Here is a 72,089-nt window from a genome sequence, read left to right on the forward strand (position 1 = left end):
CACTTCTTTTACAACTTTAAAAGTCCTTGATCTAACTTAGTTGACGAGTTCTTATCGTCAACAGTTGGGCGCCGTCTGTGGGAGGGATAAGTACCAAGCCACTATTCTTCCATTGATTCTGGAAGAGAAAGATGCCAAGACACTCTAAGCGACTGGGCGAACCAAGAGAGGTGGAGGTCCACCTTGACGGAGATCAGTTGAAGGCCTCCATGAAGAATCCTACGCCACCCGAAATGTTTCCTGGAGATGAAAGGGAGGTTTCGTCCCCAGCTGTCCAGCCTGAGGAGAACTATCCTAGACCATCGGCTATTCCTGCGAAAGATGCCAAAGAGTTTCCGCCCCCAAGTCCACCGCAGGTGCCGAACTCTGGCCCGCAAGATCTGGGTTCGTCAACACACAGGCCAGACAAGAGCCCTCGAGTTCATTCCATAAGCTCAAGATCTAGGTCTCGATTTTACGAAGAGGAGATACGCAAGTTACACCGGAAGAACCAAAGGCTAGAAACCACCTTAGAGAATATGCAAGAGGTGTTGAATGGCCTGCTATAGGGAAAATCAAGCATGCCTCTTCCTAGACGAAAGGAGAAAGGCCAAGAGGGTGGAGAAACCACAGTCCCTGTGGATGATGGGAGGACTTGACTCTCCACTAGTAATACCCCTCAGAAAAAGTAGCATGAACATCCTGGGCAGGCGAAGCAGCCCCAGAGGCCAGGGCAGAAGAACAACGCTAACCTTCATAACGAAGCTGAAGTCGCCTCTAAGGAGGCACCACCTGACCTAAGAAAAAATCTCAATGGGAGGAGGTCATAAGTAAGGATGAAACCTCCTATGGCCCCTCCGAAGGGCAGAGAAAAGAAAAAGGCCAACCCAAATGAGCCGAGGGACTCCTTGAATAGGAGGCAACAAGAGCTAAACACTGAGATGAGGAGCCTTCAGAGCAAGATCGTCACAGTGTCTGGGGGGCACATTACCGATGAAGAGTTTGACTATGAGTCATCCTTCACGTGAGAGATCCAGTTGGAATGGTTCCCGACTAACTTTAAAGAACCTTATATGACCCCATATGAAGGCACCTCGGACCCTAAGTACCACTTGGACGCCTTTAATGATTTAATGAAGCTGAGAGGAATCAATAGCAAAGCAAGGTGTCACTGAAGGGGCCTGCATACAAGCAGTTCAAAAGGCTGAGGCTAGGGACCATTAGGTCATGGCACCAATTTTCCGACGAGTTTCTCCAAAAACATCATGATGTACGTGATTATACCCTATCGGGCACTAGCCTCGCTAATATAAAGCAAAGTGAAGGAGAAAGCTTGAAGAGCTACATCCATATGTTCAACATGGAGGCGGCTAAAGTGGGAAGCCTAATCAGGGGAGAACTCAAGATGGCAATCATGGCTGGAGTGCGCCTAGGTAGTTAGCTTTGGGATAATATGCTCAAAAGGGAGGTCACTGACTTAGATGATTTCTACGAACGCGCACAAAAGTACATTTGTGTCAGACATCCATGAGAACCTGAAGGCATCACTTGTCAAGTCCTCAGCCCCTGAAGGTTCAAATGATGCAAAAAAGAAAAGGGTGTACGAAGGCCCAAGAGAGGACCACCAGAGGAAGCACAAACACGAAGGCAATCCTAGGCAAACATCCCACACCTTCTACAATGACCTAACACATACTAGGGAGCATATATTCGTAGCAAACGAGAATCAAGTCCCCTTCAAAAGACCCCCACCAATGAAGAAAGATCGGTCAAAGAGAGACCAGGAAAGTACTGTCAGTATCATAAAGACATTGGCCTCACCACAGTGGAATGCACTCATTTAAAGGTGGAAATAGAGGAAATTATACGCAGGGGACACTTGGGTAGATACGTCCAAAGAGAAAATGAATGACCAGATGGTAGCCCTAGAGGTGCAAGGAGAGGTGAGGGCGATCTTCGGAGGACCAAGATTCGAAGGAGAATCGAGAAAGGGGCGAGATAGATACGCCAAGGAGGCCAGACGAAGTCCACCCCCATGCATGCTAAGCTTAGAACAACGATTCCCCGAAAAACTTTAAAGGGGAAAATGACTCAATAACCTTCACCGAAGAAGATGCACAGGGTGTGCATTTTCCTCACAATGACCCCTTGGTGTTAAGTATACAGCTGGCCAACATGAAGGTACATCAGATTCTGGTGGATAATGGGAGCTCCGTAGACATCCTATATCGCCCGACCTTAGAGAAGATGGGGCTGGGCATCATGAACTTAAAGCCCTACAACACCTCCCTGTATGGGTTTACAGGAAACACGTACAGCCCCTGGGCAATATTGAGTTGGCCCTCACCATGGGAGAGCTGCCCAAACAGACCACTGTAATGACAAACTTTGTCATAGTAAGTTGTTCCTCGACCTTCAATGCAGTATTAGGGAGACCCTCCCTAAGAGAATTGAAGGCGATAACCACGGTATACCACTTGGCCATAAAACTCCCAACCCCTGGAGGTGTAGAGAGCGTGAAAGGGGAACAGAAAGAAGCAGGGGAATGTTATAACATGTTCCTCCGCACAGTTATGAAACCGCCAGAACCTATGGCGATGGTAGTGCATGGGAGCACAAACACGCGTAAGTTCAATCCCAAAGTTACTAAGGAGATCAGAATCAATGGTTGTGCGTACACGCTTGAGAGGGAGCATTAGGTAAAGCTCCACTTTTAGTGCAATAAATCAAAAGGGTTACCATAGTTATCCCCCCAACATAGTTGTGAATCCTCCTCTTAAAAGCAGCTATGGATTAGAGGGGTAACCTAGATGCCCCGATATGTAGTAAGAACAATATCGCCATAGATACCTATGTACTCTACTTATTTTCAATGAATATGTTTCTTATTGGCATGACACGCTCCTCATTTAAGTGAGCACATATCTAACTCTCGTGTACCTATCACCAATTGGAATTATCAAAGTTCATGAGCAAAATAATCAAAGTGTCCGACGAGATAAATCTCGCCAACCACTTGGGGGCAGAGTATACAGCCAAAAAGGGTCCTAAAAGAGACCCTTACAAAAAAAAGGGAAATAAGGAAGAAAATCTTGCAAGGAATCTCTTGAGTTTAAGAAGATTAGCTACCCTTATGAACATCAAGAGGGTCAAAAGGTCCTACAGGAAGAGCCTCCTAATAAAGGCTGATACCTCCACGAGAGGAAAGGCCTCAGGAAGAGCATCCACCAATAAGCCTAGAACGGCCACCAAGCCGTCTAGCCAAAAAGGGTCCTAAAAGAGACCGTTGCAAAAATGGTACTATGCATAATGACGAGAAGGACGCTTCTCGCAAGAAATAACCAGCGCGTGCAAAAATATATAAATGGATGGCTAGAACCCAAAGGGTCAACATATCCTTACAAATACAATCAAGGTGCACCAAAGAGACCATCACTTTCGGTCCAAATAAAGTATCGACAAGTTATTAGGAAAAAGAGAGACCTATCGAACCCATTTGGCTCCTGTATACAGGGGTGGGCTCAAAAGGACCTCAAGCATAAAGAAGCAAAAACAAATGATCACATATATATAAAAAAAAAAAGTTGCGATAATGTTGCAAGATAAAATCGACATCAGCCACAGCAGGACTTAGAAAATTTCCCAAGAAAAATGAGGTTCAAATGAGCATACAACCAAATCGAATTAACAGGTAAAAGCTATAGAAGCAAAATCTCAAGGCCTCTTGCTGCAAGCATTCCACTCAGCCACCTTGACAACGACATGGTCACCAAAGGAGGAGAATTCAAAGCTAGGATTTTGCCTCCACATTCCATGGAGGGTGCGCTCTATGGACTTGTACTCGACCTCAGCCAAATTAGCCTCTAGAAGAGTGACCCTCTCCTACAACATCGCAGCCTTCGCTTTCGCTCTCCTCTTCTTTTTTGACGATGAAGAGGCCTTCGCCAGGGCCTTCTCTAGCTTGAGCTTAATGTCAGGAAGCTATCCCTCGAGCTCCTGAACTTTGACCGCTAGACGGTCCCTTTCAACGTTTTAGGAAGACAGGTCTCGTGCCGAGTCTGCGAAGTGTTGAGCCACCAGAGAAGTCTGCAAGGAAGCAAAAAGAAAAAAAAATGAGCAAACAAAGAACCCAAAACCCAAAAAAAAGTACCAATGTAAGACGCATGAACTCACCCAAGTTATGGAGTGCACAAGGGTCTCCCCAAGCTCCACCGTGGAAAAACTCTTGAGACCTCTCCACTTGGTCTCGGGAATACCATAGGCGACTCGGGTATACCTTTGCACATAAGGAGCTGACATGCGACTCACCCAAGATGACCCCTCCAAATCAGGAGTGCCCGAGTGAGCAGGGACGGATGACCCACTCACTGAGGGAGGAGGAGGCGCAGGAACATCAGACAAAGGGTGCCTCAAATCGTCATGAGTAGCAGGAGCGTAGGGAAGATTATCATATTCCTCGGAGAAAGGCATAACGAAGCACCCAGGCATGGTCTGTGGACCGTGGGAATGAGAGGTCGTGTTGCGGTCCGTAGGGACAAAAGGAGGGCACCCCCTAGAGGACGAAGATGACCGGGCTGGACGGTTAGATTCTAGGGAAACCTCCCCAGGTACCCATTCCACATCACCCCCATCCAAGTGAGGCTTGGATAGAGTCATCTTTTTCTTTCGCTCGGAAATATGCCACAGCAGGTCAGCTCCGAAACCCTGGATAAACCATAGTTGTTAAGGTTGGCCACAGTGAAGAGATGGGCGGCCATTTTCATAGCAGGGTCAGCATCGAGAAAGATGTCTACCGGTGCTGCCTCCGACTCAGGAACGTCGGGGATACTGAAGCTCTCTAAACAATCAACTCAGTTATCAATATGAGTATAACTTCCAAAATAGAAAATTCAATGTAAAAGGAAAAAGCTTGAAGTACTTACTTGGGGATGAGCAAAAATGTTCGCGGACGGAAAGGGGACCTTTCACAAAGAAAAAGTCATGCTTCCAGGATCCCGGGTTGGACACAGAACCCTCTATCAGGGAGACCTGAGAATTGGCTTTTTGCAGGAAATAGAAGCCTTTGGATTTAGGGGTGGGCATGAGATTGTACATAAAATGTACCTCTTAGGTCGTAGGAGCATGACCGTTAAGCTCCACAAATGCCATATATAGGCAGCTTAAAGTCAACTAGTTCTTAGGTGCCCACTGAAGCGGAGCAAGGTCGAAGTGGTTGAGGACCATGATGAAGGGCAGGTGTAAGGGAATGGTCCCACCCGCCTTCAAGATGTGCTCGCTCATGGCCACGTAGCCCCGGGGGGGATTATCGGCCCTGTAATGCCCTGAAATCCCTAATGCGGTTTAATGGCTGGATTAGTAGGCCGGGAGGGCCATAACTGTTTAATTATTCCATTAAATGATTATATGCATGTTTATGTGAATTATATTATAATATAATGTTATATGCGTGCACGTGGGTCCACATTTGATTATTAGGGTGTTTTGGTAATTTGGCCTGTTGGGGGCATATTTGTGTATTTGGGTGCATATTGTGATTTGTGAATGAGATCTCATTAGTATGGAGATATATTCGAGCTATTCGGCATGAGACGATCTTATATTATAAATTAGCAGTTTTGTCATAACGGGGGTCTTTTATTGGGATATTGAGTAATGAGAATGTTATTTGATGATAAATTGGGAGTTATCGAGATCAGGAGGAAATTCTGGAGGTTTACTTAAGCTTGAAGTAGTTTGTCAGATAGAACATACGTTAGAAAACCTCTGGTTCTTCCTGTTAGTTCATTTTTTCCGTTCAAGGCATTTTCGAAGAAATCTCGAGTTCTATGAGTCGGAATCAAGCAAGGATCGAGGCATAGCGATCCTAGGAAAGATTAGAAGCTTCTTGATCGAAGGATTTGACAAGAAACAACCCAATCAAAGGTAATCTAAGTTTTAAGTTTTGAGTTTTTAGAGTTTCTAAGCTTAGAATTGGCTTTCATGAATCGTTGAGTTTTTGGCTCGTTTGAGCCTTGGGATTTGATGGTTTTGAATCATTCGAAAGCTTGGGAACTTGGATTTGATGATTTGTAAGTGTTTATGTATGTTTTTGGAGGGTTTGGAATGAAGGAGAACGTGTTTGGGGATGGCTCTGGGTTGGGGGTCGCGGCCCTAGCTCGAAGAGCAGGTGGAGCAAGTTTGGCCTTGCTGGGCGCCGCGGCCCTAGGTGTAGGGCGTCGTGGCCCTTGCTCCTGGAGTGGCTAGGGGCCGCGGCCCAAGGTGTTAGGGCCGCAGCCCTTGGACAGGTTTGAGCCCGTTTGAGTGTTTTGGCCCCGGGAACGTGGTTTTAGGCCTCGGGATTGTTCCTACTACCCGGATTAGTGGGGATTGATGTCCCGGAGGCTAGATCTTGGTTTGGGAACCCTTGTTTATCATTTTATTGATGGTTTCCCATATTTGGTTATGACTAGGTGACCGCTAAAGGACTAAAAGTCAGATCGTTCTCAAGGGTCGTTCTTTTATTCATTCTCGCCCGAATTAAAGGTAAGAAAACTGCACCCTGTTTATGTGACATGCATGATTGTTGTTGAGGCATGTTGGTTGATAAATGTGGACATTGATTGCATATTAAATGCTAGCGAATATTGTTTACTTGTATATGGCACTGACTAGTCAAACACTGACCTAAGAGTCAGAAACAGCATAAGCGTCCTCAACGCAGGGCCGAATGAAGATTAGTTCTAATCGATATCAACGTTGAATGAATCTAAGGCATTAACGCTGGACCGACCCTAAGGTCGATGAATCTTATAAACGCTTGGCTAGTCTAGGACTAGTTACTCAGATCCAGGGCCTAAGGCCTAGGTGACTGCTTGTCACATGGCTAGGGAACAGTGTTCCACAGTTATGGCTCTAGGGTCATGATGAAGGTTATGTTGGTGACTAGTCATCATGCATCTATCCTATTTAAGCTAGTGAAAGGTTCACTTATCTGTTAAGCCTCGGTGACCTTATCGTCACATGGCTAAGGAGATGTACCTAACTTAGTGACTTTTGTGACTGTCACTTTTGGACTAAAAGGTTTTAGATCAAACAGTGTAATTAAGCCATAAACAGAGGAAAAACTTTAGAAATAATAATTTCCATAGAAAATCATAAAAGGTTTACACTCAAGATCCCAAAATACAGTTTAGAAATGTTTACAACATATTAATTAAACCAAGTCGACTAGACGACAAAATCAGAGTTTATTTACAAGCATCTCCCAAAATCCCCTAGCCGTGGCAGCCAGGCTGGCCAAACATGTACACGCCGCCCCACGCCTGCTATACTCATGGTTGGTTGATCTTCTCTTTACCCTTACCTGCACCACAGAGCATCTGTGAGTCGAAGCCCAGCAAGAAAACCCACAAACAGATATCATATGCAACACATATATCAGGCATATAAATAGGCCACCAATTGGCTAAACACATATGGCCTAGCCATCCCAGGCGTTTACCAAGCCCTGGATTCGCGGACCACGCCGTGAGGATATCCCAGGTATCCTTCTAGGGACTCGCCCTGGCAACTCGCACCCCACGTGCTCAACGCTGCTCCCGGCCCCTTGCCATTCTCTGCCTTGCACTCAACGTGCCTGATGCCATTCCTGGCCCCTCGCCGTCCTCGGTCTACACCGTTCCCGGCTCTTTCCGATCACTCACATACTATCATACATGATATAACAACAAGTACAGAATTCTAGCATAAACAGATAAAGAGCTACGCTCAGCAGTTCTAACATATTGGGCTCGGCCCTGCATATCAATCTGTTCAAACACATTGGGCTCAACCCTGCATATCAATCCACTTAAACACATTGGTCTCAGCCCTGCACATAAGCTCTTATGGGAACAGGGGTTTTCTTACCTGAGTCCCGAGCTCTCCGAGCACCGATGTCCCGAGCACAATCCTCTAACTGGAGCCTCGCTGAAATCCCTAGTCACAACACATTACCAATATCCAGTCATCAAGTTCTAATCCAATGAACAACTTCGAGCCACAACCCTAATCTCCGGAACCTTGAATTCTATCAATCCGGGTGATAAAATCCATCCCGAGCCTTAACCATTGAATTCCCAAGCCTAAACACCCTTAAAAATGAAAACTGGCACTAAAGGGCGCGGCCCCACCCTCAAGAGCCGCGGCTAGCCTCAAAACAGAGGCTAGCATCACACTGATCCCCACACGAGCCGCGGCGCGTATGAACCTTCTCGGCCTCCCATGGTCGCGCGCGCACACGGGTCGCGGCGCATCCCTCCTAGGGCCGCAGCTCTCACCTCCGAACCCAGATTTTCCACCATTTTTTCCACACCTTTCCTCAAGCTAATTCACCCAAAACTCACCTATCAAACCCAGATATTTAACACATACATACCAGCTCAATATCAACACTAAAATCCCATCAAAATCTGCTCCAAAACCCAACTAAGATACTCAAGAACATGTCAAACTTAACTAGCGTGCATATTCTAGCAAACCAGTAACAATTCTCAACATAATCCCAATAATTAAAGCTTACCTTGCTGAATTCAATCCCTGTAGTTGATCCTCAAGCCTTAAGCTTCAAGCTCCTATAATATCACAGCTGAATTCCCCTAGACCTTCAAGTTGATTCCCTTAGTTTTCCTTGTGTTTATCTTAGAGAGTGAATGAGGAAGGAAGAGATAAAACTATCCTTAGCTGAAAGAAAAGAGAACAGGTCAGTTTCTATAGCTTCTAAATATTTCCCCTTTTTGTTTTATTTGACTTAAGTCTAAAGGGTTACCTCATGGCTCGGGGTACCAAAACGTCCCCGAGGGCAAAATGGTAAATTTCCCCAATATTCCCGCCTAGACATTCTATCCTCAAATATATCTCTAAATATTTATTTTCATGTCCCGATAATCCCATAACACACCTAGTACCCAAATTACCCCTCGACTCACCCCGAGTCGGGATTTCAACCCTGTTGCGACTCCCTGGCTAACCGCTCCCCAGGACTGTCTCGGATCGTGCTGCACAGACATTTCACATATATATATATAACATATATCACATTCATGCCCCTAATATCCAGACGAGGCCCACATGCACATTTAACTCACTAAACATGCATCACTATCATATATTCACATTAATTCACCCATTAACACATTAAAGCATAATAAATCACTTATTGCCCTCCAGGCACACTAATCAAGGCCCTAAGCCCGATTAGCAAATTCGGGTCGTTACAGCCTTGGCTCATGGGTGCTATGTGGTGCAGGTAAAGGGAAAGAAAAGCTCACCCAGCCTTGAGTGGAGAGCTTAGGTGGTGATGTGTACATATGCGGCCGCTTGACTACCACGGCCAAGGAGTTCTCAGCGGAACTAGGGGGTTTACCCTATTTTAGCCGCTTAGGTCGACGGGTTTGTAAATTTGAAGTAGTAATGACCATTTTGAGTTGTAAATAACTTGTAAACATTTTTATGGGCCCATGAACAGTTTTATGTATTTAATAAAATATATCATTTCCTTTTTATTGGTTTTCCACCTTAGCATGTTAATAACACTTAGATGCACGTTTTTCACCGAAGGACTCGGGTAGCGAGTCAAATTTTCAGTTCACCATTCACCGTAACTGTTCTGGGGTAACCAGGGCGTTACAACTTTGTATCAGAGCGTGCCAAGGTTAGGGTTCCTATAGACTGGCTGGGCATGTACACACATCACTGAAGTCGAGCTCGACTCATGGTTTGGTAACTATTTATGTAGTTATATGTATAACTGCATAAATATAGTATATATGCTTTACCTGTATGCATGAGACACCATGTTAAACCTGTGCCCTAAAATACTATATCCTCAACAAATGTGTGCTAATTAGTACTAAGATTGCTGGAACATACTTATTAGTATGGTTGATTGTGAATTATTATGTGATACATGCTAAGTGCTAAATGCTATAAACATGTATCTGCCTGTATAATTGTATGACTGTGGAATGTGATAATTTTCTACTTGTTCTTGGACCGTAAGGCAGGAAGAGGTTTAGTTATTACTACCTGACTGGCCGTATTGATCAATGTTTCAGCAAGGTATAACAGATAAGAATGAATCCAGGGCAGACAGATACTTCAATTGGCCAGAGTGATCAGGGCCAGAATAATAACAGTCAGGGTCAAGAAAATGACCAGTCACAGATTCCATAGCCAGCTCCTGTAAACTGGCAGCAGATAATTAGTGATTTGCAGGCAACAGTGTTGAGACAGGGGGAAGAGCTTCGTCTCCTGATACAACAGCAAGCGCCTGCAGTGACCAGTGTATCAGAGGCACCTCCTGTGTCTGTGCTAGCGGCAGAGCAGCTGCCTGAAGTTGGAAATAAATGGGAGCCTCTTTATGAAAGGTTCAGGAAGCAATAACCTCCTGTATTTGAGGGCAATGCGGATCCTGCTAAGGCAGAACAATGGATGAGTATGATTACCACTATCCTTGATTTCATGAGGGTAACTGGTAATGAGAGGGTGTCCTGTGCCACTTATATGTTTCGGGAGGATGCCCGGATCTGGTGGGAGGTTATTACCCAGACCAGAAATGTTAATGCCCTGAGTTGGGAAGAGTTTCAAACTCTATTTAATGAGAAATATTATAATGATGCTATCAGGGAAGCTAAAGCTGAGGAGTTCATTAGGCTACTTCAGGGAAATTTGTCAGTCACTGAGTATGCCTTAAAGTTTGATCGTTTGGCGAAATTTTCCATGGAATTGGTACCCACTGATGGGACCAGAAGAGAGATATTTATGCAGGGGCTATAGCCTAGATTAGCCTGTGATGTGCGTATTACCACTGTGGCTGGGGTTACTACCTATGCACATGTGGTTGAGAAGGCACTCATAGCTGAGAGTGCAGAGAACAGGATCTGGCGCGACAGTGCAGCCAGGAAGGATTTCAAGAGGGCAGGTCCTCCATTTGTGGGTTCTGGTAGGGGTGGAGGCCCCAATGAGCAGAAGAGGAAGATTCCTGACACCTTCCCAGTTCCAGGTCCTGATAAGCGACCCCGTGGTATTTCAATGAGTCATCCAGGTGGTAGTGAAGCCTTGAAGTCTTATCCTAAATGCCCTAGATGCAAGAGGCATCATTTGGGAGAGTGTAGGGCAAGGGCCTGCTTTTCATGTGGAGCAGTTGGTCATCTTAAAACGGATTGCCCTAAGGCAAGAAAAGAAGAACCCAGGAAAGCAGACAGCTCAGCCCCAACTCGAGTGTTCGCATTGACACAAGCAGAGGCTGAGGCTTCTCCCTCAGTTGTTACAGGTCAGCTTCTTGGTGCTGGAACCCCTTTATAATGTATTGATTGATTCTGGTGCTACACATTCTTTTGTTGCTAGTAGTATTATTGATAGATTGTGTAGACCCTGTGATTTTTATGCTGTGGGGTTTGGAACTTTGTTACCCACGGGAGCGTTTGTAGTATCCAAGAGATGGGTCAGATCTTTGCCAATGACAGTGGAGGGCAGAGAGTTGTCAGTGGATTTGATAGAGTTAGTTATGACTGACTTCGACATGATATTGGGTATGGATTGGTTAGCAAAGTATGGGGCAACCATTCATTGCAGAAGGAAGATGGTCACCTTTGAGCTTGAAGATGAGGATCCTTTTGTGTTTGTTGGTACTGTGCATGGACCTCGCATACCTATGATTTCTATATTGAGGGCTAGGGATTTATTGCAAGGGGCCTTGGGTTCTTAGCCAGTGTGGTTGATACCACTCAGGTCATGCCAGTGAGACCAGAAGATACCAGACTTGTTTGTGAATTCCTGGATGTGTTTCCAGAAGATTTACCAGGGTTGCCACCACACAGAGAAATTGAGTTCGTTATAGAACTGGCACCAGGGACGGAGCCAGTGTCTAGAATACCTTACAGAATGGCCCCAGCTGAGTTGAAAAAATTAAAGGTACAGTTGCAAGAACTGTTGGATTTGGGTTTTATCAGACCTAGCTTCTCACCTTGGGGTGCGCCAGTTCTGTTTGCAAAGAATAAGGATGGTTCTCTGAGGATGTGTATTGATTACAGGGAACTGAATAAGCTGACAATTAAGAATAAGTATCATTTGCCAAGGATAGATGATCTGTTCGATCAGTTGCAAGGTAAGAAGGTATTGTCAAAGATCGACCTTCGTTCTGGTTATCATCAGTTGAGGTTCAAGGAGAGAGATATACCGAAGATTGCTTTTCGTACCAGGTATGGGCATTATGAGTTCTTAGTTATGTCATTTGGATTGACTAATGTCCCTGCTGCTTTTATGGATCTAATGAACAGGGTGTTCAAGGATTATCTGGACCAGTGTGTGATTGTCTTCATCGATGATATTCTGGTATATTCTCAGTCCGAGTCAGAGCATGAGCAGCATCTGAGGTTGGTTCTACAGAGACTGAGGGAACACCGACTATTTGCAAAGTTCAAGAAATGTGAGTTCTGGTTATCTCAGGTATCCTTTCTTGGGCACATTGTCAGTAAGGAGGGAATTAAGGTAGACCCAGCAAAGATTGAAGTGGTCAGAGATTGGCCAAGGCCAAAGAATGCTTCTGAAGTTAGAAGTTTCCTTGGATTGGCAGGTTATTATAGACGATTCGTGGAAGGGTTCTCAAAGATAGCTACTGCATTCACTGAGCTGACACGCAAGAATCAGAAATTTGTGTGGTCAGATAAGTGTGAGAACAGCTTCCAGGAACTGAAGCAGAGATTGATTACAGCTCTGATTCTGAGTCTTCTGACAGATCAGGAGAAGTTTGTGATTTATTGTGATGCTTCTCATCAGGGTTTGGGCTGTGTTCTGATCCAATCAGATAAGGTAATTTCCTATGCTTCTCGTCAGTTGAAGGAGTATGAAAAAAGATATCCCACTCATGATTTGGAGTTGGCGGCTGTGGTCTTTGCTTTAAAGATATGGAGGCATTATCTATATGGAGAGAAGTGTGAGATTTATACAGACCACAAGAGCCTGAAATACTTCTTCACTCAAAAAGATTTAAATATGAGACAAAGGTGTTGGCATCCAGGTACTGAAGTGAGGTGCTCCAACAAACTCTCGGCATGTACTAGAGCCGACCACCACACTCCTGGCACCACTACCACCTGTAAACTTCATATGCAGAGTCGTGTCCCCAGGGACCACAATGTACTAAGAGTCATTAGAGCTCTACTATAAATATGACCTCCCTTCATCTGAGAAAGGGGGAATTTTGGGAAGTATTTTGTAACCAGTTATTACTAATGAAAGGTGACATTCAACATTCTCTCCATTCTTCATTTCAGAGTTCCAACATTTACATTTGATGTTCTTGAAATCATAAGGAAGTTTACCTGACTTTTAGTGAGTTTAAAGTTCACTTCTTTTACAACTCCAAAAGTTCTTGATCTAACTTAGTTGACGAGTTCTTACCTTCAACAATTCTTTTCTTGGATTAGTCTGTAGTGTTAATAGTTAGGTTTTAATTCAAAGCTTTTATAATTGTTTGTTTATTTATTTTATTTTTAGTTTTATTAAATAACATTAAATCTTTATTGGTAAAATATAATTGGAAATTAATTGTTGGTAATTGGTAGTCAGTCTTCATGGGACGATAATCAGATTTACCGAATATTACTACAGTTGTGATTACGTATACTTGCATAGAAAAAAAAATCGCAACAAATCTCAGCCTATCACTATCACCGAAGAAGATGCTTCGCACGTTCAATTTCCTCATAATGACCCCCTGGTCATAACCATCCAACTCGCCAATAAGAGGGTGCATTGAGTCCTGAATTATAATAGGAGCTCGATTAACATCCTTTATAAACCGACCTTGGAAAATATGGGTCTGACTGTTCGAGACCTTAAAGCTTGTGCAACAACGCTATACAGGTCTAAGGAGAGGGAATCACTAGTATGGAATCTATCGAGCTCCCAGTAACATTGGGAGACTATCCAGTCTCGGTAACCAAGATGCTAGAGTTCATTGTATTAGACACCCCGTCAGCCTACAATGTACTACTTGGGAGACCAGCCTTGATTGGGCTTGGGGCAGTCACATCTGTTAGGCAATTTGGCCCTAAAGTTCCCAACACCTAGTTGCATTAGGACACTGAAAGGAGATCAGTTAGCTGCTAAAGAATGTTATAGCATCTCGATGAGGGGGAAAGGCCAAGCTAGTGCACAGGCATTAGTCATCATTGAGGAAATTAATGAAGTAATATACGAGGACGACGACGAGATCGACCCAAGGGTAGAAGAAGACATGGCCGATCTTGGTCTGATTGAAGAGCTCGAAGACATTTAGCTCGAAGAAAAGGACACCACCAAGGTAGTAAAGATTGGGAAGAACCTCACGAAGGACATGAGATAGCAGTTAATTCACATTCTGAGGGAAAATTAGCATGTATGTGCATGTTCACACTCATATATGATTAGGATAAGCCCCAATGTTATAAGCCACGCACTAAACATCAACAAAAACTTCCCTCCAAAATAGCAAAAGAGAAGACTCCTCGACGACGAGAGAAAGAAGGCCTTGAAAAAAGAAGTCGACAGACTAAAAGCAAATTGGTTCATCTGTGATGCTTTTTATTCAGACTGGATTGCCAACCCAGTACTGGTCCCAAAACCAAATGGCAAGTGAAATTGCATTGACTATTCAGACCTCAACAAAGCGTTCCCAAAAGACTATTTCCCTCTGCCTCGAATTGATCAACTCGTGGTTGCAATCTCGGGTCACGACATCATCCCATTCATGGACGCATATTCTGGATATAACTAGATAACCATGCATGCACCCGACCACGAGCATACGAGCTTTATGATAGATAAAGGGTTGTATTGTTACAATGTGATACCCTTCGGGCTCACAAATGTCAAGGCTACATATCAGAGACTGGTAAATAGGATGTTTGTCGAGTAGATAGGAAACGACATGGAAATGTATGTGGATAACCATGTTGATGACCTCGCTGAATGCTATGCTATACTTCAAAAATATAACATGAGACTCAACTCACAAAAGTTCTCATTCGAAGTATCTTCAGGAAAGTTCCTTGGATTTATATTGAATGCTCGGGGAATCGAAGAAAACCTAGATAAGTTAAAGACCTTAATCGACATGCCTTTACCTCAAAAGCAAAAGGATGTTCAAAGTCTAACCGGACATATGGAAGCTTAAAGTAGGTTCATCTCGAAATATATGGATAACCATTCTTTAATCTTCTAAGAGGGGGCAAAAAGTTTGAATGGACAGACAAGTGCGAGCACGCTTTTCAGACTCTAAAAAAGCATCTCGCTGATCCGCCGATCTTATCCAAACCAGTTACAGGGTAAACAGTGTATTTATACCTCGCAACAACTAAGCATGCAATTAGTGCAACACTTGTTCGGGAGGATAAGAAAGTACAAAAGCCCGTCTATTATGTACGCAAAAGATTACTGGGGGAAAAATTGATATATTCTCTAATGGAATAACTAGCATTGTGTTTAATACATGCATCTCAAAAAATTCAACCTTACTTTAAAGCACACCCCATACATTACCTGACCATCAGCCGTTGAGACAAGTATTATCGAAACCTGAAGCATCCGTAAGACTATTGAAATGGGCAGTCAAACTTGGGCAGTTCAAGATCATGTATCACCCGAGAACGACGATAAAGGATCAAGCCTTGGTTGAATTCATAGTTGAATGTACAGGGATAACCAACGAAGAAGTCGTAACCCCAGCTCATGAGCTGTGGAGACTATACGTCGATGGATTCTCTAAAGAGAATGGATCAAGGGTAGGCATTATCCTAATAACCCCATCAGGAAACAAATTTCATTCAGCCCTAAGGTTTGGTTTCGAGGCCTCCAACAATGAGGTTGAATATGAGGCACTATTAGCAGGACTCCGAATAGCTTTCTAGCTAAAAGTTATGACCATTCACTGTTATAGTGACTCTTAATTGGATGTCAACCAAGTTCTAGGAGAATACCAAGCTCAGGGCACTAAAATGGCATCATACTTGGAAAAAGTTAAAGCGAAATTTGGACATTTCAAGTTCTCTACGATCGTACAAGTTCTGCGAGAGAAGAACTCAAATGCAGACGCTCTAGCTCAACTCGCAACAACAAGGGAAGTTAAAACACTTAATGTAGTACCAGTGGAATTTTTACCAAAACCAAGCATACCGGAACCTGACGAAGTTGAGGTCAACATGATAGGCTCAGATCCTACTTGGAAGACACCCATTATCAGCTAGCTCAAAATTGGAAGCTCCCAACAGACCGGAATGAGGCTCAAAAACTGATGTACAAAGTACCAAGATATACTATCTTGGAAGGGAGATTGTACAGAAGAGGATATTCCATTCCATTACTAAGATGTGTAACTCCACTCGAGGCTAAAAAGATCCTAGAAGAAATTCATGAAGGATTTTGTGTAGATCACACTAGGGGCACAGCCTCTCGAAGAAAGTAATTAGGCAGGGATATTTCTGGCCTACCATTAAGACAGACTCGTTCAAATACATCAAACGCTGTAATAAATGTCAATAGTTTGTCTCAATACCTTGAGCTCCACCAACCGAACTCGCCATGATGATTTCTCCGTGGCTATTCACGGTATGAGGAATCGACCTCATAGGATCCCTACCAACGAGAAAAGGTGGAGTGGAGTATGTTGTAGTTGCCATAGACTACTTCACCAAATGGATCGAGGCTGAACCTCTGGCCATAATCACTTCAAAAAAAGTCTTAGATTTTGTGGTAAAGAACATAATTTGGAGATATAGGATTCCAAGGAAGATTTTCTCGGACAATGGAACCCAGTTCAACAGCGAGCTGTTCACACAGTTCTACAAGAAAAATGGGATAATTAAAAGTTTCTCATCAGTAGCCCATCCACAAGCAAATAGCCAGATCAAAGCCATAAATAAGACTCTAAAGAGCTCCATTAAGAAAAGACTCGAAGAGGCTAAAGAAAGATGGCCAGAAGAATTACCACAAGTCCTATGCGCTTATAGAACAACAACTCAAACCTCAACTGGACATACACCCTTCTCCCTAACCTATGGCTGCGAAGCAATGTTGCCAATCGAGGTCAAAGTTCCCACTATCAGACGTGAAGCATATAACCAAGACTCAAACCAATCTCAGCTCGAAGATACCCTAGATTTAATTGAAGAAAAACAAGAAGAAGCCTGGCTTAAAAATGATGCATATCAACAAAAGGCTACAAGATACTTGAATAAAAGGGTCCGAGACAGATACTTTGGATTAGGAGATTTGGCACTTAGATGCGTATTTTTGGCCACACAAGACCCCTCTGCCGGTGCTCGGGCCTAATTGGGAGGGACCTTACCAAATCGAATTCATCATTCGACCTAGGGTGTACAAACTAGCGAGATTGGATGGAGAGTTGGTTCCACGAGCTTGGAATAGTGAACATCTACGACCTTATTATCAGTAATGTAGGAATAATGTTTAGTTGATTGTAACCACGCTTGTATTTACTTTTCGCTTTTATTATCAATAAATCACTATTTTTTGTTCAAATTTTTATTTGTATTATTTATTTTTTACGAAGCTCTCACAATTCAATAACCTAAGATTTCACAATTGTAGGAAATGAAGGGGGCATAAGTGCTATACAATCATACCATAGGGTCAAAAAAATATAGCATAAATAAAAACATAAGTACAAAAAATAGTAGAATTATATTGCATGGATCGTTGTTAACCAAGCACGAATTTAAAACTTATGCCTGGACAAAAACCAGGCATAAACTTAACTTAACAAGTATGGAATAAGGAACGCAAACAAATCGACACAAGAATAAAGTTGGAATTCTAGACTAACCAGCAATATTCTTAAAATCGATACAGAGCTGTAATTTGTTGCAAAATAGTTTCAACCTCACAACTTTGAGACCATACTTGAGAATGAGGAAAATTTACTATCACTAAGCAATAAATAATTAGACTAACGGGACTACATGCCAATAAGTGATTTTAAACGTAGAAATGCATGGTACAAGTAGTGTTCAAACTTGAACATAACAAGGTCGAAATTGTGCAATCGAAAGAACTATGTATGAATACATAGAAGTTCGAATCTAAGCACGAAAGTTTATTTGTACAGATAAACAAATATAAAAGTGGGTCCTTAGTAACATGCTCAAAATATTTCGATCCATAAATATGATGTATAATATTAAGGCAAAAATCTAAAGGTAGATGATGTGCAAAAAGGTTTTCAAGCTAGAAAATTAAAAGCATAAAAACTAATGTTAAAGTATAGCATTCACAAGATAATAAAAATAGCTCAAGCTCGAGCTATAAATTGTCTTTGCCCCAAGGGCATCAAAAATAATAATTACAAAAAAAATGGAAGCACCATGGGTCACAACCCATGTTTTGATCTTCATGGATTGGTGGCTCCGGCATCCACCGATCCAGCCTGCTCAATGGCCTTTGCAACCTCCTGAGCCTCGAGCCTGGCTTCCTCCTCCTCTTATCGATCCTGCCACCTATTGACATACTCGATCTCCATGCTATCCAAGAAATTGGTATCGAGGTCGAAATTCATGGCCTAGATGCGATACATCGCCATGTCGACGGCGTTATCCTTCTTGGTCCTAAATTCCTCAAGAAGACGAGCTTTCTCACTCTCAATGAACTCGTAAGATGTCTTCTTGTCCTCCTCGAGCTTGGAATTTAGCTCTTGGGCCCTCTTAAGCTCCAGGTCTTTTGCATTCTGCTCTTGTTGTGCCCTCTTGAGCTCCAGGTCTTTTGCTTCCAGCTCATTTTGTGCCTTCTTAAGGTCATCTTCATCTATCATTTGTTCCTCCTTGGCACTTTGGGCATGCACCTTACTCATTGCAACCTCATGGTCCAGGAGTTGGTTATGTTGGACGAAGGCAAGGAAGGCCTACAATCAAGAACAGATAGTAAAAATCAAGAAACAAAGAGTTTGGTGTTAAACATGGAGTTTATCAATCTTTGAGGAAAGACTTACCGAAGAGAAAAACTCTCCACTCTTGACAAAAAGGGTGGTGGAATTCTCACAACATATTATGAACTTTGATTGGGGAACCCCGAGGTTGCTGAAGCATTGACCCATGTGGGTCAAAGCATCATAACCCAGTTGAACTCCTGAGTCACCGACAACATGTCGACTAGGAACTTAGGAATGTAGGTCGCAACGGTGAGTTTTTGATCTTTGATTGGAGTATGGTAAGGATGTGTTTTCTTTGCTTGGCTTGAACGAGGAAGAAGAACAACCTCCGGGAGCATCGGAGGAACAGTCACAAGGCCTAACTTAGCCTGCTTCGAGGCCGATAGGGTAGCCTCAGTCGTTCTGGAGTCCTTGGATAATTGAGCTCCCTTCAAGGACACCCAATTACGCTTGGATCCCTTAGACACGGTGGTCTGGCTAAGAATGTTATTGATGTCGGAATCCATCTTGCATGAAAAATGAGAACAAACATTAGTACTTGATCATGTTTGAGAGAAAATATTGAAATTTCTAAGTAAAAGAAACCTAATTGGAAGATCCCCTTTGGCTCGAACTTAGGGACCACGAAATCCATCTATCTTCAAATGATTCTAAGGGGGTTCCCTCTCAATAAGTAGGGGATATCCTCAATAAATCCCCATAGTCATTAGTCCTATACTGGACAACTATGCCTTCCCAAACCTCATTTGTGCTATACATGGTTTGGTATTTTCCAAACCAACTATCGTCCTTATGCACCTTAAGATCTACCCCGATCAGGTCATAAAATTGTTATGGGATCATTAAAAAGGACTAGAACATTGGTCTCTTGTTTGAGAAGGGTTGGAGACCATATAGACAGGTCTAACACAATTTTACCTCCATTAGACAAGCTTGGAGAGGCCTTGTCTTGCGCTTCGATTCACGAGCCTGAAGGTTCAAGTAGGCAAGGGATAGAGGCCTGAGAATCCAAGCTAAATGCTTCATTTTGGATGGAAGCTTGGTGGCCAGAACAACGACATCTTCCCAACTCGCGTACTTACGAGTCTTGGCATCATCTGTAGACTCGCCTACTCCAAGGAGACCGCATAGATAGAGGTTATCCTCGTGTAGGAGATAGCTGAGGGATAGTTGACCGTACAGAAGCTTCAAGATTTTCTCCCTGTGATCCCTCATGGCGTCGGTGGGATTCGGGCGATGATAATTGGCTGCACAAGTAAATTGGATGAGAATTTTGAGCTCGGAATGAGAGAATTCAAGGATGAAAGTGCGAAAAGATACTTACGTATTCATTGAAAAGAGTAGAATCTGGACGGATCGAGCCCATCTGTCCAGAAGAAGATTGCTTGAATTTCAAAGGATGATTAGATATGTCCTCAAACATACTTCTCTCCCTCGGATGGCTCGACAAATAGTAGAATCCATCCCCACCGTGAGCTCGAGAGGGGTTACTTTTTTAGGCAAAAGAGATATAAAATCACATGTGTCGAATGTCCATCCCACTTCTTCTCATGTGCTTTTTTAGGTAAAGTGACTTCAATGTCGCGAGGACCCTATAAGATTTGGATTAAAGCTGGAAGGGGGCGATACCGACATAGTCGGTGAACTTCCTAAAGTATTCCTTCAAGGGCAGTGGTGCCCCAGCTCACACATGCTCACAACTCCAAGCCACGAGCTTAACTTTTCTCTCTGGGTAATCTTCACCCAGAGCAAAGCAGCTCCTTTCTTCAGAGCTGGCAGATCGGCACACCAATTTTTTGAACAACTTTAATCCACGACAAGACAAAATTTTCAAAATATGTCTCGTGGAGGTGATGAAACTCCGGTAGTGTTGGGCCTCGAAGTAAGAACTCTTCGAGACCGGGGCAGAAGAGACCTTGGGGACTATTTGACTAGTTGTTTGGGCTGAGGTACCCTCCATAACCCTACACTTAGGATTCAAGGGGAACAGACGAGCCTCAAGGTCTAGGTCAGGATACACAGCAAACCTTAGTCTCCGTCTTTTTCCTTCTTCGACCTCGTCAATCTAACATCGGAAGTGTGCTCAAATGTCTTCACATCTGAGACACTCCTCATGCTCCCGGATTAATCATTGATTTTGGGTGAATGGAGATTCAGCTCGAGGAGATGGTGGGAGGTAAGGGAGTGCAAGTTCAAGCCCCCACCGATTCTTTAAAAATTGCGGCATCTAACAAGAAGGAAAAATGTGAGGGCCCATAACTTAGAAAGAATAGAGATAAGAAAATTTGTACAACTTGAGCTCGAAGGCTTGAGACAAGGGATTGAGGAAGGTGAGAAAAAATTAGAAAAATTCAAGAATTCTAGACTGAAGGCTCGAAATAAGCAAGACAGCTCAGATGACCTAACAAAGATAATACAAGTTCGGGGAATCGAGAGTGTCCCCACGTGCAAAGTGGGAAGTTAATTCTAAAATATCTCAATTTTCAAGGGAAAGTGGGCAATTTACCAAATAGGGATTGTCATTGAAAAGTGTGCATATAAACCCTATTTCTAAACCCTATTCCTTGCGCTATACGATACCCTCACGTAACCTTTTCAAATCCCAGAAGAAAAAAATACCATATATTTTACAAATTTTCCTAAAACATTCATTTTATACTAGCATGTTGGATCAAAATACACTCTATTCTATAAATTTTCAAGAACCAGACGGAAAAAAGAAAAGGATTTTCTATAAACTACAATAAGAACAGATTAGAAACTTACACGTTGGAAGTTGATGAGAGAATCGAAGAGTCGACTGGTGGTATCGATATAAAAGATCCTCAGAAACTCGTGTTCAAGTGTGGTAGGTGGGCATGTTTCTCAAAAGAGAAGTTCAAAAGTTTCCTAATCATAGGATTCGAACCAACACTTTTGAGGGGGCAAAATGTTACCCCCAAATTTTGATAATAAATAAAAAAAAACCCTCGAAATGTAGGTTCGTAAAGTGTAAGCTCGGGATTAACAAGTATTAGCATTACACTTGTACAAATTTTCATGAAGTTCCATAGCTACATCATCAGCACTCGAGCATGAGTTGCAGGCTCGAAAGCGTCAGTCTCCTCCAAGAGATGAGTTCGACATACTAATCAAGCAAGGAGGTGTGTGATAACTGAAATTATGAGCTCAAGGCTTTGAGTGATCTCGAAAACGCATTGAATGAGTGATCAAGCTCGAAGACGCGTTAAATACATACACGGAAAAGCTATTTTTAAATCCCTGTTTCTTTGGGATTGATTAAAATCATATATTAAATCCCTATTTTTATGGGATCTTTATTTAAATAATGCCTTTTGATTGTATTATTATTACTACTATTATTCGGGTATTCATTTGAATTTAAATTTGAATACGTGTTGTAACTTCCCTAAACTTATGGGAAGATATTTTTGTAACCATGTCTATAAATAGTCTAGATCTTGTCATTTTTATTCATAGAAAATTCTGTACTGAGAAACACTATATGAAATTGCTATTTCTTAAAGCTTTAACCCAGACTTTAATAAAAGTGACTCGTGGACGTAGGCAGATTTTAACTGCTGAACCACGTAAAAATATCTTTCTTTTCTTTTCTTCTTGATTATTGTTTAATTGCTCTACATAATTAAGTTGACGAAAAATGGCGTCATCAAAATTAATTCATTTTCAATTTAGTCATTTTCTCAATTAATCTTGCCTATGACATCTTTACCCTTGACAATGTGGTACTGAGGCGACTCAGGGACCATGGACCAATAATACTAAGCTTCAATAAACCAGACTATTAATTAAACTCTTTAATTAAATAATCTTATTAATTAATTCTATTATTACTCCACTATAAATATGGAATTGCACTCTTAGTCATCATAGAATTATACTTACAGAGTAATCTCTTGCAATTCATTGTACAATCAATATATGTTGTTCTATCCTCCATTCATTGGTTCATTAATTAGAGTTGGTCAAAGTTTACCACTTTACCCTTCTAATCACCTCTTGTTCCTTAAGTACCATTAATTCATCAGTGAATAATTAATTTATAATAATATTATAGATTTGAGCTCAATAAATATTCAGTCGCAGAGTTAACCCTTAAGGGAACCAATATCGATTTGTTAGGAAAGCATGTATTCCATTATTTTTAAATCATGTTCCCAGCCATTCAAGTTATTGAATCTCAAAAACAAAAGTCACTAGCCTTGTTATATTAAGATACCTTAACGAATGAATCAAAATATCCAAAAAACATGAATAAGAGTTCATGACTACTCAGATTTAGACTAATCTACAAATGATCATCTTTTAAGATATAAATTAAATCTTTATGGCAAACAATAAGTTTATAAAGAAATTAATTCACATCGGTCTTGTCATATATAATAATAATAATTATATGAAGTACATTTACCAAGATTTTTGTCCACATCAGTAATATGAATCTAGGTTACTTACATCCAACTATATGCTTAGTAAACCGTACTAGCAACCATTGATTAAATATTCCATAATTTAATATGTTGTTGATAATTTTATTCATTATATATGATCGTAATTCTCTCGTACGCATACAAGATCATATTCTCATAAATGAATATGGAAGTTTCTCATATTTATGTATAAATTAGTGAAACAATAATTTCAATAATTTGATAAAAGTGGTAGGTTTCAACTTCACTATAATATGATTATATTTCTCATAATAATGTCCATAACCTAGTTCAATATTCTCAAGAACCTGGAATCTTATTTATCTCGATACCCTTTCCTAAGTGTTGCATAGTGCATGCTCGGTTATTGCAAGTAGATGTACAAAATCTCCCATGTGATTTTCTTAGACAATATAGGTAATTTAGCAAGGTATTTTTTCAAAGACTGGAATGATTTTTCATAGACTTTTTTCCACTCAAACCTTTTACTTTTTCTTAAAAGGTTAATAAAAGGAAGGAACTTATCTATAGATTTTGAATGAATCTGCTTAGGGTTGCAATTCGACCTGTCAACTGGTATTTCTCTAACATCAATAGTTGGAGGGTCCTTTGGGTCATGACCCTGGGACCTATTTGCATTTTAGATCTCCTGGTCCCTTCAACATTTCTAGCTCATTGTGTTTCTGGGGCTTGTTGGTCCACATTCTGAACTAACTTACTTCCACGAGGCCTTCCTCTACTACATGTTTTCTGCGAGGTAGTAGGCACTTGTTGGTTGCCTCAATTATTTACTTGAGGCAATCGATCCAATATTTCAATATATTGCTTCCTCGTAGCTGCTAGATTAGCTTGGAGTTGTATGTTTTCAAGCTTAACCATGGGTATATATATCTGTTAGTGTTGTTTCTCCAATTTCCAAGTTGTGGGGAAGTAGAGGAACCCCCCTTTGTCATCTAGATGGCATTCATTATGTGGCCTTTTTCTCGTTGGCAAGTAATGCCCTCTCCAGTAGGCACGGCGGGCACATATTCCTCATGGATAGGAGGAAGAGGTTTCTCCTCTTCTTTGTGGGATGTCTGCCTCGTGTTCACCATATTGTGTTTACAGAAAAGGATTTATTGAGGGAAAATAAATGAACTAGGGTAAGCTTAATGCTCTCTAAGAGAGCACCAAACTCTTGGCACAAAATTTTGTCAATTATATTTAAGGAGAAAATTAAGCAATTATAGATGAACAAGAGATTAAGAGAAAAATAAGAGAGGTTTTTATGTGGTTCAGTGGTTAAATTCCACATAGTTCATGTGTCACTTTTATTTAGTGCTTTGAGTTATAACTATGAAGTTATTTTCTCGGAGTTTTAGGACAATAGTTTTTGCGTGAAAAATAAATAACAATGATTAATCCTATTTATAGAAGACTTGGTTCAGATTCTTCTCCCACAAAAATAGTGGGAAATTACACTTTTGAATTTGAGATATAAAACTAGATATTATTACTTTAAATATAATATCTAAACTAGTCCTTAAAAAGTTGAACCATATAACCATTCAAGTAAGATATTTATTTGAATTATGGTTATTATAATACGCATAAGCGAGCTGATCTGTAATACCACCGAGCATATACTACCAAGCTGAGAATCCTAAATGATAATTAGTCTTCTAACTTATCTAAGCACATACCGAGCTGATATCAGCCGACCTGATTCCATGTTTCAAATATGAGTTAAGGAATACTTGAGCATTGTTTTAATCTCATACGTCCTAGTTTCATATCGAGCTGCAATAATTCATAACTTGAGTTGATATCTAATCACTTAATGTCTTTAAAAACTTTCCCATCGTTTGAGCTCACTACAACAAATACCCATTTCCATAACACAAAAATTTAATACTTTTTAAAAAGTATTATAATAGGTAAATAGTAGGTGGGACTTAATTTTTGGCGCCTAATTTTTCACCACCCAAAAAAATTTCACACGGTCCCCCCCAAAAAAATTTCACACGGTCCCTTAAATATATAAAAATTTGTTTTATCTTAATAAGTAAATAAAAAAATATAATCCCCAAATCTCTTTCTCTCTCCCTCCATAACCGATCTTCTCCCTTTCTCCCTTTCTCTTTCGTTTGCTCTTTGCCTACCACTGATTGTCGCCGTCGTTCAAGCACCGGACCAGGACAGGGAGGCTTGACTCGTGGGTCTATGGCATGGCTCGCTCGTGGGTACGATGGTGCTTGCGGCAGTGGGTCTACGGCGTGGCTCGACTCGTGGGTCTACCACAACTTCCGTCCCCATGTTTCCCGTCACCGACCAAGAAGCTCGTGCCTTGAGCGGCTTAATCTGACACCTCGTCCAACAACGTAAGTGCTCATTTGAGCTGAGGATTTTTTCCAAGCTTCAATTTTTATGGGACTTTTACTTGTTTAAGAAAATCAGGTCACCATTCTTGGAGGGTCGGTGGAGTTTCGAATGGTTTGGGTCTGGAAGCATAGGTTTATTGGCTTCCTAAAAATTTTACAATCAAAGTTTTCCTGTCATCAGGTAAAGTATTTACTTCATTAATGCTTGCTTGTTGAGCACATAATTTCTGCTAAGCACAATAGTTATTTTGATCCATATTGCAGTAGCTTTTTCAGAAACCATTATCAGACAGTGTCAGAGATGCTTAAGAAAGGAGTTCATGTTTCAGCCATATTAGGATTGATATTTAGTTAAATATAATACTACTATATTTCAGTCACTACACATTGTATGTATGTATGTATGTATGTATGTATGTGCGTGTGTATATGGTTTGTCTCTGTTTTCTTTTGATTGATTTTTAGTCATTTTATTCAGCTCTCATTTTGCTCATATTTTGTGGAAAAGTTTGTAATTATTATGTATTAAGAATATTAGTATTACTAATATTATTATTATTGTTATTACTTATTGCTATGACAGGAAAAAAGAGAGAGAGAGTTTATAAAAGAAAATAATATACTTATGAACTAGTAGTATTTATTTAGTGGTTTATAGTAATACTCAGAATCTCATACTTGACCTTAATAGGTATTTTGTGTTTGTCATTTGACTAACTTTGATGATCTTGAGTACTTATTATATAGATATTTATTTTCTTTTGACAATTATGTAATTTGATTTTGGGGCCAAAGTAGAAGAAATCAAGGTGAATCTAGGCTGTGTTCTGGTAAAGATGACCCAATTTTGAGTTATGAAACTGGTTTGTTTTTAGATATGTGCCACTTTTTGGTTCCAAATTCAATTATTAACAGCATCAGCTTTAAAGTCATCAGGTTGTTTTTTATTCCTATAAGAAGAAGTAATGGGAGATCCTTATTTTTTTTTCACCAATGAAGCCCAGAGAAAAGTTAAATATTTAATTTTTTCCCTACAAAGAAACCATATCATACTCTGTTCCTTAAAAAATTGACTCTGATTCTAGTAGTGTCATCATGCCAATGCATGATTTGATTTTGATTATAGCTTTATAGAACTAGTAGTAGCCATTTTCATGGCTCATATTCTGAGGGATATTTTTTAAGAGCTTTGCTTTCCTTTTAGTCATTACAGAGATAGCAAAACTAGGAAAGTTTAATGATTGTTTGTTCTAACATTGTTCCTGTGTATAATTTTCTATCGAAAGGAAGAGTCAAGAAATCAGTTTGATTAAAATATTGGTATACTGTTACAAAAATAGCTTTACTGTTTTTGAGTTTTTTTAGTCTTGGGATGGTACTATTTACAATGTCTTAAAGTTGAGGCAAATTACTAAGGAGTTGTTTTTAGACTTATTTATTTTGGCAAATCAGTTTGGATGATGATTTATTTTGGATGATGATTTATTTTGGTTTCATGGTTTATAGGAAGCAAGAGCTCTACTAGGAAGACTTGAGTATCAAAAGGGTAACATAGAAGCTACACTTCATGTATTTGAAGGAATAGACATTGCTGCAGTGAAGGGTGAACATATCAAGCGCAGTGCTTTAGCAGATTTATTCTTGGACACATAAGCATGCTTAATACTTTTTTTTTCTATTTTTTTTATTATTCAAGTGTATTTATCTTAGTACAATACAATATGTAACTTTATTTTGACATTTGATGTTGTTATTGCTGATTGATTTTGCTATTGTTGTTTTGTTTCTTTATTTCTTTTTTGGTGGTGTGTGCTCTGTAGCATTGCATTTAGTTAGCTTAATATTTAGCTAATATTTTCTTGAGTCGTTGCACCAGAATTCCCTTAATCAAGAGCCATATTCTGTCCCAAGGACAATACTCATCTTTTAGTTAATTCCACTTGTATCTTGATCAGGTTATGAAGTAATTTTTTTTATTTTCTATATCTTGTTGAGACTTACTCATTACTCAAAGCCTATTTGTGAAAATCAAAATTGTGAAGCTCCAAGAATATGAAGAGACTTTGATTGCATCTTTAAATCTTTATCATTATTTTCATACGGCATTTATCATCTATTTTCCTTCAATCAATGGCTTATTATTAAGAGAAGTCTATTACTCTGAATTAGATTATCTTCTTCTCCAACTCTTTGGACCTAGGGAAAAAAATTGTAGTCATTGTCCTCCTCTCCTTCTCTCCTCTGATTTCTCATTTTCCCTTTTTTGTAGAATTAATGATGCTTTTTTGGGCATATTTTATCTGCTTTAGTTTGTTTTGAAAATATTTGAGTGGCAATTGACTGTGTTAGTGTGGCAGAGTTAGGCATTTTATATTAGTAAGTTTGTGAGCTTCAACTTTAGGGAGGGAGGGTTCCAATTCTCTTGAACACTTGGAAACATTGTTTACTGATATCTATTAGTAAGTAAAATAATAGTCTACCATATTTCTCTCTCTTTAAAAAAAATAAAACCAAAATTATAAAAGGGAACTGGGGTGAATGAATCTACATCTTTAGATCGTGGAAGCACTCTTGTTACTCTACTTTTGATCTCAATGAGAACCTAATAGAAAAATTCTTTCATACAAAATTCATTTTTTCTGTTTCTAGTGTGTGTGGCACACTTTATCTTAATGTTATGTTTATGCATTTTTACAATCTCTACGTTGTCAAGATGCCTATATCATTTCTAGAAATAGCAGCTTGTATGTTATTATCTTATTTCCCCACTGGTTTTATTCCAAATATAGGAGAGTGAACAAGTTAAAAGGATGTCTTCATTTAATCACTTTCTTATTATTTTTCCCCATATTTAATATTTTCCAATTATACATGCTTCTTATATTTCACCATATTTAACATGTTACAATTATACATGCTTCTTCTATTTCAAGCATCTCAAACGTGTGCACCAAAGAATGTGAATAATCAATGCTCTTTTTATACTCTGTTTGATTAGCTTAATGGTCCATTGATTGTGAAGAAAACATAAAAACAAAATTCTTCTTTTGCTCATTTTGGATATAGCATGCTCTCTTTTATGTTAGTAGACTTCCAAATCTTTGAAGTTAGAACCTTCTTTGTTTACTCTATGTAAGTAGGATATGATCTTCTGATCCAAACCAATAGTAATTCAATCTAGAAGTTAGTTGTACCAAACTAGTTTTTTAAGTTGTTGGTCTCGACAGAGTTGTTAATTAGTTGTGGTGCTTAAGTATAGATGAATGTTTGATCTTATATGTGGTATTGTTTTTGTACCAGTGGCAGTAAGGAGTTATTTAAATATTTATAACTTGATTAGTGTGCATTAATATAATTAGGGGTGTGCATAACATGGTTCTCTTGTTCTGTTTTGATAAATGTTCCTTGCATATTAAACTACACATTGTGGAATATGTCCAATATATAATATAAAATATTCAAAAGCAGCATGCTCAAGTGGTAGATTAAGTAAATCTTGCTGTGTAGGTTATGGAATCTCATTAATTATAAATTAAAATTGTTACTATGTCAAAGGAATTAAAATACACATTGTGGAATGTGTGTTCAATATATAATATAAAATATATGCTCAAGTGGCAGGTTAAGTGTGAGTAAGGGCGTAGTAATTTTGTTTCTTATGTGTATTGTTTAGGCTCCTCCAGTTTATCTACCAGAAAGGAACTTGCCTCCACCTCCTGCATGTGTGATGAACAACCTGGTGACTGAAACCAATATGTATCAACACCATCCACCCCAGAAATTAATTGAAGAATATCCAGAACGACCTAGCCAACCCGAATATCCATTTCCTCTTTAATTCATTACTTCTTTAATATATTATTTTCTTTTTTAATTCATGCAGGTGTGTTGTTGTTATATGTCCAATAGTATAATAGTATTGGCTATCATTTGGGTCATGTTTTTTTTCTTCTGAGCTCAGGCATAGTTGCTCAAAGTTTGAGATCTTTAGGTTTTGCTTAGACTAACCACTATCATCAATAATTAGTTCTAGTAAAGAGTGTACTGATCAAAGAAAAGCATTAATCATAATATTGAAACATATATAACATATAAAAATATATTGGTCCACCGATCAAGCAAAAATGAAATGAGATTGATATGCTCTGTTATGTTTGGTTCTTGTGGGCTTCTTACTTAGGTATAGTTCAAAAGTGTTCTTTTTCTTTGTATTTTTTTTATCTGAAAGCATGCTGTATAAACTTTATTGCATGGTCCTCTCTTGATGATGCCTTGTCTTCTGTTTTTATAAGTATTTTTTCTTTGTAACAAAAGCTGTCTTTGAGTTGTTCCTTGAGTCACCGCCATGTGCATCTTGTTCAATACATTCAGTGACTTGAAGGTATGTCCTTGTTTGACTTCAGTTGATTAGTGAATAATATTGTGATCAAAAAGTTGCTTGAAACTGATCTACAAGAGCTGTTGCTGTTCTTTTACTTTTAGCTGTTGCTCTTCTTTGTGTGTACGAACTTTGTGTTGTGTATGTTACAGCTGGTTCAGCAATTTCCTTAGCAATTAACCTGCTCTTTATATGTAGAATGGTGTTTAATGGTACATGCAGTTCTCTTGTCTGAAGTTGTGGTCATTTGTTTCTATGTTTTCTGCCTTTGCAATAGCAATTGAATCTATTATGTGCAAGATTTATAGTTTGCCACCTATTATGTGCCACAAATGACTGTTTAACAAGTCCTAGAAGCTTAAAGAACACTACGCTATACAGTACTACAGAAAATCTGTTTCTTATTGCAAAGTTTTAATATTGATATTTCTTTCCATTCTTATTTTTGCATGACTAGAGCTAATTTTCAGATTAAGCATGCCCAGCATCTTACACCTGGGACTGCAGACTGGTTTGGTGAACTAGGGATTATTGCTTCAGTACAGGTTCATCACAGCTCTCTGTTGCACTCTAGTAACATACTGTAACATTTAAGGTTGAGTTTTGAATTAAATGTTGGTTTCTGTGTGTGATACTAGATATGCATTTTTTTTTAAGAAACTACATAATTTAACAATGAAGTGTAGATAATCACTACAACAAAGTGAAGTAATTGTCACTTAAGGTTCTTATTTTAATACTTTTCCATAAAACTTGTGTAGAATTTGGAAATATCTTGTCTTGAAAAGAATTTGGATATGAGACTTGGTGTAGTCACCAAAGAAACTAAACCTGGTCTAACTGTATGTCTTCTATATATCATATTAACTGAAAATCTAGCTTTCTAGAGACTACAGAGATATAGATTACTGCTAAATTATTCATGTTATATTATAGGAAGATGACATGCTAGTTAATTTTTTACAGTAACCTTGTTATTATGAACATTTAGAATCTTGTGCAACTAGGATATCTAACTGAAACTAATCTTGATTTCTGATGTTTTGACAATACTAATTAACTAAAAGCTTCTGCAGCAATACCTGCTAGGTTGTGTGTTTTGCTTTAATGGGCATTGGCAGCGCATTTCATGCTCAAGAAACTGCTGTGAGTGGGCAATTGGAGAGTCGAGTGTGGTAAATACTGTTCTTTTCCTGTGTACTGTGTTATGTTTGTTTCTTGCCACGTTAATGCTCTTGTCTCTTATCATTTGCCCAGGGTTGTTGAGATCATCTGCACTTTGGTTAGGAAATTATCTCCTAATCCTAATAGTGCTGCTATAATGGCCATGGGTGTTAACATCTTGGCAAAGAGATTGAAATGGTAAGCTAATCCATATTGCATTTTTTTTTATACTTTTGGGTATAAACTTATATATGGCTCTTTCCACCAGCACGTTTCTTATGAGAAGATTTTGTATTCTTCTCTGTATCAATTTGTATGCTAACTTGAAAAGTAAAATAAAAAAATTGTATAATTGTGTAATGACCTCTATCGTTATGCTTTTTTTTCTTTCTTTTTCAACTGTCCTTTGTTCATTGATATGTATTTTATTCTTCACTTTATGCCATCTGAAATTTGTACTTATTTTGTTAATTTAGTTGTGCATTGCTTACATTGATACCATTTTGGTAAATATGCAGGAAGGATGCTTTCTCTTCAATCTTGTGATATTTGTGATTGTAGAGTTATTTTGACTGGATTTGGGTAGTATTCGGTGCTTTGCTTCTGTTGTGTTATTATTGTGATTGTTTCTTTTTTAAAGATCACATGAATGTTTTTGTTCATCTTGGTTTTTTCTTCACCCTGTTAAGGACATTTGTTTGTTTCCTTTTTGATTGCAGTTCCCATAGTATCTTTTATTTGATAATTTCTCTAGTCCAATAACCAATTTCATGAACCTTAATATTGTTGTCTTATTGGGTGTTCAGTGTATTATTATGCAGGATTCAATATTAATTTGTTACTGGATGTTCCTTGCCAGTTTTATTTTCATGTTATCTTATCTTGTCTTCATATCTATATGATCAATTTCTTGATGCATATGTCCAAACTTAATCTAATATGTTGAAAAAATAATTTCTTTAAGTTCTTACTTGATTGTGAGATTGGATTCATAGTTGAGTTGCTCATTTTAGTTTGAAACTTTATGAAGTTAAGAATAAGTTTTATACAACAATGCTTATGGTTTAAGACAATTAAAAAAAAAACTGCACTCTATATGTTTTATATATTTCTCTAAAATGGTTGGATCCTTTTTCAGATTGGGGTTCTTGATTGAGTTTCTATCCCATGCTGCCATTATTGGGTTCATGGGAGAAGCTGCCATTACAATTGCCCTTCAGCAGCTCAAAGGATTGCTTGGCATAAAAAAGAATTTCACAAAGAAGACTGATATTGTCTCTGTTTTGTGCTCAGTGTTTAATTCAACCCACCATGTTGTAATATGATTTCTTAAACCTAGACTAGTAGACTAAATATTGTAATTACATTTGAGTGATTAATAAAAATCTATTTATGTTACCTTATTTAGCTTCAACTTTCATATTTGTTTTCCTAGTTTTGTGTAAGTAAAAAAAGATTATGTTTCTCTAAGCTAATATAACACATGTGTTATACTAAAGTGTAGTATAACACAAATTTATAAGTATTGAAATGTGTTATATAATCGACTATAAATAACATAATTAAACACTTATCTATTTATTAAAATAACACAGAAATTGTGTTATCGTTGACAGTATAATAACACATCTGTATAACAATGATAAAGTGTTATGTAAAGTACTCTGACCTACGATAACATAGTAGTTATGGTATGTTTTCATAACACATTTTCGGTGTTATTAAAAGCATTTTTTCTTGTAGTGGCTATATATGATCTTCCAGCCAAATGTAATGCTCAGAAACTGGGTACAACAGCAAGCATAAATTACATATGAGAGAGAGAAAGAGAAACACATTTCTAAAGGGAAGAAATACATTAGAATGAATAAAAGAGCAAATCAAAGGAATAATTAAATAATTTTCAACCATTCTTCAAATTATTCTTTCTTTCTTTTATTTTTCCATATTTTCACGAGTGGCTAGTTTATTTATTTTTTCAGGTATAGATGGATCTCTATTTGTGAATATTATTTCTATGTTTTAATTTGCATTTAATCATAGTTCTTCATATCTCTTGTGTTCTAATATGATTTTTGATGTCTACTTTTTAATTCATATATTGCCTTGCTTTGTATTGTGAATAGGGCTAATCTAGATTGTGAGAATTAATACTTGAGAGAGGAATGTTTAGATAATTTAGAACCATGTATAATAATTTAGGTTAGTGTGAGATCGAGAGATAAGCATTACCTAAATAGTCAAAATAATTTTAGGATGTGGAATAACGACAATTATTTCTAGAATAAAACTTAATGAAGGTATGGATGAATAGATATATAGAGATATAAGCTAGTTATCACTTGCCCATTCTCTATGTAACACTCGGGAAAGGGTATCGAGATAAATAAGATTTTAGTTTCTTAAGAATATTGAACTAGGCTATGGACATTATTATGAGAAATATAATCACATTAGAGTGAAGTTGAAACCTACCACTTTTATCATGGTAATTTTGCATCTCAATTTTATTATGGTTATTATTTTAAGTTATTTTTATATTGTCTCTTTGGAGTTTTACTACTTAGATAGAATTAGGTTTCATATGCACTATAGTTATTTTACTTTCTTGTTATTAATCCTTGTAGGACAAGATCAATATTCGCATCACTTTATTAATTGTTTGACTTGTGCACTTGTAAGTATAGTTTATAATTTACGGAACAGGACACTGACACCAAGGAAGACTAGCATCAACGCCAGGAGGGTTGCGAGGGGAAGGTTGAAGGAAGGGGTCAATCTAAACATTTTGGGCAATGACAAAGTTGAAGCACTCGGTTGAATGGGGATTTGTGATTTTTTGGAAGAGTTCATGGCTGGAGAGGCTGGGAAGAATTAAGCTGACATTGGGCATGGATCGACACAGGTCTAGGTAGGCTGGTTCGATGTTGAACAGGGTTGGGCAAGTTCATTAAGTGGGGGTAAATGATGGGGATAAAGGGTCAACGGGGATGAGCATGTTCGTTAGGCAAGGGTGGTTTGAACCCATTGATGTTCTTCTTTTGGAAAGTAAAAGATGTTAGGCGTGGTGCCCTTAAAGCATGCATTTTGAATACTATTATTGAAATAAATATAAGCAATGACTTTGTATATAATTAATTGTTACATTATCGGATGAATAATATTTAAATATAAGAAAATTCCTAATTCATTAATTTAGCTATAATCTTGTATAAGTAAAATGTGAATAATATTATAAAAAATGAATTAAATAGTATGCATTATATTAAAGTTATTGAATCTTTAATTAATCACTACTAGTATGATCCACTAGTATTATGAATAATTATGATCTAAATCTATATCAGAAAATTCTATGGGTATATAAAAAAGAATGAATCCTCATCTTCAAAGGCACAAAATATAAAATATGAAAATTCATAAAGTCCTCGCAGAATAAAGAAAGAAAATAACCCTTTATATTCTAAAATATAAAGGAAGTTTGATAAAGACAAACTAATGGTAAATCCACCATATGCGAGGCGCAATGCAATCAAGACATTGAGTTTATTATAGTGTTCCAAAATGAGGGTATGATTACAAAACTTAAATTGATCTAGAAAACAGAGGATGATGAGGGTCCATCCTAGCTAGCCTCCTTGTGAACGCATCCATCATTTTGCGCAACTCAGTAGACCCTAACTTGAATCCTCTGCAGGCCATGAAGTAAAGGATACAACTTTCTTTTTCTGTTTAAATTAAAGAGAAGTAGAATGCCAATAAGATATGTGGAAGATCCTTGATAAGCACCTCAAATGATACCAGGGGTGATGAGTTTCACCTGGCAAGAAGACACTCAAAGTAAGTATGGGCAACCCAGAGAATATGAAATGGAATAAGAGAAGGGGAAATAATTACTTGGAAGTTGTTCCCACCACCAGTACACATCATGCATGTTACAGCTCATGAATGGCTTAAATGGTTTATGCAAGTACTTGTCACGGTAAGAGATCCATAGAAAAGACGCTAGACGAACGAAAAAAGTTAAACATGATATATGCATAGAGGGGAGAAAATATTAAAAAAAAAACAAACAAAAACGAAAAGATAAGAGAAGAACAAAATGTAACAACTATGATGATTATTGTATGATTACGAAAATTTTAATTACAAGTACTAAAAAAATTGAACGGGATACAAAAATAATCATAGGAGCATTCAAGCCTGATGAGTACCTGATAACTCTTGAATAAAGAGTTATTTCATGTGTTTTTGAGCTTGTAATTGTGAAAAAATCTTGAGTAATGTTAGTTTATTTTTAACTTTTGTAGCTAACTTTGGTGTTTTTGTGATCTTAGTTAAGTCTAGTTATTTTTGTAGTTTTTAATAGTCATTGAAGATAATAGTTTCATGAATAGATATTTGTATAAAGAATGAACTAACATATGAAAGTATCTAAATTTAATTTTTTATGGCTGAATTATCAAGTTTTGCTACAGCAAATCAGATTTTGCTGAAGCATTTTGATCAGGCAGTTTTTGGGCACCTAGAACATGTGTCAAGTCAATGAGTGAGTTGGAATAGTGGCTGAGGTGGCAAGTACAAAAGCACAAGTCAAAATTTGGGAGAAAATGACAAAAGAAAGGATGAGACTCGCGTTTTTAGGAGGAAGGGCAATATTGTACTTTCGAGGTTAAAGGAGGAAACCTAGAATACACTAAAACAAGCATCAGTCGAAAAATTGAAGGAGGCAGCCATTTTTTGAAAAGAAAACCAGCAAGAAGAAGGAAGGAAACCCAGAAATCAGCAAGGAAGAAGGATGACGAAAAAGAGAGCTCAAGCATCAATTTGGATTTGTTCCTTCTTCTATTCCTAAACTCCATTTTTATATTTTCTCAGTTGATATCTAAATCTGAATATTATGGGCTGTTTTGATTGTGGATTAATTTTTATTAACTCAGCCATGAACTAATTTTTTAGGTGGCTTGAATTATTGATGAATCATATATTATAGTCTAGTAATTTCTTGCACTTTATTTTAGTAAAATCTCTCTTGTTCATTCCAGTGTGCTTATATTAATTTCTTATTGTTGTTTGGCCAACAATGGCAAGATATTTAATTATGTTTAATGCTGTAAAGATTAAATGTAATGGGAATAACTTAGATGATACAAGTCATAATCTAGGTTAGATTATGTTAGTAAGTAACATAGGGATGTGTTATTTACCTTGTGTAACTTTTGAGAATTAAACTTTGAAATTGCTTTCTTAAATCTAATTTTACATAAGAATATGTTTAATTAGGTAAAAGAATATTTTGTTTATTTTTCTATTTTGCAATCCCTGTGGAGACGATCTACTTATCATTATATTACTTTGTGATTACGTGCACCTGCGAATTTCAAATCGATTATAAATTTTATCACATCAGTACCATCATCCCCTTTAGGAGTAGGTAGGATGGGAAGAGCCACCTAGAGTAGTCAGGAGTAGAGGTAGGAACCAATGAGCCAGCTCCCTCAACTTCAACAATGGGAGTACACACTGATGAAAATTCAGAAGTAGCAGAGCTTTCGACAACCACGGTGCGCTCTTCAACTACAAAACCATCGAAAATAGGAGCTGCTGATCCAGTAGGGTAGTCGATGCTCAATAGGGTATTCAATGGCAATATTGCCCAGTTTCTCAACGTATGCATGGGAATTGTACTGGCCCACTTCAATTCAAGACTGCTCACAAAACGAGTGAAGGATATTGAGCTTCTCTTCCCTGCTCAGTGCCTCGTTATTAATGGCATCATCAATATAGAAAGAAATGTCCACATATGATATCTTATGTAGTTTTTCTCGACCTTGACTCGATACGAGATATGAAGTCTAGTGGATTATAAGTTAGATTCTTCAAGCTCCTGACAAGTAACATAAAACAAGTGATAGACGAAATGAAGAGGGAACATACATGATAGTGAAATTGAGATTGACAAAGGAGAAAGGGAATAGTAGAAGAAATATTGCGATTGGACTTTAACCTATGATAAAGCAAAGATTCTTTTGTCAGAAGTAGACAATGAACTCCAGGCGAAGACAAGTTGGCCTCGTAGATCATTGATGGTAGATTCCAATTCTAACGGTTTGGTAGAGTGATCTTCCTTAGCTTTTTCAAGTTTTTTATTTTGTTCATCAAGCAATCTGCCCATGGTTTTCACTGCAGACTCAAGTTCATCGATCTTATGCTCATGCAAGTCAATTGAACTTTTTTTCTTGGCAATGATGAGCTCTTGTTCCCTCACGATTTCCCTCAAAGAAGCTAAGAACATCGTAATTTTTCTTCAGCATATGACCAATTCTTTCACAAGCCTTGGCAAAATTTTCTTCTACCTTGCCAACATGCTTTATACGCTTGGCATTCTGAGACAATTTGGACCTTAATTGTGAAAGATTGTCTTCCAAAGTATGAATCGTAGATTTATAAAGAGCCTCTGAATGCTCTTTAGCTTTTTTCAAGTTCTGATAAACCATGACATTCTGAGAAAAGCTGACTTGTCCATAAAACCGGGACTGTAGAAAAGATAAAGATTAATCACATATAATAATCATAGCTGAAATGAAAGATTATAAGGAAATAAATAGAGTAATTACCATGGTCGCAAGATCATCGACACGATTATTAATAAATTGACCAAACAGAATATTTTCACTACAGATGACTTCAATAGGAAAATGAGACTGAGGTAGACTCAATATGGCAGCCTCATCAAACAAATGACCAATGCAAGGATCAAATACTTTTCCTCCCCAAAAAGGTATGTCGTCACCGTGACTGACATCTCCATCAAAAGCTACCGTAATTTGGATTGTATCTTATCTAGCTTCTACAATGGAGACAATAGGGGCAAGAGAGATAATTGATGCAAAAACTTTTGAGGAAGTGGGGGCATTCGTTACACTGATAGCAACAACGACCAGAGAGGAACGACCAAGGGCTGTAGCAGTTTCCACTGAAACCACTGGGGCAGTTGCGTTAGATTTATGTGATGCCATGAGGTCTTGCTGTAAACAGAGAGGTTACCAAATAAACCATCCTCGGCACTTTTGCTGACTTCAACAAAGTAGAATGTAGGGCTATCAACCGCAAAAGCTTTGAGGTGCTGCATCAATGCCAAGGGAGAAGCAAAACAGTTTGCAGCATAATCTATTGAGGCGGGCTTTATGATCATGATAACCTCTACAATAATTGGTTCGGTTGAAGATGAGATGATGGCAGCCGAAGCAACGATAGTCAGATTTGTAGCAGGGGCAGAGCCAATGACTAAGGCAAGAACAAATGGAATTCTTTGAACCTTGGATGGTCTTTCTTTCCTAGAAGAAGTGGTAGTTATGCAGCCCTTTGACTATGCAGCAAGCATGGAACAATTTTCAGTGCGCCTTTGCTCATCATCATCCGAGACGGGAAGAATCGGGGGAGGTGATGACAAAAATGTAACCAATGATGATGATAGTGTTGGAAATGGTGCCCTTAAAGCATGTATAGTGGACGATGCTTTTGTGAAATAAATAAATTAAATGAATTTTTTGCATATATTGAATGTTTTATATTATTGTTTGAATAACATTATTTAAATATCAAAAAATTCCCAAATTCATTAATGTGACATCAATCTTGTATTGATACGATATGATTAAGATAGAGGGAAATGAATTTAAATAATTCACAATAAAATAAAGTTATATGGAATCTTTGGATTAAATATTATTAGTACAGTTCACTAATATTATGAATACATGTAATCTAGATCCGGATTACTGATGTGGTAAGACATCTTAGTAGATGTGCTTATATAATGAGATTATATAGAATTGGACCTAATATGCTATTAATACTTAATTAAATGTTGTTTCACCATAAAGTAGTAATTGAACATATCAATACCTCGTCATATACAAATTGATCTAAATCCTGAATTTACTATGAACTCATGTTTATATCATTTGAGTTATTTGATTCACTCGTTATGTTTTGTCAAAATGATCAGGTTGAAAACTTTTATTTTGGAGACTTATTGGTGTAGATGGTTGGAGACATATGCAGATATGGAATCTATATTTTTCCTATATGGAATTGAATAATAGTTCATTTAAGGGTTGACTTTTGAAACTGAATGGTTATTGAGCTCAAATTCATAAATCAGTTTATGAATTAATTATTCACTAGTAAGGTCAATGGTACTTAAGGATTTCAAGAGATAATTAAAGAGGCCAAATGTTCAACTTATCATTGCTTTAATTATGAACCATTAATATAGGATTAAATTGTATGTAATGATTATATCAAATGACGCTTTATTCCAAAGTACATAGTAAATGAATTGTCTATAATAGCGAGAGTTCAATCTCATATTTGTAGTGGAATAATGTTGAGATTAATAATTAATGTTATTATATTAAATAGTTTTAATTAATAATCTAAATTTATTGGAGCTTGGAATTATAGGTCCATAGGTCCCCTAACCTGCTCTATCAACAATGTTCAAGGTAAGAGTTAAAATAAGGTTTGTGAAAGGGAATTTTTGGAAGAAAATTGTTATTCACGCAAATATGTTATTATATGATAATTGAGAATATTACTTAATTAATTATTAATTTTGGAAATTGATTAATTATTTATATATATATATATAATTTTTGAAATTATTAATAAAATAATTAATTATCTTTTTTTAAAATGTGAAAGATAAAACTAATAATTCAAATTGGATTTTAATTGGTTATGATATTTATTCAAATGATTAGTTATTAAATATAATTAATTATCTTATAAGATTCGTTATGAATTATCAAATATCAATTTTGAATAAATAGATTATTAAATATAATTAATAGATAAAAGTAGTTAAGACACATGCGTTATAATTGGCATGTATCACACACCAATCATAGTGCATGCACTCTGATTGGCATGTAACTGAGTATATGACTCAATATTTGGTTGTTTTATTTATTTAAATATTATCTTAATAATTGTAATTTTTTAAATTTGATTTAATTCATTTAAATAAATAATAAGTTAGAAAAAATTTCTAACAGCTTTTCTCAGATTTTTCACAGAGAGAAAAAAGTATCTTATTATTTTCTCTAAACCTAAAATCCTATTTTCTCAGAGTCTATTCCAAGATCTCATATGTTGAGAACATCTTACGAATCACAAAAATTATCCATAGTTTCTCTATGTGGTCACACATGTTTTTAAGTGTAGAGAATGGTTCGGAAGATCTTGGTTTGAGTTTCTATCAAAGCTTTTGGATTGGATGTTCATTTAATTATACAAGAGCAATGACACTTGATATGCTTCAATTGGTAGGTTCATTTTTCTTCTTCTATGTTTGTTTGAATTAACATATGTATATTAATTGATCCGTTATTTAAAAGTTGTTTCAAATAAAATAAATTTTTATTATTCCCTAGGCCCACCATCGTGCATTCTACTGCGCACTCCGTAATATGTTACCAACAGATAATGGAAGAACAGAGGCAGCCATGACTGAAGAAAGGCTAGAAGGGAAATGGTTGAAGAATCAGAAGGCATAGTTTGAGCAGAAGGGAGATTAGGAGCAACTTCCTCCACTTCCCTGATATCAATACCGCCATCAGTAAACGCCAATTTTCTTTTCCTGGTAAGAATTGGAGAAGGGGCAACGATAAAGTCACTAAGTTGCGCTTTATCAGTGATATCCGAAGATACAACTTTGGTAGAAACAACAGTAATTAGGGAAATAGCTAAAATTGTAAAGGTGGTGACGACCTCAGAACCAAAAAGCTCCACAAGAACGAAGGCTCCAAATTTTGAAGAAACCTTTCCAGATTCAGACGCTTCTTCAGAGCCACGCCTGGAAGAACTTCCCATTTGGGAAGTAGTGTTACCTTTCTTGTTTGCAGCAACACCCGCAATCCCTACAACCAACAGATCGACTTCACCAATAGTTGGATAAGTAGCATGCACTGTATTCTGCCCTCATTTTAATCTTCAATACATTTTTCATGCCTATCCAAATAGGATTGTTCTTTATCTTGATCGAACTGAGGCACAAAGCAAGTGGCAGATCCGTCTATGTTATGTGGAAATAAAGGTGAGGCATATAAAAGATTATTTGAATGTTAAAAAGAGCCTTCACGCTAACAACTTCGTCTTTGGTCGAATGAAGAATGTCATGATTCCTCAAGTCTGCTTCATGAGTGGTAGTCCAATCACAATCAGTAAGCCAAGACATTTCTACATAAGTGAAGATTAATAAACTGAGATCAGAGGAAACATAGGCACATTAGAGCAGAGGCAATAAAGAAATAACAACAGTATCAAATATATATGTGAGCTATAGAAGGTGAAAGAGGGAGGTTGAAAAGGTACCTTTGGCAAAGATTCGAGGCAGAGTGAAGATGTCGACTGGGACGTAAGGTGTTATGATTGGTTAAATACATGGTGAAATTGGTTGGACACGAAGAGGTACAAAAACCATAATAATTTCACTAAGGTCAACATGAGCGGGTTGACTTTCATTATAGGTATTTATAAGTCATCTTTCTAGATCCAAAGTGTTATGAGAGTACCCAAAAAGTTTAGGAGCATTTGGGGATGTTTTGAGACAAGTTTTGGAGGGCCAAGTTAGAGGCATCGGCGATGCGTCTCCTCTGTGAGGCGACTGATCACTCAGCCAAGAAACAATAGACCAGGCAACGTCACCTGGTGCTAGGCAACGTATCTCTTGGTAGGCGACACATCACCTGGTGCCAGGCAACGTGTCAGCTGGGATGTCCATACAATTCTGTTCAATGACGTGTTTTGGCTCCAAAAATTAAATTAAAATTCTCTAATCTCATTGGTTGAGTCAAATGAGGTTCTTATACTATTTAAAGGGGTCATTTGAGTTAATTGGTGACTTGACCACTCACCTCTCTCTCTCTCTCTCTCTCTCTCTCTCTCTCTCTCTCTCTCTCTCTCTCTCTATCTCTCTCTCTCTCTAGCTCTCAAGATTACTAGTTTTCTCCAAGAAACTCATCAAGCATTGCTTGACTTGCATGAGTTTCAAGGCTTATTAAATCTCAAATCTCATTCTACTTGGTTAAAGCTTCAAGCAATAAGGGAGGGCTTGGAATAGAGATTTTGGACAACAATATTCTTATTGTGTATAAGCCTTAGAAGTTCCCCATGTTTGAAGATTCAAGTTGCTCAAAATAAAAGGTTAGATCTCTCTTAACCCTAACTTTGAATTTGTGTCATTCTACTGTGTTCATGTTGCTTGTAATGCCTTATGAATCTAAGACTGTTACACCGTGTGTTAAAAATAGTGCTGAACTCGTCAAGCGATTCATTTGGAATTAAAAGTGTAATTAAGGTTAAACAACAGTTTCGGTGTTAAAACTTTGGTCAATGAAGTTAAACTTTTCCTTAAACAGGTTTAACTAAATACAAGGGATCCGAAAGGTTTTTAATCAAAAATACAATTGCAACAAAATTACAGAGCTAGCTGACCTAAGCGGCAAAATCTAGCCAATAACACATGTTCCTCAAAATATCTCGACTGTGGCAGTCAGAGCAAACTGATTATGTACACGCCGCCCCTATAGCTTTCCAACTCATGGCTGCTCCGACTTTCCTTTACCCTTACCTGCACCATAAAGCACCCATGAGTCGAGGCCCAACAAGAAATCTATCATGACTTTTACAACTCATAATAAGCATGACAATAGATAACACAATTTATGTCAATTCAATATTCATTCATACGACCTGTGCCGAATCAATGGGTTCATAACCCTTTAAGTGGCCCTGCCATCTCGACCTGCATTACACATGCAATTTTTCGAATACGACCAGTGCCAATCACTCACATATAACTATTCAGCAATCACATGCAATGAATAAAACCAAATAGAATCACATAACCACTATTCACAATTTAAGTACAGTCATAACTATTTCCATATAATAGGGCCAGTGCCCAACACATGGTGCGAATGCCAATTTTCTCACCTTAAGTCCTGACCAAATTAGCAAAGCAACCCTGAGTACGTTCCCTTTTCTCCCGAGATTTATAGATAACCCTAGTCACAACACCAATGGTACATTTATTTGGGATAATTCAGATGATGGGCTCCAAGACAAAGCCCTAGCTCTCAAGACCTTGGATTCCACTAAACGGAATAGCAAGATCGTTCCCTGAGCCTCCTAAGATAACTCCCCAAAACCCTAAATCAAATGCACCCTACACTGCATTAGCGTCGCGGCTCTAAAACAAACGAGAAGCCCCTATGTAAAACCTCGTACATTTTGAGCTGTGACGCTTCCCCTAAAGGGTCGCGACGCTCCAACAAAAAGAGAGCTTCCCTATCATTTTACCTCATATATGGTCGCGGTGCCCCCTCTAAAGGCCCGCAGCACCACAGCGGTCTGAGGCAAACCCACCCTCAAAGAAACTTAAGCGCACCGCGGTGCCCGACTCAAGCAATGCACCGTTACCATGAAAAAACCTAGAACTGTGTTTTCCCCTACAATTTCAGACACCAAATCCCGATTCTAACTCGATTCCAGTCAATATTTCACAACCAAACAATCACAGACTAACTCTATAACTCTAGTACAACATAAAAACATCGCCAAACAACCAAAAACACATAATTATCATATTGACAGCAAGGAAATCAAGAAAATTAATTCCCATTGATTTGGGTTACCCATTATTAGTTAGTTTCCTATTCTATAGGAATTCCATTTATTGTATATATTCTGTATTAAAGAGGGATTAACTCAAAAACCCTTTATATATTCATAGATTTTGGATATAAATTCTACACAAAAATAAGAAATATACTTTCTTCTTACAAATTCTATATGGTATCAGAGCCCTAAGGCTCCATTCTGGCATCTGCCATTTATTTTCTGAAGCAGGTCTCCGTCTCAGTCATCGGTCTCCTCCAGTCGCAGTCGTTGACAAACTCCAGTCTCGGCAAAGCTCCAATTGTTGTCGTAGTAGTTGGCAAGCCCCAATCTAAGTCTTCTCCGACGTCCATTCGCACAAGTGCACGCCGAAGTCCTCGGCCAACCACGGATCGCAAGCCTCCTCTAGTCTCACCTTTGTCGCATGAGTGCCAGAAGCCCTAAGATGTCGACTATTGTAGAAGTCTCGTATCAACACAGTGGGCCTACCCAAATCCAAGCCCAAACCTAAGCCCATAATCAGTCCACCATTGTCTCTATCAAGTCCAGGCCCACAATCATCTTCCATAAAATCCAAGTTTGTTCCCGACTCTCATAGTACCTCTGTTGCATACTCTGGTTATTTTTCTTCTTCTTTCCAAACACCATGGATAATTGATTCCAGCGTAACTAATCACATGACAGTTTTACCTCACTTGTTTGATTTTTATTATCCGTGTTCCACTAAATCTAGTGTCAAAATCGCAGATGGCTCTTACTCTCCTATTATAGGTATTGGCACCATTACATTGTATGTTGATTTACATCTTAAATCAGTTCTTTATGTACCCTCATTGCAATGCAATTTAATCTATGTTCATAAGTTAATTGCTGATAATTACTGCCTTGCTAAATTTGTGTCAAATTCTTGTCACTTTCAGGATCTATCATCAGGGAAGACGATTGGAAATGCTAGGATTCGTGATAGATTTTATTTCTTTGATGGAAAAATTTAAATAAAAGAGCAACCTTCTCTACTTCATTTAGATTCAAGTTCTATTTCAAATTCCTATGTTTTAAAATTTGATTCTGATTTAACTTCTCGAACAATTATGTTATGGCATTATCGACTTGGACATCAAAGTTTTTTATATTTAAAAAAATTGTTTTCTTCTTTGTTTATCAATAAAAAGGTTGCTGATTTTCAATCTGATATTTGCAACCTTGCGAAACATACTCGTATTTCATTTCCTCCAAAACTATATACACCATGTAGCCATTTTCTCTCTTGTTCATAGTGATGTATGGGGACCATCAAAGGTCACTAACTCTTCTGGTAAGCGTTGATTTATTACATTCATTGATGACCATACACGAATTACTTGGGTTTATCTCCTTAGGCACAAATCTGAAACATGTCAGGTCTTCCAAAACTTCTGCAAAATGATCCAAACATAGTACTAGACGTCTATTCGGACACTTTGTATCGATAACGGTACTGAATACTTCAATACCGCTTTTGGTCCCTATCTTCTACAAAATGGGATTGTTCATTAGAGCTCATGTGTGGATACTCTACCACATAATGGATTAACCGAAACAAAAAACCATCACCTCTTAAAAGTAGCCCGTGCCATTATGTTCAACATGCATGTTCCAAAATTTCTTTGGGGTGATGTTGTCCTTACTGTTACTTATCTAATTAATCGCCTTCACAGTCGGCCTCTTCAATTCAAGACACCATATTCTAATTTGTAATCTCTTCATCCTCACATTTCCACAAATACTCTGTCAATCAAAGTCTTTGGCTGCACCGCCTTTGTCCACGTGCACTCCCAACACTAGAGTAAACTTTACCCTAGGCCATAAAAACAGTTTTCTTAGGATATTCTCCTGCACAGAAAGGCTATCGTTGTTACTGTCCCCTCACCAAAAAATTCTACATCTCTAGTGTGTCACCTTTTTCAAAAATTCTCCATACATCACTCCCACCTCGCTTCACGAGAAGCACATCCATCATGAGCAAGAAGCCCAATGGTCATGGGGTTTAGAATTACCCTTAGACATATCCTTTCCTCCATAGCAAAAACCCATTTCTGAACCAAAAAATTTTCCATCTTCTCCTCCATCTTCTCCTCCATCTTCTCATCCACCTTCTCTTCCATCTTCATCAACTGCAAGCTAAAAAAATCACTCTATGGTCTAAAACAATCTCCTTAACCAGCTCCTGAAAGTAATCATGGGACTCAGATACATACAATGTCAGACTGACCATACTCTCTTCATCAAACACTCAGATTGAGGAAAATTTTCAATACTTATTGTGTATGTTGATGATATCATTGTCACTGGTGACCATACAGAAGAGATGATTCTAATTAAAGAAATGTTGGCTGTAACAACCCCAAATTCGCTATTAAGGCTTAAGGGCCTTGAGTAGTGTCCCTGGAGGGCATGATGGGATTTTGTGTGTGAATTTAATGATTTTAATACATGATTATGATTTAATGCATGTTATATGACTATTTGATTATTTGAGATGCATGACTATGTGAATTAGTATGCATGGAGACCTGATGGTCTTAGAAAGAGCATAATTGTAATCTGGCCATTTTAGGGCATAACTGTGATAATTGTATTATGTGATTTGTGCCATGTGAGTGTGGTGTTTTTATCAGGATGCACGCATCGAGACGGTCCTAGTGAGCCAATTAGTCTAAAAGTCACAACGGGATTTTATACCCGGCTCGGGAGGAGCCTAGGGGTACCTTAGGAATTTCGTAAGTTGAAGTGAGAACTAGTGGTTATGGTTTTGGCGATTGAGTAACCTAGGTAACCATTTGTAACTGCTGTGAGTAATAAGTTTTAGATAGAAAGTGGTAGAAATGAAATAGAAGTGAAAGGACTTAAGTGCCCTTGAAGGTTTAGTTAGGAAGGGTTATTAGGAAGGGGTAAATTGGTCATTTGGCAAGGCAATTAGACAATTTTCAGCTGGGTTTATGGGGTACACGGTTTGGGCATTGGGTCATTTGGTGTTTTGATAGAATTGGAAGAGAAGAAAAAGAAAAAGAAAGAAAGGCTAGGGCAAGAAGAAGAAAGGAGAAGAGGTGTAGAAGGGGCTGAAGTGGGAGTTTAGGAGGAGATCAAGGAAGCTTTTAGGGTGGATTCTCCACTTGAGGTAAGGATCTTATGCATATTTAAGTTTGATTTCTATTTTGACTTGTGAATCTAAAGCTTGAGTTAGTTTTTTTGAGTTTTGGTTTGAGTTGCTGAAATTAGAAATCAAGGGGTGGATTTTTTGGGTGTGATGGTGTTTTGCTCTTGATTCTAGTATCTATAGGTTGTTAGATGGTTCATATGAGGTTTTGATTTGATTTTGGGGTTTAGGTATTTGTTTAGGATGATTTGGGGAGGTTGAAGCTCGGGAAAAACGCATGGGAAAAACCCAAAAAATCTGGGTTCGCAATGGAGCGCCGCGGCCCTGTTCTTGGGCGCCGCGGCGCAAGGATGTTCCAGTCAAGAGAGGGTTCCAGTCAAGAGAGGCTCTCTGACTTGCTGGGTGCCGCGGCCCTATTGGGCAGGGCGCCGCGGCCCTCTTAGGTAGCGCCGTGGCGCTAGGTCGTTTTCTGGGCATGAAAGTTTGCAATTTTGGGCTTTTGCCCGGGGACGCGGGGGGTTGGTTCCAATGTATTGTTTTAAGGAATTTGAGGTCCCGAGAGTACGGGATTGGTCCCGGGAGGTGGTTTTGGGTTTGGTTAGTATTAAAAGTGTTTCATGTGTGTTGTGACTAGGATTTCGGAAAGGCTCGTGCTAGAGGACCGTGCTTGTGACCTTGGTGCATCGGAAAGCTCGGGATACAGGTAAGAAAACCGTAACACCCGAGAATAGGGCATGGGCCCACAGTGTGATTGCAGGGCATGGCCCTAGATTGTATTATGTGCAAATGTATAATCTTAGATGAACTATTATATGTTTGAATGGTTATTTCAAAATGTATTATACGTGCTATTATAATGAAATGAACGGCTAAGGCCAAGAGCGGCGAGGGCCGGGTACGGCCTTGGGGCCGGAAGTAACACTCAGCACATGGGATGCTTATATCCAAGGTGGGACCCAAGGGATACATGAGTTATCCTTACGGTGAGGACCGAGACCCCAGGCTTCGGTAAGGCCTCTGGGGCGGCATGGCCGTGCTTGCTTAGTCTGATGGTTTTCCTGTTTATCAGTGGATTATGTCAGCTATATTATTTGCATATGTTATGTACTATTTGGGTTTTCTTGCTGGGCTTTGGCTCACGGGTGCTCCGTGTTGCAGGTAAAAGCAAAGAGTCTGTCAACCGGCCATGAGTATGGAGAGCGTGGGGGCGGCACGTACATGTTCGGCCTGCCCGACTGCTTTGGTTGAGGGCATTTTTTTGTATATGGCTGTATTTTCCTTTCTTTTGATAGTTGATCAAGTGTAAATATATTTTTGAGTTGTAAATATTTTGTAAACCTTATTTTGGGATCCCAGATGTTTTATACTTAACGTTTTCAATGAAGCTAAACATTTTAAAAGAGTACAGCCTTAAACTTTGATTTATTCACACTTTTGGTTTTAGAAACCACTTAGAGTCAGTCAAAAGCACGATTTCTGTCTCAAACTCACTAAGTAGCGGCTCTAAGGTAGTAGGGCGTTACATTGGCAAAGGAGTTTGAAGTCAAGGATCTCAGTGCACTCAGGTATTTTATGGGAATGGAATTTGCTAGAAGCAAAAAAGGGATTTATGTATCCCAAAGAAAATACACTCTTGATCTCCTAAATGAGACAGAAATGCTAGAAAGTAAACCTAGCAAAACTCCAATCAAGCTTGGAGACAAGAGGAAAATGTTTGAAGGAAGTCCAGTTGACAAAGGGAGGTACCAGCAACTAGTAGGGAAGCTTATCTACCTCTCACATACAAGACCTAATATTGCCTTTGCAGTAAGTATGGTCAGTCAATATATGCATGATCCACATTAAGGACATCTTAATGTAGTTTATAGAATTCTGAGGTATCTAAAGAAAACACCAAGAAAATGTCTTTTCTTCAGAAAGACGACCGAGAGGAAGGTTGAAGTATTCACAGATGCAAACTGGGTTGGGTCAATTGATGATAGAAAGTCTACATCTAGGTATTGTATAGTTGTATGGGGTAATGTGGTAGCATGGCGAAGTAAAAAGCAAACAGTGGTTGCAAGAAGCAGCGCATAAGCAGAGTATAGAGCCATGGACCACAGAGTGTGTGAAACAATCAAACGCCTGTTAAGGGAATTGAAGATTGAATATGAAGCCCCCATTCATCTTTATTGTGATAATTAGTTTACCATCAGTATTGCACATAATTCTATACGTCGTCACAGAACTAAACACGTGGAAGTGGATCGTCACTTTATTAAAGAAAAGATTGATGGAGGAATAGTCAACATTAGATATGTTCATACAGATCAACAGCTGGCTAACATTCTCACACAGGGGTTATCTGAGCGAGTATTTGATTTCCTAGTAAGCTTGGACTCATCAATATCTACAGTCCAGCTTAAGGGGGAGTATTGACAGCAAGGAAATTAAGAAAATCAAATCTCATTGATTTTGGTTACCCTTTATTAGTTAGTTTCCTATTCTATAGGAATTCCATATATTGTATATATTCTGTATTAAAGTGGGATTGATACAAAAACCTATATATTCATAGTTTTTGGATGTAAATTCTACACAGAAATAAGAAATATACTTTCTTCTTACAAATTCTATACATCAAAATTCACCATTTGAGTTTGAACTTTGCAACTTACCTCAAAAATTTGAAATTCAAGTCCAATCTTAGGAAACCAGCTATAATCGTACCTTCAAACAGGCTGTAAATGTTTCCCCAATCTTCCAAACATCAAACTAAACCTTCCAAAACCACTCAAACTCATAATTCAACCAAAACCTCAAAACTCAAGAACACCAAAATAAACTTAAAAAAAAAAAGATAGTACCTCACGGAATTCGAATTCCCTGGTTGTTTTGAAGCCTCCCACAACTCCTAATCCTTCACGGATCTCTAAATTCCTCCAATTTCCTCAGCCAAAGCTTCAAGAAAAGAAATCCTTTAGAACCTTGGGTATGCCTTAAGAGAGTGCTAGAAGAAAGATAGAAAGAGTGAACTGAATGTATGAATCAAAGTGCTTAGCACTCAGTCCCAATTTTGTCTGTACTAATGGTCAAATGACCATTTTGCCCCTAACCCAAATAATCCTCCAACTAAATCGGAAGGGCATTTTGATCATTTAGCTTAAATCCCCACTAAACCTAAAATTTCACCACCAATTCCTAATTAATTCCACTAACCCAAACACTTCTCCCAATCAATCCCATTTACCAATAAATCCCGGTAACATTACCAAATTACAAAAATACCCCTAGGATCACCCCGATTCGGGTATCGATCACCGTTGTGACTTTTCCGCTAAATTTCTCAAAAGGATCGACTTGTACTGAATATCTCAAATATATCCACATAATAATGTGGTCTCAAGCACATAGCATATAAAATTACAAATATACCCTTCATGGGTCAAAATTACTAAAATATCCCTTCTAAACAAAAATAGGCCTATAAGCACATTTAATACACATAAATATGCATAAGCAATAATATCATAATATAACTCATATAATTCACATAATCATAAATATATCCAATTAAAATCACATAATTTTTAATTATGTCCTCCAGGCACACTAATCAACATACTAATCCTTATTAGGAGTTCTGGGACGCTACATTGCTAGTATTGATGATTAAATGTTTCTAAGTTCATCTTATAATCACTTAGTCCTTTATAATCAAGATTTACATTCATACCATGAACATGGTTCTTTGATTATCAAGATTTGCATTCATACCATGAACATGGTTCTTTGATTATCAAGATTTGCATTCATACCATGAAAATGATTCTTTGATTATCAAGATTTGCATTCATACTTTGAATAAGGTTCTTGATTAGCATCTAGGGTTTGTAAAAATGAATTATTTCTATTATGCATTGTTGATTAAGAAATTGTAAAGCCATAAACTCCCAACATAAAGATTATACCAATTCCCACCAATCACAAAATGAAACTCGTCCCAATTTCTGTTTGTAATATCTTGATCCTTAAACATGAATTTCAATTTTTTCAAAGAAATATAGAATATAGAAAATGGTCTACTTTCAGTAATAGACATCATAGATTTGGAAAATGCACGGTAGATGTCTTGAGCAGTGATTCTGGTCTTTTTCAAAGTGCTAAATATAGTGGTATCTACTATCGATTGAATGGCATTCGGAACTAATTGCATGATATGGACATTGAAAATGACTAAGATATGGATTAAGAGAGGATGGAGAGGAAAACGTAACTTTTCTAAGTGCTTGGCACCAATCATTATCTCACCAGGTGCGAACATGTCTTCTGTCCTCCATCTTTTGAGTTCGTCGGGACTGAGCATTCTAACCATTATGTCAGTCAAAATTTTGTACTCCCTGCAAATCTTCCTAAAACTGTTCTTATACCTAGTCTCCCAAATTTCAAGAGGAGCATATTTGTATGATTTCGAAGAACCCTTGGGAGGCATGACGAAGTTGGAAAATTATCGAAGTAAAAATTTCTAGGGTTAGCATATTTTCGAAGAAAATTTGAAGAAGATGGAAATGGTAGAATGAATGAGAAATTCAAATTTGGGAAAATGATTTTCTAAAACATTAAGTTCAGTTTATATAGTGGAAACTTAATGGAGAAGACATCGGAAGACGAGAAGTCACTTCCCACGTGATTTGACTGTGAAGAGAAAATTACAGTCATTAAATGATTGAAAGTAGTCGTTGGAACGGTTTTAAAGAAAATTACTCAAGTGCAAAACGAATGATGCTTCTTAATCATCCATATGATGACAACTCATTGGGTTGTATCCGAGGATGAGGGGAAATTGTAGGGTGGTAAATTTCACCATTTATTTCTCTTTCCTATTTTGTAGATAATTAGTTGAACGCACCAATTAGTTGTAATAGGCTATACACGTCATTTTAGTTAAAAAGGAAAAGATGGTGTTAAATAAAGATTAGAGCGGACGAAAATCGGAAGAGAAAATAGCAGAGGCAGAGGGGAGTCACATTCTCCTCTGCTCGAACGAGTAAATTGATAGAAGAAAGAGAGAGTGGGAGAGATCTTTGAAGGGCCTCCACATGGACCAATCCCGATAAGTTATTCTACTGTTTCTCTTTCTAGTTTTCCTATAAATAGTAGTTGAAGGACGCATTTTGGGGACTTCGAATCGTTTTGATAGCACTGTTACGTTGTAGTAATAGAAAGAGGACCTAGTCTAACTTAAGCATGAGAGTGCCTTTTTGCATGTACCACCTTGGGCCCTCTTTATGGTGAATAAAGTCCAAGAACACATTCACAAAGTTGGTTGAGCCAACTAAATGTGAGATTTGATATGTACGACTCAACTAGGAGAAGCATTTAGTGAACCTTTCCCAAATTGGAAAGGACTCTTGACGGAGATTTTTGACTCGAACAAAGTGGGTATGTCGTCTTTCACAGCTCCTTAAACAAAGGTCAAATTCTTCTGGCTACCATGAAGCTTTCTAAGCCACCCGCTGAAAATTCATGGAATTAATCTAAAATTCTACTATTAAACTAGCGATTGTTTCTATCAATAAGAAGATCAAAAATACCTCCAAATGTAAGAAAATGGACCTTTTGAACCCTCTTCCTTACTTGTCATCGGTTATAGAGGATGAATCATCAAACTTAGAGACATCAACGATGCCCGCTGGTCATCATGAATGTGTTGGCATAGAATGTCCAAGGTGTGGGTAAATACAAGATGTTCCAAGGATTTCACACCTATGTTCAAAACCATCATCCGGACTTTATTTTTCTTTCGGAAATTCTCGGCACTATTTCGCAACTTGAATTTCTTCAAATTCGATTGGGTTTTAGTAGCAAATTAGGTGTCGAGAAGGTTGGTCGCAGTGGTGGTTTATGTTTAATATGGATGGATTACATGTTGGTGGATCTTATTTCTTACTCTTAGACACATGTCAATATTATGGTTTCATCTTCGGTGGGTACTTTCCCATGGAGATTCATGAGGCTTTATGGCCAGCCCGATTCGAGTATTCGTTATCACTTTTAGACGTTGTTGAGAAGGCTTGCTAGTGGTTTCTGTGGTCCTTGGCTTTGTGGAGGCAACTTAAATGACATTCTTAACAACTCTGAAAAAGATGGGGATCTTCCCCGGCATCGTTACTTAATGAATAATTTTCGTGAAGCTCTTGTTGATTATGGTTTAACAGACTTGCGATTTTAAGGAGAGGGGTTCACTTGGTGTAACAAACATTGGGACTCTACATTTTCACAAGAAAACCTTGACTGCTTGCTATGCAATGATGAATGGTTGCATTTATCCCCCCATTCTAATGTCCATCACTTAAGTTTTTTGGGGTCTAACCACAGACCTCTACTCTTACCCATTGATAAGATGCTACTAACAAAGAAAGAATGATGCAAGGATCTTGTTTCCATTTTGAACACTCATGGGCAGAGGAGGAGGATTGTTAGTCCATTGTTACTAAGGAATGGTAAAAAAAATTCAAACAGCCTAAAAAACGTGATTGATAATGTGGGTGGAGTGGCATCAAAACTGAAATAATGAAATAAGCCAATTTATAGGAGGCACCAAGTGGCTATCAAAGCCAAATAGAAGGAAATAGATCCTATTGATTCTCATCACTCTAGTGCTAATTAGAATGACCTCTGTAAAGTTGAAAAGGAACTAGATATTTTTTATGCAAAAGTGGAAAAATACTGGGTTGCTAGATCAAAGAACAGCTAGATAAACCTAGGTGATAAAAATGTTAGAAAATAGGTGTTGTCTGTGATTTCATCATTGGACACGTGGCAGTCATTAGAGAAGTAATTAGGCTCCTCAGGAGGATGGTGAAGCACTATAAAGTTCACCCAGAGCTCCTCGGAGTGTAGTATCCTCCCAACAAGTTTACTTCCCTATTTTAAGTGTGGATGTCTACAAGTGAGGCCACGTTCCGAGGACCACCCTAGAGGTCCTCTCATCTTCTTAATCTAATAGTCCTCCAGGTCTAGGGGCTTTGTCCTCGAACATGGAAAGCGCCAGGTGTCCATGAATGTAGCCATGGGCCACCACAAGATTGTCTGATAGCTTTTTGGGCGCCTCAAATAGTGGCGCTGAGTTCGTACACTTGACAATTGGTATTTCCCACAATGCCGCCTAACATGGGAAAACGTGCAGCCGCACCCTGTAGTGTCAGAGATGTGTCTCCTGTAAAGTTGGTGGCATGTAACCTGTGGATTAGGTCACCTGCGATACACACAGGCCCACAGTCTTTATTAGAACATTCAGAGGGCTTAAATAGCAATTAACTCCCCAAATAATTGGGGAATATTTTTAATTAATGATATTAATGACCTTCAGTCCCTATAAATAAGGTTGGATACTATTGTAAAAGGGTTCACAACTTTTGTACTCAGAGCAATATATACGCTACCAAAGAAAACCCCCATTGTAGCTTATCGTCTCAAGCTTCAAGAACTCCAATACTAAAGACTCGTGGACTAGGGTCATTTTATAACATGAACCATGTAAAACCTTGTGTTCATCTTCATTATTTTCTTCAAAGTTCTATTATTAGGTTGATAGCGAAAAAGGCATTCAACATTTTGGTGCTTTCATTGAGAGCTTGAAGGAAGCCTGAAGAAACAGTCATGGTGACCACTTGTAGAAATGCCTCAGACGACGTGGCTCCTCCCATCAGAGCTGAAGGGGGAGAAACCAACCAGCCACCTCCACAAGACTTCCCGAAGATGGCCCAAGAAGATTTCGATGAGGATGCCGACTATGACGGCAAAGACGACAAGTTTATGAAAAGGACTATCCTCAGCCTATGGATGCGGAGAATCAGTTAGAGGTGGTGGCTCTCCGCGGCCAAGTTGCCTCCTAGCAGCAAAAATTTAATGCCCAGGAGGGAAATATCACCATCTTTCAGGAGATAGTTAACACCATGAGGGCTACTCTAGCGGTCCAAGGGCTGCGAGTGGACCCTCATGGCAATATACCACCAAGGTAGTCAGCTGGCGTGCCACCTGTGCACCCAGCTGGAGTGCCACCAGCAAATGCACTGGGTGTGCCTCCCGAGCACCGCGCTGGCACGACGTAAGATTCACCAGCTAGCGTGCCACCTACGAACCCAGTTGGAACTGGAATGCCACCTGTGCAACAAGACCATGGAAAAGGCAGGATAGATGACGACCCTGCACAGACGCAGAAGAGAACTCGTTGGGCTTCTGAACTCTCTTAGGCCCCGAGGTCGAGGGCCAGGGGCATGGTGCCCAATGACAACGCTAGGCTGCTAGCATCCACGAAGCCCAGGGCGCCCAGCCCAAGTGAGCCACTTTAGATCGTGTTAGGCCTGGAGGTGGTGTCACCCCGGCACCTCGCCAGCCTCACAGAAAACCCGACCAAGGGGCTAAACGGAGAAACGTCTTAACGTCTTCGCCAACAGAGGATAGGGAATCAGTATCTCTGTCAATAACAAATACACTGAATCTGATGGGGAAACGGAGGTAGAATACCCCGAGGACGGTGGTCACTACAAAGATCAACCTGACCTACGATATAGACTGAATGATCATAGGGGTAAAGCAACTCCCAAGGACAATCCTGGGAGACAACGACAACTAGACCTCCAAGACAACCTTAATGCTCGGAGGAAAGAACGTCGGGAACAGAGTGACAATCTAAATCGTGACCCTCTCTGTGAAAAATTGGAAAGTTTGAAGAGGATAATGCTAAAGATGGCTCAGAGACAAGGTCATGACTCAGACTCTGAGGAAGAGGATAGGGAGCTCCGTGCTCCCAACATTGTGGAGGCTCCACTACCTCGAGGCTTTAAAATGCCAAGCATCAATTTGTACAACAGAGTCACAGATTCCATCAACCATCTCTCAAATTTTAATAGATTGATGTCAGTCCATCACGTTTTTGAGGACGCCAAATGCCACGCCTTAAACATCAATCCTAATGTTGCTCCTATACAGCAAAAGCAGAGAATGTTCGACCCGACTCTAGCATTGTCTTTGAAGGCAGAGGTGGACAAGCTCCTCGCGAACAGGTTCATCTAAGAAGCTCAGTACCCAAGGTGGTTGTCTAATCTGGTCCTGGTGCCCAAGCCAAATGGCACTTGGAGGACTTGTACAGATTTCTCCGACCTCAACAAGCCTGCCTAAAGGATTGTTTGCCCAAGATCAATCAGATGGTCGACGCCACCTCTGGGTACAATCTCTTGTCCTTTATGGATGCATACTCAGGGTATAACTAGATTTCCATGCATGTTGCAAGTCAAGAGCATACCAGCTTCCAGACAGAAAAAGGGGTATATTGCTACAAAGTGATGCCCTTCGAACTAAAGATTGCTGGTGCCACCTATCAAAGACTGGTAGACTGGATGTTCAAGAACCAACTGGGTAGGAACATGGAGATTTAGGTAGAAAACATGCTGGTAAAATCTAGGATAGCTCCCGACCATGTGAGAGATTTGGCGGAAGTGTTCTCCGTCCTCCACAAATTTGGGATGAAGTTGAATCCCCAGAAGTGCACTTTTGGAGTTGCCTCCGCGAAGTTCTTGGGCTTCATAGTTAGCGCTTGTGGGATAGAGGCAAATCTTGAGAAGATAAAGGCCTTGGCATTTGAAATCATAAAGACGTACAAAGCCTCATCAGGAGGATAATAGTGCCTAATCTCTTTGTCTCCAAGGCACCAGATAAGTGCATTCCGTTCTTCAACATCCTCCAAAGAGGTCAAAGATTTGAATGGACAGAAGAGTGCTAGCAGGCATTCCAACAACTGAAGGCGCATATGGCTAATCTGATGATCCTGTCAAAGCCAATAGATGGAGAAACCCTCCTCTTCTACATGGTTGTCTCGAAGGATGCCAATAGTGCCGCCTTCGTTCGCGAAGAAGGTCGTGTTAAGCACCCAGTCTATTTTGTGAGTAAGAGACTCCTCAAAGCATAGTATAGGTATCCACTTATGGAGAAGCTAACTTTTTGCCTTATGGTTGCTTCTCGGAAGCTAAGGCCCTACTTCCAAGCGCACCCCATCAAGGTCCTCACCAACCAACCCTTGCGGCAGGTCATCCAGAATCTGGAGTCCTCAAGGAGACTCCTCAAGTGGGTAGTCGAATTAAGTCATTTTGACATTACTTATCATTCGAGGACTACCATCAAGGGACAAGCACTGGCGAATTTCATAGCCAAGTGTATGCGGACGCATGAGCAACCCGAAAATGCCCTGGCGGTCGGGCCCACGTGGAAGATGTATGTAGATGGGTCCTCCAATGATAATGGAGAAGGAAGGGGCCTAATCTTGGTATCCTTGAAGGGCACAGGGCCCACAATGCCCTAACATTTGGGTTTGACGCCTCTAACAATGAGGCTGAGTACGAGGCCCTTATTGCTGGACTCCGAGTTTCCCTAGAGCTCAAGGCTAGGAGCCTTGAGATTTTTAGTGATTCCCAGCTTCTAGTGAATCAGGTCCTCGGAGAATAAAATGCTCGAGGGACAAAGATGGTCGCATACTTAGCCAAAGCCTAGGAAACGCTGCACAGCTTCAAAGGGTTTTCCATCCGACAAGTTCCGAGGCAACAGAACTCTAACGCTAATGCTCTGGCCAAGCTTGCTACTACCAAGGATGTTGAGTTAATCAATGTGGTCCCGATTGACCACTTAGTCGCCCGAAGCTTCTCAGCTTCCGAGGAGGTAGAAGCATTCTAGCCTTAAGACGGTTGGATGGAGCCTATTGTGATGTACTTAGTCTTTGGAGAGGTACCGCGTGGCAAGAAACCAGCTCGGAAGCTACTTTACCAAGCGCCTCGCTACGTGATCATAGACAGCAAGTTGTACAGGCAAGGATATTCATTGGCCCTTCTCCGGTGTGTGTCCAAGCAAGAAGCCAGTTGGACTGTTCGATGGCCAGTTGGGTCTCTAGCTTGGAGGCACGACTCTTCTCGTCCTCCATGGCCTTCTGAAGCAGTGAGTGCTCCTCTAGGGGAATCGAGGTTTCCCTGAGCTCCTGGAGCTCAAAGAACCTCATTGTGATGACAACCTCGAGTCTCTGACCGAATGTCATGGCCTGCACGAGAAAAACAATTAGTTACAAGGATGTGGATAAGAAAAAAAAAGGAACTTGGAAAAATTAAGGGTAACTTACTCGCAGAATGGCGTAGCGACTAGTGGCAAGTAGTGATATTTCGTTATCACTGCCACAGCGGGCATAGCAGTGAAATGGCATCTCGCAGAGGAACTCCACCAGTCCTTGGAAAAGCTCCGCCACCAACGAGGGCGTCCGGTCACCAACCCTCCCCGCTAGGATGTGGATAAGAAAAAAAAGGAACTTGGAAAAATTAAGGGTAACTTACTCGCAAAATGGCGTAGCGACTGGTGGCAAGTAGTGATATTTCGTTATCACTGCCACAGCAGGCATAGCAACAAAATGGCATCTCGCAGAGGGACTCTGCCAGTCCTTGGAAAAGCTCCGCCACCAGCGAGGGCGTCCGGTCACCAACCCTCCCCGCTATGAGGGGATCTAGCTCTTCGCGCCTAAGAGGAGGCAGTGAAACCTATGGCCTATCCGAGCGCAGATAATCTTCCAGGACTTTAAAGTCTCATTTCCCTCGTCGATACGAGCGCTGAAGTATTCAACCATCCGCTTGTGCTTCTCTAACTCTTCCCCTTCGAAGTGTTTAAGGAAGAAAATTGTAATGACCCAACTACTCTAGACTTTGGACCATTAACGAAAACTATACATAGACCCTAATCTTTAATAGAACTTACAAGTGAAAAAGATCATACTTTATTAAAAACTTGCAAAAACCAATGTTTAAATTTACATAACTCAAAGCATGATATGGGATCCCATTGTTTTAAAAAGAAAACATATCTTAATTGAAATGAAAAGAGATTACATAAATAGGTGCGGAAAAATACACATAAACCATATATAAAAGACTACATCCTCGAAATCGAACTCTCGACTCCTTGAATCCATTCATCACCGATACACATTCCCCAAGCACCCACGAATCTTACCCACCACTATAGCTACTTTCCTGCACATATAAACAAGAAGGAATGAGCCTAATGCCCAGCAAGGAAAATCTACCACATAATTCATATACATAACTTTCATAAGAAACATAAAAACATAACATAACACTTATATCATACACATACTATAATGGCCATTATTACTTGGGGTCCCATAGACTAAACAAGTCATATGCCCATTGGATTAGTGGGGTCCTACTAGCTAAGCAGGTCATATGCCCATAATCCATTTGGGGCTTGTTAGTCATATGGGTCATATGCCCAAGCCTACATACATACATAACACATTTCATAACATAAAAACATAAGATAACATATAAAACATATAACATATGAATTCTATCCTATTTTCCTTACCAAAATACCGGGATAAGAGGACAGAGGTGGGACTTTGGAACACTCCTAAGAACCATTTGAAAAAGAGTGAGTATAGTGAAGAAGAGAAATGAAAGGAATGGAAGGACTAAACCATTGAGAAAATACTTACCAAAAACTTATGTGCGAGTTCTTAGATTTCCTAACCAAAACAAGAATAAGGTTAGAATAAGTAGAAGACTATGAGAACCTTTAAAGAAAAGTACAGAAACAAACTTGAGTTTGGGTTACCTTGAAGACTTGTAAGACCAATCTAAACTTCGAACCGAAATACTATGAAACCTTACTTCCCCAAGTGTTTGATAAGCTTATGATGATCAAGCTTATGATTCCCAACCCAAGTGTTTACACTCTCACACTCACCTAGCAATTTGCAGCCTCTGAACTTAGAGCAAAAGATGAATAATGGTTGGGTACTAAGTCATATTTATAGAGTTTAGGAATGAAAGGATCTTAATTTATCTTGAATAAAAATAATGGCTTTTTAAGTGAAAATAATTTGAATTGTCGTTCTGCAGAGGCTGAAGACTCGTTCAAAAAGATGCTGGACTTATCAAGAGGTTGAAGGGTTGAATGGAAAATGATTTCAAAAACATTCAAAATATGCTGAAGGAGGCGATATATCGCCCCCTATAGGCGATATATCGCCTAGACCATTATGCCCGAGGCAAACGTGCATCGTTTCGTGTTTTCCGTATCTACGTGCTGTGATATATGGCCCCCTATAGCTGCGATATATCGGCATACGCTGATTATTTATACACGAAATTACACATTTTTAGCTTAATTCAAATTGTGTAAACAGCCTTGACTAAGCCCTCAAACGTATTCAAAGCTGCTGACTGACCTTAGAGCATTCAAATTTTACCCTTATTAAATTTAATCCTCCAAATACTTAATCCTTAATCACCCATACATAACATGTGCTTAAAATCCTATTGGTTCTTATCTAAACCTTATAGTATAATAAATATTATCCTCAATATCAGCCATATTAATCAAACCTTAGGTTAACATCAATATTCTTAAACTATAGGTTAAACTTAGAAAATCTACAAGTACTACTATGAGTGTCCAAATAAATCCCGGTCTGAACCAAAAATCCAGTCATAAAGATAATACTATTACTACTATTATACTAATATCTAACTTAGCTAAGTAAAGTTCTTGGACTCTACAATTCTCCCCTGCTAAAAAGAATTTCGTCCCCGAAATTTACTTACCAAATAATTCCGAATACCGGCCTTGCATGTCCTCCTCCAACTCCCATGTTGCCTCTCATTCAGAACTATTACTCCATAGGACTTTGACTATAGGAAAGCTCTTGGACCGTAACTGCTTCATCCCCTATCTAGGATGCTAACCAGTCGTTCCTCGTAACTTAAGTCTTTCTGGAGTGCTATTGTATTGTACTTGAGGACGTGAGATGGGTCTGACACATATTTGCGTAACATCGAGATGTGGAACATGTTGTGACTATCGGCTAGTGCTGGCGGTAGGGCTAGTCTATACGCAACTGGTCCTACTTTGTCCAATATCTCAAAAGGACCTATGAATCGGGGACTAAGCTTGCCTTTCTTCCCGAACCGCTTGACACCTTTCATAGGAGATATCTTCAGGAAGACTTGATCTCCGACATGGAATTTCACATCGCGTCGCTTGGCATCCACATAGCTTTTCTGACGGCTTTGAGCAGCAAGCATACGCTGTCTAATAAGCGCTACTGCTTCTTGAGCTTGTCTAACAGCTTCGGGCCCTAGAAGATGCCTTTCTCCTACCTCGTCCCAGTGCAACGGTGATTGGCACCTTCTTCCATATAGCAACTCATAAGGTGCCATCCCGATCGTTGACTGGTAGCTGTTGTTGTACGAGAACTCGATCAGCGGCAAGTACTTGTTCCATGATCCTCTGAAATCAAGTACACATGCACGTAGCATATCCTCTAAAATCTGAATCGTACGCTCAGACTGCCCATCTGTCTGAAGATGAAAAGCTGTACTAAGACTTAACTTAGTACCCATAGCTTGCTGTAAACTTCCCCAAAATCTTGACGTAAACACTGATCCTCTATCTGACACTATCGTCTTGGGGATTCCATGCAACCGTACAATCTCTTGGATGTAGATGTCTGCGTATTGGTCTGCCGTAAATGAAGTCTTGACATGCAAGAAATGAGCCAACTTGGTTAGACTATCTATTACTATCCAAGCGGAATCATGCTGCTTATTCGTCCTTGGCAAACCCGTCACGAAGTCCATAGCTATATCGTCCCACTTCCATTCCGGTACGCTAAGCGGTTGCAATAAACCTGTAGGCCGCTGATGCTCTGCTTTCACTTGCTGGCATACAAGACATTTGGACACGAATTCTACTATGTCCTTTTTCATCCCTGGACACCAATAGATTGCCTTGATGTCATGAGTCATCTTGGTAGACCCTGGATGAACTGAGTACGGGGTGCTGTGCGCTTCTTCTAGAATCGTCTTCTTAATACTTTGATCACTTGGCACGCATACCCGATCCTTATATCTCAATAAATCTTGGCTAGATATTGAGAAATCTGTAGCATTTCCTTCTTTGACTGCATCCATATGTGCTGCTAGTGTGTCATCATGTCTCTGTCCAATCCGTATGTCCTCTAGCAGATTCGATTGGATAGACAAGTTAGCCAGCTTGCCTACAACCACTTCTATTCCGCCACTGATAAGCTCCTGTTGTAGCAGCTTTTCTATTCCGGATAAGGCTGCTAAATTCCCTAATTTTTCCTACTAAGCGCATCGGCAACTACGTTCGCCTTTCCTGGGTGGTATAGGATTTCGCAGTCGTAATCCTTTACTAACTCCAACCACCTGCGCTGCCTCATGTTGAGCTCCTTCTATGTAAAGAAGTATTTTAAACTCTTGTGGTCCGTATAAATCTCGCACCGTTCTCCGTAAAGATAATGGCGCCAGATTTTTAACACAAAGACCACCGCTGCCAACTCCATATCGTGAGTTGGATAGCGCTGCTCATACTCCTTCAATTGTCGTGAGGCATAGGCTATCACCTTGTCATTTTGCATTAGCACGCAACCTAATCCTTGCTTCGATGCATCGCAGTAGACCACGAACTTATCGTTGGGTGTCGGTACACTGAGTATTGGTGTTGAGCAAAGCTTATCCTTAAGCAACTGGAAGCTTTCTTCACACTTATCATTCCAGTTAAATTTTTGTTGCTTCCGGGTCAGGTTGATGAGCGGAGTGGCTATCTTAGAAAAGCCCTCTACAAACTTCCTATAATAGCCTGCTAACCCTAGAAAGCTTCTTACTTCCGATGCGTTCTTTGGTCTGGGCCAATCCTTCATGGTCTCTACCTTTGATGGGTCTACTGCAACTCCGTCTCTTGATATAATGTGCCCGAGGAACGCCACTTGTGAAAGCCAAAACTCGCATTTCTTGAACTTTGCGTAGAGTTGATGCTCCTTCAATCGCGTCAAAATCAACCTCAAATGTTCCTCGTGCTCTACTTCATTCTTGGAGTATACTAAGATATCATCGATGAATACAACGATGAATTTATCTAAGTAATCCTTGAAGACCCTATTCATTAAGTCCATAAACGCGGCTGGTGCGTTAGTAAGACCAAAGGACATAACCAAGAACTCGTAATGTCCATAACGAGTCCTAAAGGCTGTCTTAGGAATATCTTCTCCCTTTACCTTAAGCTGATGATACCCGGACCGTAAATCGATCTTTGAAAATACAGTTGCGCCTCGGAGTTGATCAAACAAATCATCAATCCGAGGTAGCGGGTACGTGTTCTTAATTGTTACTTTGTTCAGCTCACGATAGTCTATACACATCTGCATACTTCCGTCCTTCTTCTTCACGAATAGTACCGGAGCTCCCCATGGTGAATGGCTTGGCCTAATAAAACCCAAGTCTAGGAGTTCTTGTAGCTGTGTCTTTAACTCCTTGAGTTCCGTAGGTGCCATCCGGTATGGTGCCTTAGAGATAGGCTCAGTGCCTGGTACTAATTCTATTGTGAAGTCTATTTCTCGAGTTGGCGGCAATCCTGGCAAGTCATCGGGAAAAATCTCTGGAAATTCTTGTATAACTCGAACATCTCCAATCTTAAGTGGCGTCTCCCTTTCCACGTTCGTGATGCTGGCTAAGAATGCTTGACATCCTTTCTCCATCATTCTCTGAGCTTTGAGATATGATACTAACGGGGTGCGCAATCCTGAAGCTTGTCCCATGAAGCATAATCTCCGGCCGTCAGGAGTCTCAAACATCACCTTCTTACGTTTACAGTCGATGGTTGTGCCATGCCGTGCTAGCCAGTCCATGCCTAGTATCACGTCAAAGTCCTTGATCACAAGTTCTATCAGGTCTCCTTCTAGTTCTATGTCCTCAATCTTGATCGGTACGCCTCGTACTATCTGTGATGATAGAACTACTTTGCCCGAAGGCAACTCGGTTACAAACCTAGTTCTAAATATTTCACAAGGTTTGTCTAGTTTTTCTATCATTCCTAACAAGATATACGAATGAGTGGCTCCCGAATCAAATAATACATAACATAAGTTATTGAGGATAGAAACCTGACCTGTGACCACCTTGTTGCTAGCATCAGCCTCTCCTTGGGTTAAAGCAAAAACCCTAGCAGGAACCATCTTTTCGTCCTTCTTCCCTTCTGGCTTCTGCTAAGGACAATCTCTTTTACGATGCCCTTCCTGACCACAGTTAAAACACTCCTTGGTGTTTGCGCGGCATTCTCCAGGATGCTTCTTCTGACACTTTGCACATGGCGGGTATTCTACGTAGCCCGGCCTATTTCCCCCATTATTCGTACGTGCCTTCTTATCGCTGTTGAACTTCTTGTTATCCAGATGCCGTCTTTTCTGGCCGTTACCGTTGTTGCTGGAGTGATTGTTGCCATTATGGTTGCTGGTCCGACTGGTCTGAGGTTGACTCTACGGTCTAGGTTCAGGCTTACTGGCTTCCTCTTTGCTTACATTGGCCTGCAACCTTTCTACTTCGATTGCCGTCTCAAGAATGTCGGCATATGTAGTGTTTCCCGGGTTTGCTAGCTTAACCCCCATCTCGATCTTCGGTCGAAGTCCTCTAACAAACTTGTTCACCCTCAGAAAATCAGTTGGAACCATCTCAGATGCGAACTTGGCTAAGCGGTCAAACTGACGAGCATATTCTGCCACTGATAAATTACCCTGCTTCAAGTTGGCGAACTCCTCAACTCTCGTAGCGAGTACAGCTAAATTGTAGTAATTTTTGTGGAAGAGCTCCACAAATCGGGTCCATGTCATAATGGCAGCATCATGAGATTGCTGGACCAAGTCCCACCATATTCTGGCATCCTTCTTAAGTAAAGACGAGACGCAAGATATGCGGTCCGCATTACTGAGATTCATGTGCGTCAGAATCGGCTCCACGTTCCTTAGCCACTCTTCTGCCTCAAAGGGGTCTGTAGTCCCTTCGAAGTTTGGAGCATGCTGCTTGCGGAACCTCTCATACAATGGCTCCAAGTTTGGTACTGGATATGGCACGTAGTTCGTCATTGGCCATCCCCCATATGGACCAACTTGTTGGGGTGCTGGGGCCATTTGTTGTGGCTGTGGCTGCGGCTGCAGCGGAGGCTGAGGCTGAGTTTGAGCTTGTTGGCGTTGTTGCTGCAAAAGTTCCTCGACTTGCTATCGCAGTCTGGCGATCTCTGCAGTGTTGTCAGTTGGCGGTGCCGGCGCGTTGCGGCGGGCAGTAGCACGCACTCCCCTTCGGCGAACTAGAGGGGCTTCATTGGTTGCTGGGACGGCGTTGGAGGCGTTTCCGTTGGTGCGTGCAGATCTTCGGAACAACATCGTAGCAAAGTTCTAACAGTTGAAAGAAACATGTTAGAACTTTACCTAATAGGCTCTAAGGCAAAAACTTATTCTAAACAAACATATCTCGGACCTATTTATTATGACTTCTTATGAAAAATTATATAAGTCTTTATTATTATTTAGAGTGGGTTTCTATACTTAGAAAACAAGTCATCTTTATTTTCTAAGTGTGTTTCTATTTATCCTATATGACTTAATTCTCAGGCTCAAAAATTATCTTTGTTCCAAAGTTAACCATATTGAGGGAGGGCTGGGATCAGTAAAATCGTTCCCACTACTATGGCCCCCTAACTCTCAATAAGGAAACTTGGTTCATTGATTTGTATCCACCCTCACCGAACTTAGTCAATATTCGTTTTATTTAGTATTTATTATGATTGCAAAAATAAAAGCAAACTGTAGAGTCCAAGAACTTTGCTTAGCTAAGATAGATAGTAGTATTATAGTATTTATAGTATTATCTTTGTAACTGTGGATTTTTTGTTCAGACCGGGAATTATTTGGACACTCATAGTAGTACTTATAGACTTTCTAAGTTTAACCTATAGTTTAAGAATATTAATTTTAACCTAAGGTTTGATTATATGACTGATATTAAGGATAATATTTATTATACTATAAGGTTTAGATGAGGACCAATAGGATTTTAAGCACATGTTATGAATGGGTGATTAAGGATTAAGTATTTTGAGGATTTAATTTAATAAGGAATAAAGCTTGAATGCTATAAGGTCAGTCAGCAGCTTTGAATACGTTGAGGGCTTAGTCAAGGCTGTTTACTCCATTCAAACTTAGCTAAAAATGTGTAATTTCGTGTTTAAATATTCAGCGTGTGCCGATATATCGCAGCTATAGGGGGCGATATATCGCAGCACGTAGATACGGAAAACACGAAACGATGCACGGTCGCCTCGGGCATACTGGCCCAGGCGATATATCGCCTACAGGGGGCGATATATCGCCTCCTTCAGCATAATTCAAATGTTTTTGAATTCTTTTTCCTTTCAGCCATTCAACTTCTTCATAAGTCCAGCATCTTTTGAACGAGTCTTCAGCCTCTGCTGAACGATTATTCAAATTATTTTCACCTAAAAAGCTATTATTTTTATTCAAGTAAAATTAAGATTCCTTCATTCCCAAACTCTATAAATAGGACCTAGTACCCAGCCATTTTTCACCTTTTACTCTAAGTTCAGAAGCTGCAAGTGCTAGGAGAGTGTGAGAGCTAAACACTTGGGTGGGGAAATCATAAGCTTAATCATCTTAAGCTTATCAAACACTTTGGGAAGTAAGATTTCATAGTATTTCGGTTCGAGGGTTAGATTGATCTACAAGTCCTCAAGGTATTCAACACACTCTAGTTCATTGGTTTTATGTTATGTTTCCCTTCTCTTAGTCTTCTACTCAGTCTTCTAACCTCATTCTTATCTTGGTTAGGGAATCTAAGTTCTTGAGCACATAAGTTTTGGTAAGTGTGACTTTCAATGGTTTAGTCCTTCCATTCCTTTCATTTCATCTCTTTTTCTTCATTAGACTCACCCTGTTATATATGGTTTTAGGAGTGTTCCAAAAAGTCCCAACACTGTCCTCTTATCCCGGTAACTTTGGTAAGGAAAATAGGATAGAATCTATATGTTATATGCTTATGTTATCTTATGTTTCTTATGTTATGATATATGTTATGATATGTATGTTGTAGGCTTGGGCATATGACCCATATGACTAACAAGACCCCAAAAGATTATGGGCATATGACCTCCTTAGCTAGTAGGACCCCACTAATCTCATGGGCATATGACTTGTTTAGTCTATGGGACCCCAAGTAATAATGGCCATTATAATAAGTGTTATGATATGTCTTTATGTTTATTATGAAATTTTATGTTTATGACTATGTGTTAGATTTTCCTTGCTGGGCATTAGGCTTATTCCTTTTTGTTTTATGTGCAGGAAAATAGCTTTAGAGGCGGTAAGATTCGTGGACGCTTAGAGAATGTGTATCGATGGTGAATGGAGGCAAGGAGTCGAGAGTTTGATTTCTCGAGGATGTAGTCTTGTTTTACTTTTTTATGGTTTTACATGTACTTTCCGCACTTTCTATGTTACTCCTTTTCACTTTAAGTTATTTTTTGTTTTAAAGACAATGGGTACCCATATCCTACTTATTTTATGAAAGTAACTTTTGTTTCTACAAGTTTCTAATAAATTTATGGTATTTTCGCAAATGTAAGTCTTATTAAGGTTTGTAAGTATAGTTTCATTAATGGTCCAAAAGTCTAGATTAGTTGGGTCATTACACAAACTCATACATGATAAAATAACATGTTATTCATTTGGAAAAAAGTTTTCACTTATTACAATCATAAAATAAAGAAAGAAATAAAACAAACAATGAAAACTACTTATTCTAAAAATTAGGATCTTCTACATCCGATCCTTCATCTAGCATATCGTCATCTATCTCCTCATAATCATCATTGTCATGTGCATCAAAATGTCCTCTAGGAAGGTTTGTGAGAATCCTATGTTTTTGCTCATTTGTGAACTGAAATTCGAATTCTGCAGTGAACCTAACTAAGAGGAAATAATATCGCATCGCTTATGGCAGTTCATCCTCATCATTCATGGTTTCCCATTTTTCTTCTAAGGCTGCTATTACAGGATGGAAATCTTTAAATAGCCTTATTATTAATACATATTGTTCCGTTGATCTCAACATTATTTGCTTAGACTCTTGAAGGTGACCTATCTCTTTGTGGAACAAGAGCAATCTTCGAGTGATTCTTTCTAGTGCTCCTACTGTGTTTCTTGGCTCCCTTATTCTTTTTAAAGCCTTAATGGCTCGAATATCCTGATAGGTTAAAGCTCTGTTCATACTTAACTGAAAACATAAACACTAAAGTTGTTAGCTATACACATAAGCAAAATAACTATGACTTAAATACTTACTTGGCGGTCAGATTCGGAGCTTTTGAGTGTGTGTATCGAGGAGAACTTCATGCAAAGGAACCGTTGCTCTGATACCAACTGTAATGACCCAACTACTCTAGACTTTGGACCATTAACGAAAACTATACATAGACCCTAATCTTTAATAGAACTTACAAGTGAAAAAGATCATACTTTATTAAAAACTTGTAAAAACCAATGTTTAAACTTACATAACTCAAAGCAGAATATGGGATCCCATTGTTTTAAAAAGAAAACATATCTTAATTGAAATGGAAAGAGATTACATAAATAGGTGCGGAAAATACACATAAACCATATATAAAAGACTACATCCTCGAAATCGAACTCTCGACTCCTTGAATCCATTCATCACCGATACACATTCCCCAAGCACCCACGAATCTTACCCGCCACTATAGCTACTTTCCTACACATATAAACAAGAAGGAATGAGCCTAATGCCCAGCAAGGAAAATCTACCACATAATTCATATGCATAACTTTCATAAGAAACATAAAAACATAACATAACACTTATATCATACACATACTATAATGGCCATTATTACTTGGGGTCACATAGACTAAACAAGTCATATGCCCATTGCATTAGTGGGGTCCTACTAGCTAAGTAGGTCATATGCCCATAATCCATTTGGGGCTTGTTAGTCATATGGGTCATATGCCCAAGCCTACATACATACATAACACATTTCATAACATAAAAACATAAGATAACATATAAAACATATAACATATGAATTCTATCCTATTTTCCTTACCAAAATACCAGGATAAGAGGACATAGGTGGGACTTTGGAACACTCCTAAGAACCATTTGAAAAAGAGTGAGTATAGTGAAGAAGAGAAATGAAAGGAATGGAAGGACTAAACCATTGAGAAAATACTTACCAAAAACTTATGTGCGAGTTCTTAGATTTCATAACCAAAACAAGAATAAGGTTAGAATAAGTAGAAGACTATGAGAACCTTTAAAGAAAAGTACAGAAACAAACTAGAGTTTGGGTTACCTTGAAGACTTGTAAGACCAATCTAAACTTCGAACCGAAATACTATGAAACCTTACTTCCCCAAGTGTTTGATAAGCTTATGATGATCAAGCTTATGATTCCCAACCCAAGTGTTTACACTCTCACACTCACCTAGCAATTTGCAGCCTCTGAACTTAGAGCAAAAGATGAATAATGGTTGGGTACTAAGTCATATTTATAGAGTTTAGGAATGAAAGGATCTTAATTTATCTTGAATAAAAATAATGGCTTTTTAAGTGAAAATAATTTGAATTGTCGTTCTGCAGAGGCTGAAGACTAGTTCAAAAAGATGCTGGACTTATCAAGAGGTTGAAGGGTTGAATGGAAAATGATTTCAAAAACATTCAAAATATGCTGAAGGCGGCGATATATCGCCTGGACCATTATGCCCGAGGCAAACGTGCATCGTTTCGTGTTTTTCGTATCTACGGGCTGCGATATATGGCCCCCTATAGCTGCAATATATCGGCATACGCTGATTATTTAAACACGAAATTACACATTTTTAGCTTAATTCAAATTGTGTAAACAGCCTTGACTAAGCCCTCAAACATATTCAAAGCTGCTGACTGACCTTAGAGCATTCAAATTTTACCCTTATTAAATTTAATCCTCCAAATACTTAATCCTTAATCACCCATACATAACATGTGCTTAAAATCCTATTGGTTCTTATCTAAACCTTATAGTATAATAAATATTATCCTCAATATCAGCCATATTAATCAAACCTTAGGTTAACATCAATATTCTTAAACTATAGGTTAAACTTAGAAAATCTACAAGTACTACTATGAGTGTCCAAATAAATCCCGGTCTGAACCAAAAATCCACAGTCATAAAGATAATACTATTACTACTATTATACTACTATCTAACTTAGCTAAGTAAAGTTCTTGGACTCTACAAAAATGAGGCAAGGTGTCCTAGCTAGAGGATCTCCAACTCCTCTTAAGAAGGGATTTCCTTTCCCTTCCAAGATGGCCCCCCATCATGTGAAGTGGATCCCTTTAGGTCAATGACCTCTCCAGAATCCACTAGCCCCGAAGAGTGGATCAATGGAGCAACCACGGAGGCTGCAAGGCCTGCCAAAGCTGTAGGGGCGATGAAGGTGCCAGTGCCACTGAGGATGGAAGAGCAGTCGCCGGGGGCAGAGGCTCTACTCGTGGTGTGTTCGTGTAATGACCCAAAAATGCTAATAAGGTTTAGTGCCTAGATTAGTGTGTCGGGAAGGCATAATTGGATATGTGTGTGATTAATTGATTAAATGTGTGACTATGTGGCATGCATGATAAATATGATGATATGAATATATTTATATGCGTGTTTATGAGTATTAAATATGCATGTGGGACTGTTCTTGTTTTTAAGGGCATATCTGTAATTTTGGCCCGTTAAGGGTATAAATGTGATTATATGTGTTGAATGGTTGAGACCACATTATTATGTGGATATATTTTCAGTATACAGCTCGAGGCAGTCCTAGTGAGCGGATTAGCGGAATAGTCACAGCATGGTTTAATACCAGGCTCGGGGTGAGCTTAGGGATATTTTGGGAAGTTTAATGTATATCTGAGCTTTATCGAGTAATGAGCAAGTATTTGGTAATTAGTTGGGCATGTCGGGATTAATTGGGAATTTATAGGACGACTCGAGGAATTAGAGGGAAACAGGGCAAATGACTATTTTTCCCTTATGGGCAGCTAAGGAGCTAAGATAGTTTAAGGGGCAATTTGGTCTTTTTAGAGTTAAGGGATAAACTCAGTGGGAATTCTAGGCACAACCAGAACCCACCAGAAACTATTAAACTCTCAGCATTCTCTCTCCCTCTCACTCACGTTTTCTCTTTCCCTCTCTTGTGCCTAGGAGAGTTTTGAACTTTGGAAGATAAACTTGAAAAATTAAGCTTGAGGGCTGGGGAACTAAGGCTAGGATTTTGAGGTGCAACTCAGGGACACCATTAGCATCATCAAGGTAAGGGTTAAAGTTCAGTTGTTGAGAAGAATTCTGTTGTTATTGTGGGAGTTTATAAGCTTTTAAGTTCTAAAGGGATTTTAATGAATTATGGGTTTTAGACAAGGATTTTGGGTTATAATTTAAGAATTTTATGGTGATTTAAGTTCGCTATTATGATATAATGGTCGAATTATGGTTCTAGTGTAAGTTAGGATAGATTTTTGATGAATTAAGCTGGGAAAAATTGCTGAAAAACCCAAGGATTTCTGGGATCACGGGAGCGCGCTGCGACCCAATTCATGGGTGTCACGGCCCGCGTGCCCTAAAGGCCCTCCTGGGAGGGTTGGCTGACTTGTGGGCGCGCCACGACCCTAGGGGGCAAGTCGCGGCCCGCCTCCCCTTAAGATAGGAGGTTGGCGCCTCTGACTTGAGGCATGCCGCAACTCTTAGGGCCAGGTCGCGGCCCACTTAGGCAGCCATAGCCTAGGTTGGATTTTAGGCTCGGGGATTTAAACCTAAGCACTCGTGATGAATTCTACTACCCGGTTTAGTAGAATTCGAGGGCCTAGAAGCTAGTATTTGTCTCCAAAACATTTAATTGGATTAGAATTTGATAGTTATCCATTGTTGCTTGTGACTAGGATTACCGTTAAGGCTCAGGACTTAGGATCGTACTCTTAACCACTCTTTATCCTACGCTCGGGACTTGAGGTAAGAAAATTGTACCCAAGTGGTTGTGAAT

General features: G+C 39.2%; 1 protein-coding gene and 1 long non-coding RNA gene across 2 annotated transcripts; both read left to right on the forward strand.

Moving 5' to 3' along the window:
• Positions 1–31,155: 31,155 nt before the first annotated feature.
• LOC133805225 (uncharacterized) lies at positions 31,156–32,643 on the forward strand. Its single transcript, XR_009878893.1, has 3 exons — positions 31,156–31,283; positions 31,366–31,470; positions 32,411–32,643. It is a non-coding gene; the product is annotated as an uncharacterized LOC133805225 (long non-coding RNA).
• A 16,030-nt stretch (positions 32,644–48,673) lies between these two features.
• Positions 48,674–49,171, forward strand: LOC133806387 (uncharacterized mitochondrial protein AtMg00810-like). Its single transcript, XM_062244496.1, has 2 exons — positions 48,674–48,901; positions 48,983–49,171. The coding sequence occupies exons 1-2, from the start codon at positions 48,674–48,676 to the stop codon at positions 49,169–49,171; spliced, it is 417 nt and encodes a 138-aa protein (XP_062100480.1).
• The last annotated feature ends 22,918 nt before the right edge of the window (positions 49,172–72,089 follow it).

Source organism: Humulus lupulus, chromosome X (assembly GCF_963169125.1).
Source record: "Humulus lupulus chromosome X, drHumLupu1.1, whole genome shotgun sequence".
Taxonomy (NCBI): domain Eukaryota; kingdom Viridiplantae; phylum Streptophyta; class Magnoliopsida; order Rosales; family Cannabaceae; genus Humulus; species Humulus lupulus.

Bases quoted from the DNA above. Each gene is read 5' to 3' on its own strand.
- LOC133806387 (XM_062244496.1), top strand. From the start codon at position 48,674: ATGGAATTTGCTAGAAGCAAAAAAGGGATTTATGTATCCCAAAGAAAA. The intron at 48,902-48,982 runs GTAAGTATGGTC...AGGTATCTAAAG, and splicing joins GACCTAATATTGCCTTTGCA to AAAACACCAAGAAAATGTCT.